The 72,089-nt window shown below is 37.5% G+C and overlaps 2 protein-coding genes across 10 annotated transcripts in view; one reads left to right on the forward strand and one right to left on the reverse strand.

Annotated features, from left to right (window-relative positions):
• Positions 1 to 32,194: 32,194 nt before the first annotated feature.
• LOC129766074 (uncharacterized) lies at positions 32,195 to 53,943 on the forward strand. The gene is made up of 2 exons (XM_055766527.1): positions 32,195 to 33,134; positions 53,486 to 53,943. Exons 1-2 carry the CDS (start codon positions 32,195 to 32,197, stop codon positions 53,941 to 53,943), a joined length of 1,398 nt encoding a protein of 465 aa, XP_055622502.1.
• A 16,527-nt stretch (positions 53,944 to 70,470) lies between these two features.
• LOC129768148 (nyctalopin-like) overlaps positions 70,471 to 72,089 on the reverse strand; it is a 324,518-nt gene continuing 322,899 nt past the window's right edge. For all 9 annotated transcript variants that reach the window (XM_055769594.1, XM_055769596.1, XM_055769595.1 and 6 more), the window contains one exon: positions 70,471 to 72,089. This exon is cut by the window's right edge and continues 524 nt beyond it. In XM_055769594.1, coding sequence (XP_055625569.1) covers positions 71,590 to 72,089 — 500 coding nt within the window. In that variant the 3' untranslated portion in view covers positions 70,471 to 71,589.

Genomic DNA, 72,089 nt, shown 5'->3' on the forward strand with positions numbered 1-72,089 from the left:
ACGACACAGTGCTTTTGATGAGCGAAGAAAAACTTTTCTCCAAACTGTCGGGAACTATAAATTTATTATTCGCAACACTAACAAGTGAAATCGTTCGGTGGGCTTGGTAAGGCACTACCAAGGAAGAAGCAGATTGGAAAGGAACTTTTGCAACAAATTGCGCGAAATTGGCTCGAGCAAAATTTTCAATTGAGCTGATCGTTTTCAATTTCGGGTGGGATTTGTTAAAACTTGAAGTAGAATAAGTGGGTTCTTAATTTTACTGAGTATGATCATTTGCAACCAATGTTTTGAAGAGCATCGAACCCGTTCGAAAGTTGGCGCAGCTTAATTGGTTTTAATATCCATAATACAATAAATTCCAATGTAAATGTTTGGATGTGTACAATAAATGTGAATAATAAAAAAGTTTCATGAGGTTTGTGTCCGAGACACGATCGCATAGTTGACGTAGCATTAAGTTAGACTATTTGTTTCACACTTATTTAGAATATATTTGAAAAATTACATTATTAAAACATCCATTTCCATTTTAGAGTAGTCCAAAAATATATTTTTTCATTTTTCCCAAAAATGACTTTTGTTTAAAGGGCCTGGCCGGGTAAGGGAGTAAAAAGTGCCCCCAAACCAAATCACTAGCTGTATGGCAAATATTGTATAAAATATCAAATAAGAAATTTTGACGGTTTATTTGAACCCCTATGTGGTTTAACATAGGATCTATAGTGAAAAATGTACTTTTTCGTTCATTTCACGCCATTCTCGAATGCTTCGAGATAAAAATTTGAAAAAATACATGTTGTGCATTACTACGGTGTATCAACAAAAAATATCAAAAAAAATAATTAATCTAAAATTTTAGTACTAGAAAAAATTTAAATTTTGATATTTTTTTTTGGGATTTAGAGATTCAGTACTACTCTAATTAAATGTGTTTTTAAGGCTTTTCTAGATATTTGTGATTTTTTTGTCAGATGTTTTTCAGTGTTGCGCGGTACAAAAAAAAAAAATATTTTTTATATTTCCAGTCTGGGTGGGTAAGGGAGTAAAAACCCCCCAAACCAAATCACCAGCTGTATGGAAAATATTGTATAGGGTACTAAATAAAACATTTTGGCAGTAGTACCATATATTTCAGTCTTTATATGGTACACCATAGGATCTATGGTGAAAAATGCATCTTTTCGTTTTTTTCACGCCATTCTCAATAGCTTTGAGACAAAATCTTACTTAGGTGTACCGATCGAAAATTTCAAACAATTTTTTCATCAGAAAATCAAACACTAAACAAATTTTTAAATTATTTTTTATTTTTATTTTGAATTAAATTTATTTTTTTTATTTTGAGAATCAGTACTACTCTAGTTTGTATTCAAATTTCTTCCTACGTCTATTTTAGATATATGTGATTTTTTTCAGAATTTTTAGAGTGTTTTTCGCGATACAAAAAAATGTATATATATTTTTAGGCATTTCGAAATTTTGAAAAAATTATTACTCTGAGACCCAATGTTACTCTAATTTTTATTTAAATGCATTCGTATGTGTTGTTTATTCCTCATATAGCATTTTTTATTTAATTTTTAAGAGGATTGCGCGAAAAAAATATTGTTTTTTGGCCTTTGGGCATTTTCAATTTATTTTAAATTTAGAGACTCATTACTGCTCTAATATTTTTTAAATTTTGTTTTTCATGTCCAAATTTTGTCGGACTATTTAGAGCATTGCGCTGTACAATTTTTTTTCGTATTTTTAAATATATGAGATTATTTTTACATTGAATTTAGATGGTTTACCAAATTCATAGGAGCCAGCAGTACGATAGAACACTGTGAGAAAATTAAAAGAGTCCTTGTGAAAGATCATTCGGATTAATGAGAAGAACACTTAAACAATCCGAATTGTTTTTGTATTGTTAATTTTTATCTTACAACTGAAAACCACGAGTACAATAAAAAAATCGATTTCAAGAAAATAAAAATAATAATGCAGACGATGAAGAAACTTATTTTTGTGCCTAGCAATGCTCTTGAAAATTCAGGAAAAATTACGCCACATGTGGAAAAAAGACACATACGAACGCATTCAAATAAAAATTAGAGCAGAAGTGGGTCTCAAAGTTGTATTTTTTTCAAAATTTCGAAATGCCAGAAAATATATAAAGCTTTTGAGGATGGCGTGAAATAAACTAAAAAGTACGTTTTTCACTATAGATCCTATGTTAAACCACATAGGGGTTCAAATAAATCGCCAAAATTTCTTATTTAATATCCTATACAATATTTGCCATACAGCTGGTGATTTGGTTTGGAGGCACTTTTTACGCCCTTACCCGGTCAGGCCCTTTATGACTTTTAAACTACTGGACCGATTCAGATGATCGAAATATCAAATTAAAGCCAATTAGTTTTTTTTCAACTAATTTTTTAATTCAAAATTTCAAGAAGTAAAAAATAGAAAGAAACGAAAGAACGGTACAATAGAATTCACAAAAGAAAATATTGTATTGATTAAAGTAACTGTTCAAGCGATGACATTCTGTGAAACTGTAAAAGTAGCTTTATGCATGTCTTATATCTAGAATTAAAAAATACATGATGATGATCAACTAAGATGAACTAATTTTATTAAGAACCTACCATGTGCATAGTTAGAAACCACAAGATTGTTTTGTCAAAATATTGAATCTAATCAAAATAGATATGTATATGGAGTTCTTTATAGTCCAGGAAAGATGTATTACCTAAATTCAATCTAATTTATTTACGATCTACAAAAGCAATCATCGAAATTGATTCAAGTCTCTACGTACAACATGATAGTCGAGGATTAGAAATTATAATAAGTATTGATAATATAATATAACCATTAGAGTGCCAATGGATGTATGGGAAATAAGTGATCATCGAATTATCAAAGCGAACTTGATTAAAAATGTTGATTCCCGCGAAAAACTATTCTATGCAAAATATCAGCTTAATCGGACTTCATTTATTAGTGTCGCACAGTAGTCAAAGTTTGAGTTTTTTGAAAACCGAAAAATCACCCAAGGGGGAATAAAGAAACAAGGTTTTCGAAAAAAAATTTCTTGATGCCAAATGTCTCATGTCAAACTGCATGAAACGTCGAGATCTACTGTCATCTTGAATTTTTTTTTGACAAAAATCGACGCTCTGGGACTGTCGTTTTTTTCGGAATACTATATGGTTTAGGGTGCCTATGAAAATCGTCATATCGATTTTTCATACTCCCTACGAAATGTTGATTCGACACTCTGGGACTTTTTTTTCGGAATACGAAACGAAACGTATGGTTTTGGATAACAATAAAAATAGTTATCTCGAACTTTTCGAACCGAACCGAACCGATTTCCTTTACTATCCCCTTGGGTGATTTTTCGATTTTCAAAAAACTCACACTTTGACCGCTTTGTGCCACTCTCCCTTAAGTCCGATTGAGCTGATATTTGGCACGGGGGGTTTTTTCAAGGTGATAAACATTTTGTGTAGGGTAAAATTTTGTATAGGGTAAAATTATGTATAGGGTAAAATTTAAAATTTGAAATTTTAGGGTCGATTTTTTCCCATACATTCATTGGCACTCTAATATACAGTCATTCCATGGCAAACCGATATAGATCGGTTTCTCAGATCTTCGTCAAAAGTGGTAATTTTACTCTTTGTCGTAAAACATTAAACCCGTATTTTCTATTTTTTATTAGTGTCCATTTTCATTTTAGGGTGTACCGAAAAATCAATTCTTTCCATCTTTTCTCAAAAATGACTTTATTCAAAAATTCATAACTTTTGAACCACTGCACCGATCCAGATGATCGATATATCAAATTGCAGCCAATGAGCTATTCTATATATAGTCTGTATATGGAAAATGGATTTTATCTTCGTAATGATTTTTTTTTTTTTAATTCGTTTATTTTTACAGGCTCAGTTACTTAAGTTTAAAGGAGCCGAATTCTTAAACATAATTTTAAAACTATATATATAAACAATTTTCTTACATCTATGGTTAGTAAGGTGGAAAACCGATTACTCGCGGTGTACTCGAGTTTAGGAGGGTGACATATTTTTAGGAGAAGGATGGGATATAAGGAAATTGTAACAATGTTGATGAACACTCAATTTATAAATCTATTCGTATATCTATAGTGTATTTACATTTCAACTTATTCTACTATTTATAGCAAGGGGACGAATTACCCGCAAACGAAGGAAAGGAGGGTATAAGGATGTAGGGGCAATCACACACGAAGATCTATAGCTTTAAGGAAAACATATATATGGGACATGTAATCAAGGTCTAACCGAGCCAACACATCTCTCACCGGCACATTGGGCTGTCTTCCTCGGGCCCGAAGGGAGTTTTTTAAATTCGATCTGGCGACCAGATACACATCGCACGACCAAACAATGTGCTCGATGTCGTGATAACCTTGGCCACAAACGCAGAGATTGCTGCTGGCAAGATTGAAACGGAAGAGTAGTGCATCTAACGAACAGTGATTGGACATGAGTCGGGAGAAGGTGCGAATAAAGTCCCGACTCAAGTCCAGACTTTTGAACCACGGTTTGAGGCTAACCTTAGGGATAATCGAGTGAAACCACCGGCCCAATTCATCTTCATTCCACTTGCGTTGCCAGTTAGCGATGGTATTTTTGCGGACTAAAGAATAAAATTCATTGAAGGCGATTTGACGCTGATAAATATCGCCTTCAATTGCACCTACCTTTGCTAATGAGCCAGCCCTCTCATTACCCGGAATGGAGCAATGTGAAGGGACCCAGATAAAGGTAATGACATAACAGCGTCTGGATAAAGCACTCAAAATTTCTCGTATTCTCTCAAGGAAGTACGGCGAGTGCTTTTCCGGCCTCACTGAACGGATAGCTTCGACAGAGCTAAGACTATTCGTTACAATGTAATAGTGCAATCTAGCTAGAGCAATCGCGTCCGCATATTTTTTCCAGTCAATGTGTCTTGTGAGGTCATATGCCATGTTTATAGATTCAGAAGAATTCGACCCAATGGTGATGGAAATTTTGATTGGCAAGTGATCACTACCGTTGGGGTCCTGGATTACATTCCACTTGCAATCTAACGATAGTGAATTCGAGCAAAGCGAGAGGTCAAGAGCACTTGGGTTAGCAGGAGGTTTAGGTACACGTGTTGTTTCCCCAGTGTTCAAAACGGTCATATTGAAGCTGTTACAAAGGTCATATATCAACGATGAACGATTGTCGTCGTACTGTTCCCCCCAGGCAGTTCCGTGAGAGTTGAAGTCTCCCAAGATCAATCGTGGCTCAGGAAGGAGTGAGCACATGTCATCAAGTTGTTTGCGGCTAACCGCAGCTCTCGGAGGCCAATACAAGCTGACAATACAGAGGTCTCTGCCTCTGATGTTTGCATGACAAGCAACAGCTTCGATCCCTCCAATAGGTGGAAGGTCAATTCTAAAAAATGAGTGGCACTTATTGATCCCCAAAAGCACCCCTCCGTATCTATCATCACGGTCCAAGCGTATAATATTAAAATCGTGGAAAGAGATATCATCTCGCGAAGAAAGCCAAGTTTCGGACAGAGCAAAAACATCACAATTGTAGTTATGAATTAAAATTTTGAATGTATCCAATTTAGGGATAAGACTACGACAATTCCACTGTAAAACAGTGATATCTCCGACCTCTTTATTTGAATTAGACATCAAGAGAGATAATCATTGCAAGGAGGGGCCATGTTTGCATCAATTGTTGCAAAATTGTCTTTAATACTGGAAGCATTGAGATGACAAGGGTTCTGATGGAGTCGGAAACATTAAAACACTTGAAGATTTGGTCCAAAAGGTCAGACAACTTTATAAATCCCGATTGGGAAGTTGAACTGGACGGAAAAATAGGGACAGTTGGGGTTTTTGATGTCCCCTCGAGTGCTGGGCCATTCGAAGGTGAATTATTCCCACGGAAACCAGGAGGAACCTGATTTTGCTTGTCCACTGCACTCGATTTTTTAGGCATGCTAACAGGGGGTATCACCGGAGGGGCTTGTCCTTGAACTTTGGGAGTGGTCACATTTTTGCGCCGGGGATTCCCTTGGAAAATGAACGGTGTGCCCCCGTTAGCTGTGTCCGCTTCTATTTCGTCAACGGGCAACGTGGCGAATACATTTTGTGTGTTGATTGGTTGTTGTTGTTGGGCCAGTGGAGAAGCGCCCTTTAAAATATCCGCAAAAGTGCGTTTCGAGCGTTCCTTCAAAGAGCGCTTCTGTTTCTCCCAGCGACTCTTGTAATTTTCACAAACTGAGAGCTCGTGTGGGGATCCCCCGCAATATGGACATTTATGCTCAGTCGCACTGCAGGATTTCCCCTCATGTTGCTCTCCGCAAGTGGCACAGCGCTCCTTGTTGGCACAATAATCCGAAGTGTGACCAACTGACTTGCATTTGTTGCAAGTCATGGGCTTTGGCACGAAGAGTCGCACAGGTAGTCTCAATTTGTCCACCATAACGTAGTCAGGGAGGGCGGCACCAGCAAAGGTGACTCGAAACGAGTCGGACGGCGTAAATTTAGTTTGGTCCCCATCATGGGAAAGTTTCCCGAGTTGGCGACAGTCCAAGATTTTCACTTCCATTGAGGGGAGCTTCTTGAACTTGCCTTTTCCTTCTGCTTTTATTTGTTCGCTCGTCAGACTCGTTTCAGTTATCACCCCCTCAATTTCTACGTTATGGGAGGGTATAAATGTTCGATATTCGAGAGTGAAATGTTGATCAGCAACAATCTCGTTTGCGTGTTTCCGTTCATTCACGACAACTCGCAATTTGTTCGGTCTAACTCTGCGAATTTCAGATACAGAAGTGTATCTGGCCAGATCTTTCATGATCTGAATCACGTTAAGGTTTTTTCCTTTCGGTTTTGGCCGGAGGAAAACAACCCAAGGGCCAGTTCCAGGTGCATCTTCTGGATAAACTCTGACACGTGGAGCGGCGACAACAGAGGGGGAAGACGAGGACGAGGATTGGGTTGGATCGGAAGCATCAGAAGGGGGAAGCGAAATCGATGATGGGAGAGGGGGAGTGGAAGTAACAGTGGGTTGAGAAGGGAGGCTTGCAATTTTCTTAGAGGGGGGCTTGGTAGGATGAGCGGATTCGTCCCCAGAAGAATTATCTTCCTTATGAGGGACTCGTTTATGTTTTTTCCCAGATCTTGTATGAGATTCATTATCGGAGATCTCCATCTCTGGAGATCCTACACTATTCTCCATTTTACAAAAAATTCTGTCTTATTTCTAAATTATTTTTGATTTTAACAATAATCTTAAAAAAAAATAGCAAAAAAAAATTATGTTATGGGAGGGTATAAATGTTCGATATTCGAGAGTGAAATGTTGATCAGCAACAATCTCGTTTGCGTGTTTCCGTTCATTCACGACAACTCGCAATTTGTTCGGTCTAACTCTGCGAATTTCAGATACAGAAGTGTATCTGGCCAGATCTTTCATGATCTGAATCACGTTAAGGTTTTTTCCTTACGGTTTTGGCCGGAGGAAAACAACCCAAGGGTCAGTTCCAGGTGCATCTTCTGGATAAACTCTGACACGTGGAGCGGCGACAACAGAGGGGGAAGACGAGGACGAGGATTGGGTTGGATCGGAAGCATCAGAAGGGGGAAGCGAAATCGATGATGGGAGAGGGGGAGTGGAAGTAACAGTGGGTTGAGAAGGGAGGCTTGCAAATTTCTTAGAGGGGGGCTTGGTAGGATGAGCGGATTCGTCCCCAGAAGAATTATCTTCCTTATGAGGGACTCGTTTATGTTTTTTCCCAATTCTTGTATGAGATTCATTATCGGAGATCTCCATCTCTGGAGATCCTACACTATTCTCCATTTTACAAAAAATTCTGTCTTATTTCTAAATTATTTTTGATTTTAACAATAATCTTAAAAAAAAATAGCAAAAAAAAATTATGATAATAATATCAAACAATGAACAAATGAATTGAATAATAATATTAATAATAAATATGTGTACCTTAATATATAAGTTGTTCCAATAATGTGCTCTACTGCCCTAATCAGGGAGAGACAGAGGCTACGCGCTACGGAGACAACACAATAGCGCAAGAATAGCTTACGCAGCCACGTGATGATGAATCCCGTTTGCGACAGTCACGCGATGGCGATCCCGTTATGCCGAATCAGTTCAACAGCCGCAATCCGGCTCGCTGCAAGAGCGCTGCTTCCTTTGTTCCTTCGTTCCACTTCACAAAAGGTCAGGTCGAAAGCGGACAGCAATGACCTTCACTCGTACACGATTCACTCGTACCAATAGCACAATAGCAAAAGTGGCAACGCACAATACCGACACTGAACTTTACTCGTCAAGCGTTGGATAGCGAATGATCTTCGTAATGATTGATCGTAGTCATTTCTTCATATTTTCGAGGCTTTGGACTAGAAGGTACCATATTTTTTATTTTTTTTAAAGCTGAGGATTTTTCACATAACATATCTCGATATCAATGAGTTTTTTTTCGTTTTTAAGATATGATTTTTCAAAATTAACCGGTGGTTCAAATAAATACAATTTTTTCTCCTTTTTCCATTACATTACTTTCCATTACTTTTGTACTACTAGACCGATTCAGATGATCGACATATGAAGCTTACGATTTAGATTTCTTATAAAAAATATTACTTTTGTGAAAAAATTGTATTTTCATTTTCGTATTTATTAATTGAGTTAGTTTTTCATAGTTTTCTCGGTTATATTTTTCTATATCTTTCTTTTACTGGAAAGCTGAGGTTTTTTTTTACAAAATATATCCGAAAATCAGAAGGTCGTGGAAAAGGGGCTTCAAAAATGGAGAATTAAAGTAAATGAAACAAAATGTGTCCACGTTACGTTCACGCTTAATCAGAATACATGCCCACAAATCAAGTTCAATGGATCTGTAGTACCACAATGGAATGAAATTAAATATCTCGGTGTACACCTAGACCGCCGTCTAACCTGGAAGAAACACATAAAAGCAAAAAAAAATTGAAATTGCGAGCAAATCAAATAAATTGGCTAATCGGGAGGAAGTCGAAAATAAACTAGACTAGAGTTCAAACTACTTCTATACAAATCCATGCTGAAGCCTATTTGGCATTATGGCTGTCAACTTTGCAACAGCTTCAGCAAGTAATATCGAAATCATCGAAAGAGTACAAAATAAACAGACAAATTACTGGAACATCTTGGTACATGGAAGATTAAATAAATGTATGTATGAAAAAAAAATTATGTATGTAGGTGTAGTGGGCAACAATATCGGGAAGAAATGAAAAATCGATATATCTGTGTTTTTTCATACATTTTCTGGACAAACACACTTTTTATGTTAACCAAGTCAACAGCAAATCCAATTAACATTATCAACCAGCTCTCATTTGGTTCTTGGAACGTTCCTGTAGGATATTTCAGTTTGAATGAAAAATTACCCCCTTGTCTTTGATGATGAATTATCCCATAAACAACCATCGCACCGCGAATCGAAAGGCAGTTTTGAAAACTCCAATAAATTCTGCATAAGGATAATTTGTTACTTTGACGAAAAAAAATGTATTTCATTTTTTATGCATCGATTTCAAAAAAGTACCAATAACAGGATTTTTATAGTGCTTCACAAAATCCACTACAAGTCTGCAAATATCGCAGTAAGTTCTAATGTTGGCTGTTCAGTCTGGGAACAAAGACCAAGTTGCGGTGGACTGTATATTCGGGAACTTCTGGGCTCGGAACCAATTGGCTGAACGGGTGGAGTTCTAGTCGGGGATCGTAATCGGATGCGGGTTGGTTCGCTGGATCGAAAGCCTTGAGAAAGGATTTTACTCTTTTGGAATGGTTAGAATGTAGAAGAAAAAGATGGCGGAACATTGGCAGGCAAATGTTTAGCCTAGTGTATTCTCTGAACATCTGTAAACGTTTAATATTGATACGTTCAGCAGTTTTTTCTAGCCGGTTTTCCAAAGTTTGGAGTAAATTAGAGAAGAATTTAATCGCAAGTTCTACGCGACTCTCAGAACGAGTGATTCGTAACTTTCGTTTTTATGTCTTTGTATGTACGAGGATTGCAAGGAGTGATGATATTCACACGTATACATACGCATTTCCACACATACACGCACTCCTCATCCACAAACTCATAAATACGAAAGTTACGAATCTTCATTGTGAGAGACGCGTCGGGTTTTGTACTTCTGGTACGATTTGCAATAAAATGAACCCGCCGCTGCTAAAAAATTAACTGGAATTTCGGATTCTAACTTAATCGAAACTAATGGGTAAATAGATAAAATGACCGCTTGAACCTTTATTCTTCAGCAAAAGTGTTCAAGCCATATTGCAGATCATGTAATGCAAAAAATGCAAATTTCATGTGTTATGGGCTGAAACCATGAGATTCAAACTCGGGAACCTATACCCAGGCCACCAAATGTCCTTTATTGAACCTGTGAGATTGACATGAAACATAGGTACCGAGACTATTCCGAAAATACGCATTGAAAATGTGTACGTAATATCGATGTAAAATGTAAGTTATATCGAAGTTCTCCTGTGGATAGATATATAAATTAAAGATCATTGATAACCGCTTGTCGCGAAATATGTATAGCGCGGACTCGATTATATACAGTCTTCGATTTCTTTTCATTTTTTTTTAATTCGTTTTTATGCATATGTTTCGTCACCGTACTATTGTGAAGTTTTGGGCCGATTAAGAACCGCGATTGAGAACAAAAGGCCAGGTTTATTGACGAAAGGAGTGTTCCTCATCCACGACCATGCGTGGCCCCATTCTGATCGCGTAACTCAAGAGCAACTGAAAAAATTCAAATGGACTGTGTTCGAACATCCTTCTTACTTCCCAGACATCGCCCCCTAGCGACTATCACTTATTCCCGGTGATGGAACAGGCGTTCGGCGGTCAACGATTCGATAACACTGAAGAAATTCGTGACGTAGTTACATCGTACTTCAAAAAGTTGAACGCTACGCACTACGCGCTCGGAATAGAAAAGCTCGTGCCATGCTATGAAAAATGCCTCGAACGTTACGGTGATTATGTAGAAAAATAGAAAATAAAACGTAGATTACGAAAATCACCTTGATTTTTTGTCCTAACTTTATTTTTCCGCGATTTCTGAGGCACTGAAACTTATTTTTGAACGACCCTCGTAATAGGTGCATAAGATATCTGGCCTCATCTGTATGTGTCCTCAATCTCTTGATTACCGTTGTTTTCCCCCTTGGTATCATTGGAATGTTACTTTCTTAAGGTGAAGGTCGATGGAAACCACAATAGAACACAATTACATCTCAACAAATATAAACGTCTACACGGTACACATCTCAACAAATATAAACGTCTCGTGCCTGAATCCATGTATGCTGCACTGCAGCAAGCTATGAGTAGCAATTTCAGGGATGATTCGTTTGAATTTATTGAGATGTGTGCCTCAAAAAATGATAGATGGCTTGGTAAAAACCTCAGAGGCCGTCATTTACAGTTTCCAACGTTCTTTCAACTTCGTCGTTGTCCATCCTTATCTTCCTTATCTTATCATCCTTATATTGACTTTCCTAATCCGTTGCTTGAAGTGAGACTCATTGGCGATTTTAAGATGTAATTTGTCTTGGTATATTGTTTAGGTAAATTGAATGACCTGTTGGTCCGTGGGCTGTAGTAAAGGGGTCACATTTGGCGGTAGAAACTTTACCTCTACCAAGCCGTCATCCGAAATCAGCTCATGCTGGAAATGATGGGCCCTACAATTGTCAAGAAGGAGAAGGCCTTTGGTTCTGGCCTTCTGGTACTGGAAAATTTTCGAATATTTGGAACGAAAGACTCGTTAAACCCCTTCTGAAACATGTCGCGAGTCGTCCATGCATTTTTCGAAGACACATATTCAACAGGAATTCAAACGTTTTTGAAAGCCCTAAGGGTTCATAGTTTTTCCAATTATAAACATCGGCATTTTGTGATTACCCGTAGCATTTGCGCATGGCATAAAGATAATTCTATATTTTGCCATCTTTAGCCCCGGAGCAGTAGACTCTTCAGTGTATGGCATAGTATACCCGAGGAGAGCTAAAAGTAAAATATTCACGTCATGTAATTTTCTATTGATCCCCAAATGCTTTTAACCCCTAAAAAGTTTAAAAAAAATTATGAAAAAACCGTTCGTTTTTGGCACGGTTCGATTTTGGCAACACAAAATATTTGGGCGTGTTGCCAAAATCAAACGAGGTCTGTATAATCGAATCACATATAATCGAGTCTGTATATAATCGAATCTGTATATAATCGAGTCCGACCTGTACTCAGTCAATAATTATTTACATCAGTCCTTAGAACAAGATTCATAGTGTATTCATAGTCTCCGCCAAGCATAAACTGAATTTACGCATTATAAAACTTTTTATAACTTTTATATAAATTTATAAAATTTTATAAAACGCATTTATAAAACTTTATACATCTTCATAGAAAATTGCAACCTTATATTTATGATCAAATCATTTCTCCACTCCCAATTATAATTTTGTTCTGCTTCTCAATGACAAGCAGAGAATCAGAATGAACAAAGTGCATGTATCGAACCATTTTTTATTTATTTATGCAACAATCGTACCAAATATCATTTGCATTTGATGATATTTAGCAGATGGGTGTAGAACCAACTTCAACTATAACCTTTACACACAAATCGTTATTCCCTCTTATTGCTCAACACGGCTCAGATCGAATACAACTATTTCCTGTCGATAAGGACCACCCATCCACAGTCGCATTGCGGCTCATAAAAAATGATCTCATTGGGTGCAAATCGAAGATTTATTGCAACCACTCACTCCCAATCGCAACCAACTATTCATCATCCAATTGTCCACACCTTTTCTCTTATCGGAGAGCAGAAATCTTCCATATTTATTTCATTCCCACACGGCACCACACGCTTCATTGTATGCAGCAAACTCAGATTCGACCCAGCCTTTCGAAGCTTTGGCTACAGCAGCAGCAACAACATCAACATGAGGTTGAAGATTCATTCATGCTTTGGGTGCTGCTTGCCATCCTCTCGACATTGCAACGATTCGATTGCCTGCCGACGGTCGATCGTTTTCAATCTCACCATCGCACTGAAAAGGTACACGGGAAGCACAATTACCTACCGCAGCAAGGCGTCTCGACACTGTTGGAAAATATCGTGATTTCATAAGCCGCATTTCATGGAGCTCTGGTTTTATTTACCGTGTATTACTTGCATCAGAAATATTCTATATCAAACATAACATTTGAGGGCCAACATCGCCGAGAGCTTTGGGGCGACGATTGCAGGGAGCGCTGCAAGATTGCAGATAATAAATTACCTTCCGCTCATATAGCACATATTGGCGAAAAAATCTCTTTAACCCGAAGGCACGAAAGATCCCCACTTTCAATTAACTGTTTGAACTTAACGGCACCCAGCTGCATGCATACAAATGCACACAATAACTTAGGTCTCAGCGTATGATTACGAAGACCACCATCGATACGGGATTTTAATTGAATCGAACTTAACTTCTGCATACTTCATCTCCCCACTTCTTTTATAACCCATCATCGGAGACTCATTTAACCCCGCCGGAGGGTCTCGCAGTCCCAACGGGAGGCACCATGTTTTCTTCCCATAACTACATAGGACTTCGCCAGTAGTTTTTCACAAGAGACACTCACTGGTTTTACTATACAATGTTGGTTTTTTCCTATCTTTTTCTCTCTCTCCTGCTATACTCCTAGCCTAAATAGCCATCCTCAGATGGAGCCGAGAAGTCTACAGAAGTGCCTATATCCATATCTATATAGCATCGGATGTACCAGCATTTCCATTCGGTCGACCGGTTGGTCTCTCGTCGCTACAACATGGCTCCTGGCTTCTCACACACGGCTGGATGCGGCGAAGTTGGTGCGATGGAATATCGCAGATAAGAATTATGCTTCTGGGTTCGAATGTGACCGGGGTCTGCGAGAAAGTGATGTTACGAATGTAGGCCTAATGGTTGATCAGCGATAGGCGCCGGGTTAATTCAATTCGGCGTTCGTTTCTCTTTATTCTCTGCTCGTGTATTCTTCGGAATTTGAGTGCACCGAGCCGTTAGAATTGAGTGCGATTCACAATCGATGTTTAGCTTTGTTTTTTTTACAACTAGTGTTATATATAGAAAGTAGATAAAGTGGGTCCATTCCTCACTTGTTCACTAAACCATTATGCATATCAAGTTTTAGGAGAAACTATTAATTAAAACTGCCCGGATAACCAATAACAATTAAAATTATCTTGTGATTAGTTGTATAAGCTACTAAATAATATACGGTCACTTTGCTATTGAATGCACGAATGATCTTAAGCCATTAACATTATTATTATATTGATTGATAACTACATGGGCGAATGGGTTTTGATGATTTGCACACCAGTCAAATAATAAATTCTCTAACATTCGTTTGATATGTTTCTTATTACAATTTCCTTTTCGTGAGTGGTTAAAATTGACGAAAATGGTAAGCATTCCCATTGACGAATTTCATGCCAACTCGACTGGCCGTTGGCAGCACCATCTCAGATACTAGTGAAACGTTGTGGGTGTAAAGACATGGGTCATTTAAGCAACTTTGCATTTTTGAAATATTCGAAAAATAATTAGACTTCTTTTTGGAAAAGAGCCAATTTTTTTCCTTAATTTTCTACGAAAATTCATCATTTAAAAACTATGATACCTACAAAATTCTTATCAAGAGACGAAATGAAGGAAATTGTTTAAATTTTCACAAAAAAAAATCCAAACATTTTTTGGAAAAAAATTTCGCTGACAAAAAAATTATTTTAAAAATTCGAATTAATTTTTCTCAAAAACTAATTATTTTAAAATTCCCAAAAATATATATATGAAAAGCCCTTACAATTTCCAATAAGTCGTCCATACATACGGACGATGGGCACATTTACATGGAAAAAGTTTTTCTAACAACAACTTTTTCTATTTGTTTTCTTTGAATAAAGTTCTATTAATGTTTAATTCGTAACATTTTTATGTATAAATTATCGCAATTTACATGCTCAGCTAACTTTTCTCTATTTAGAAACATGTCAAGAACATGTCAAAGTGAAAATTTACACACAAAACTGTTACGAGCAAAACATTACTTTTTTCAGGAGTCTTCATACAAAAATGACTTATATTCCAAAAATTATAAAAGATAGAAAGTTGATGTCTTCGACAAAAGTTTATATTTCAACAAGATCTAAAACTTTGTCGAACACACTATATCGCTATCTTGACTTTAAACAAAATTAGGATAAGTTGTATTTTTTCAAAGAAAACATGAAAAAGTTGTTGTTTAAAAAACTTTTTTTTTTTAATTTTTAAAATAGTTTTTTTGCCAGCAAAATTTTTTCCAAAAAATTTTTGGTATTTTTTGTGAAAATTTAAACAATTTCCTACATTTTGTCCTTTGACAAGAATTATGTAGGTATCATAGTTTTTAAATTATATTTTTTTGTTATAAATTAAGAAAAACAATTTGCCTTTTTCGAAAAAGTAGTTTTTTTCTTTTTCGAATATTTCATGTATGCAAAATTTTTTAATGACCCATGTCTGAACACCCACAACGTTTCACTAGTATCTGAGATGGTGCTGCCAACTCCTAAGACGAGTTGGCATGAAATTCCTCCATTGTATCATATACTAGCTGAACCGGCAAACTTCGTCCCGTCCAACACTTGTTTTTCGTTATCACATTCACGTTTTCTTACCAAGTGCACGTTCATGGGGCCAATCACAGAACTGTTTATTGATTGATCTTCTAATCCAGTGGTTTTCAACCTTTTTTGCTCCATACCCCCCTTACGAAAATTAATCCCAGTACTTCCCCCCTATCAGTATTTTGTAAGAAAGTCTGTAGCATATCAGTAAAATAACAGAAGAATACAAGCGGTTTCCGAGTTATGCTCGCAACAAATTTGATTTTATACTTGTATCTGCTTACAAAAAAGCTAAATAAAGTTTGGCAAGTCAGTATGACACCAGCACTTGATCTGTTTCCGTCAAAATCGTAATTCGATATCCACTCTGTTACGGTGTTTCATTTCCATCAGCAGCATTATAGGAAATCCAGATTCACATAAATACTACGCAAAAAGACAACAGCACTGGTAACGCTTATTTCGAATATCAGGATAAAAATCGATCATGGATTGATCATCGATCGTAGATTGGTGAGTTTGTTCTGAAATTGATCCGAAAATTTCGTCATTGCCAGTCGGAAGGCATTTCAAGCCATGTCTAAATCTTGTTTTTGGATATAAGGAAAATTTGTTTCAAGTTTAACATAATGTAAAAAGTCTTGATAAATGCTGTACAATTTTCTTTTTTATGGTCTTCTGTACTATTTCGTTGTCTGTTCCATCATCATTCACTGACGAAAGTCTTTCAAACATTGCGATGTTGTTAAATTAAACATTACATTTCAGATTTGGAAATGTTTGTCATTGTCATCTCCAAAGCGAAGTAATTGTACAATTTCCTCCCTTTTATTGACCAAATTCCCCACTAGGGGGGAATTCCTCACCGGTTGAAAATCACTGTTCTAATCTAACCTTCAAAATTACCTTTTACTATAACATTTCTTATACTTCTACCAAAACTTGTCATTATGATATTATTATTAGGAGATTATTTTCAGACACAATTCTCGTTAAAGATTTTCCAACCACTTGCAAATAACATGTTTCTTCGTTACATGAAATAAATCTTTGATACAGAAAATATTATAGAATAAAGACAGCCCTAAATCGGACAAGCGCTTCCTCGAGTTTTGCTCTCATCAACACATTCGGCGATCCATTTTTATTTATATAGATAGGAGTGAGTTTTATCACATTGAAATCAATTTCCGCTTTCGAACAAAGATCATTTTCGTTAGCGCAAACACCAAATGGACTAACAACCCGTGTCACTATGAAATTGTACAACATATGTAAATTTAATTTTCGCAAATTTTCACATTTTCTTCAGTTTTCCGAAAATTTTCAATTGTCATGTTTGGTTGGAATATGTCTGATTGAAATATGTGTTTTGATTTTTTGGAACTCCCCCTCCATTCCAGACGAGGGAGGGGTGTCATACCATCATAGAAACATTTATTGTTCCCAAAAACTCTCACATTCCGAATTTGGTTCCGTTTGCGCGATTGATTCTCGAGTAATGCAGCCCCCCGTAGGGAGGGGAGAGGAGTGTCAAACCACCATAGAAAAGTGTATTGCCCCCTACAACCTCCATCTACCGAAATTGGTTTCATTTGCTTGATTAGTTCGTGAGTTATGCAGAAACTTATGCGTCATCTGTATGGTAGCCCCCTATCCCCCTTAGAGAGAGGAGAGGAGTGTTGATTCACGATAGAAATCTCGACATGCCAAATTTGGCTCCATTCGCTTGATTAGTTTTCGAGTTATGCAGAAATTTGGGTTTCATTTGTATGGCAGCATCCCCTTAGAGAGGGGGAGGAGTGTTGAACCACCATAGAATCGTTTTCGATCCCTAAAACCTCTATTTGCCAAATTTGATTTCATTTTCTTGATTAGTTCTTGAGTTATGCAGAAATTTATGCTTCATTTGTATGGGTGAAAGCCACCCTCCAACCTCCCCCCCTTAGAGGGGGAGAAATCATAATTCACGGTTCATCAATCATCTAGCTAGCAATCGGATCTCGCTGCTCCACATATTCCAACTTTCTGTAATCACTGGTGTATTTCCGACCTGTTGGAAACTATCGCATATGTTCCCAGTCCATAAAAAAGGAAATAGACGAGATGTTAACAATTATCGCGGCGTCACTTCGCTTTGCGCTTTGGCAAAACTGTTTGAGCTCGTTATTTTGGAACCGCTAGACGCTCTCAGCAAACCGTACATAAGTACTGACCAACACGGATTCACGACGGGCCGCTCCACCATCACAAATTTACTGTGCCTCACCTCTTACATCACCGACAGCATGTTGAAGCATGCCCAAACGGATGCTATTTACACTGATCCGACTGCAGCCTTCGATAAATTGATCCACCGTATAGCTGTCGCCAAACTGGACAGGCTTGGGATTAACGGCAACCTTCTGCAATGGTTCCAATCATATCTCACTGGCCGTCGACTAGCCGTCGTTATAGGTGATTGCCAATCCCTTTTTTTCGCTGCTACGTCTGGCATACCACAAGGTAGCCATCTGGGCCACTTGATATTTCTGATATACTTTAATGACGTAAATCTGGTAATTGAAGGTCCACGGCTATCATATGCTGATGATTTAAAAATGTACCTCCAGGTCAGCTCGATTGAAGATTGTCGCTTCCTGCAACGACAGATGGATGCTTTTGCCGATTGGTGTATTCTCAATCGAATGGAGGTGAACCCCGCTAAATGTTCCGTCATCCCGTTTTTGCGCACGAGACAGACCATATTGCACAACTATTTATGTCCTGTTCGGCACGGACATTGAGCGTACCAGCGAAGTCAAGGACCTGGGTGTCATTTTAGACATGAAACTCTCTTTCAAACCGCACTTCACATTTATGGTCAATAAAACATCCAGAAAACTGGGGTTTATCTTCAGGATTACTAAAATTTTTACCGACATCTACTGTATTAAGTCTCTCTATTGCTCCCTCACTAGCGCCACCAACAGAGGTGTCGAAAGTATCGAATCAGTTCAACGAAAGTTTATAAGATACGCTCTACGTAGATTGCCGTGGACTGACCCCTCCGATTACCGAGTTACCAGAGTCGTTGTCAGCTGATCAGCTTAGAACCTTTGTCGGTTCGTAGAGACACAGCCAGAGCTTTGATGATAGCCGACACCTTACAAGGACGCATCGATTGTCCCGTTCTCCTGGAAAAAATAAAATTCAACGTTCGACCTCGCGCTCTCCGAAATAACTCGATGTTACGATCGCACGCACAACGTACAAACAACGGCATGTTCGGTGGATTAAGTGGTCTGCGAAGACTTTCCAACAGGGTAGCTAGGCTGTTCGATTACCATTTATCCCGAACGCTTCTTCGTCGGAGATTTAGCTCTTTTTTCACAGAACAAACTGATTATTTTTTTATGTGTATTTTCAATATGTGACGACTGTAACTTGATGTAATTAATTGTAATACGATGTCATTTAATTCATGTTCAGCTTTAAATTTAGATTTAGATTTTTATATACTTTTAAGTACATCATTGGGGCCCTTACACCCCCTTGATGAATTGGCAAATAAATACCACTCACACTATTACTGAAAATCACATTCTCGCTCCAGCGAGATCTTCCATTCTTCCAATTCCCGAACACAATGACGTTACCAAATGTAAGTTGACGTTGTTGAGAGATGTAAAATAATGTTGCCGGTGGAACAAAATATAGTCGCCTGTGACTACTCAGACAAAAGGAATACAAGTCGCAGTCTAATGCCAACCTGTGTATGTATCTTACTCGAAGGGCAGGTATAAATCAAACATCTTCAACCGCTTCAACAAGAACACGCAAATCATTCGCATTTTTCAAGGCCGTCAAAATTTCGACTAAAGAATTATTTGTAAAATTTCGTTGCATTCTAAAACAATATCCAAAGTAATAAACAATCGATTTCAATTTGATAATATCGTAGTTCTACGATCACGCCTTGGACGTAACCCCCTATGATTTCCTTTTTAATTTCATTTTAATTTCATTTTAATTTTCCATTTTACTTCATTTGTTACTTTTTTCCGTTGTAATGAAATGCGTTTGTGTTTTCAAGAATGTTAAATACAAGAACAAAACTCAAAAGAAAATCAATGTTTTTGTATGAGGCGCGAAGCGATATAAGTGGAGAATGATTAACAGGAAAAATTACCGTTCCTATAGAATTACAAGATTCATATTAATATCTAATAATACATACAAATTATGAACCACAAAATTCTACAAAATTATGTTATATTTGTTTAAAATTTGTAAATATTTTCATTGTGCCGAGATTCGAATTCCGGACACTTTTGCTTGAAATTCCGGACAGATTCTGCATTTCTTTGAAAGAAATTAGTTAGTTATTCTATTATAATCTTGAACCAAACATCAATAATGAACGAAATGTCATCCTTTAATTTTGATTCGTCCGGATTTGAAGTCATAATCTGAATGTGCTCTTTATTCCGGACATGGGTTTGTGAAACACAAATACCGTCGATGGGGGTGAAATTGGGTCAAAAATTGAGAAAGTTTAGTAATATCTTGACAAATATTGCGAATATTTTTGAAAGCTGTAAGCCGTTTAATAAAGGGTGTGTCACATCAAATTGCATCACGGAAAAAACGCTGTAGAAATTCGCCCAGTAGACCGACCCTTTTGAAAATTTTAGACAGTAAAATAAAAACTATTAAACAACTTTTGGCATTTTCTTTTTATTCATATTTCGAGCCCAAGCCCATATGCTCGCACCTTCCTCTTTACCCCGTCCATAAGGTTCTGTACAACGTCAGGTTGTAGTTTTTTTTTGAACAGAAACACCGGAACGCTGAATTTTTCTTCCGCCTCCGATTTGACAACTTTTGGGTTCTTCCGGAGGGCCTGCTTCATAATCGCCCAATATTTCTCTATTAGGCGAAGCTCCGGCGCGTTGGGCGGGTTCATTTTCTTTGGCACGAAGGTGACCCCGTTGACTTCGTAGCACTCCAACACGTCCTTTGAATAGTGGCACGAAGCGAGATCCGGCCAGAAGATGGTCGGGCACTCGTGCTGCTTCAATAGTGGTAGTAAGCGCTTCTGTAGGCACTCCTTAAGGTAAACCTGCCCGTTTACCGTGCCGGTCATCACGAAGGGGGCGCTCCGCTTTCCGCAAGAGCAGATCGCTTGCCACACCATGTACTTTTTGGCAAACTTGGATAGTTTATGTATGCGAATCTCTTCCGGAACGCTGAATTTGTCCTCTGCGGAGAAGAACAACAGGCCCGGCAGCTGACGAAAGTCCGCTTTGACGTAGGTTTCGTCGTCCATTACCAGGCAATGCGGCTTCGTCAGCATTTCGGTGTACAGCTTCCGGGCTCGCGTTTTCCCCACCATGTTTTGCCTTTCGTCGTGGTTAGGAGCCTTCTGAACCTTGTGTGTACGCAGGCCCTCCCGCTGCTTGGTCCGCTGGACGAATGAACTTGATAAATTCAGCTTATTGGCGACATCCCGGACCGAACTTCTCGAATCACGTTTAAACTGCTTAACTACGCGCTTGTGATCTTTTTCACTGACGGAGCATCCATTTTTGCCGTTCTTCACCTTCCGGTCGATGGTTAGGTTCTCGAAGTATCGTTTTAGTACTCTGCTGACCGTGGATTGGACGATTCCCAGCATCTTACCGATGTCCCGATATGACAACTCCGGATTCTCGAAATGAGTGCACAGGATTAATTCACGACGCTCTTTTTCGTTCGACGACATTTTTCCAAATTTACGAAAAATTGACAATGAAGCATGGCCAACGTGATCTATACACTCTTATCTGATTATAAGCGAAAGCTGAAGATATAATTCCTAAAACTTAAATTTCTACAGCGTTTTTTCCGTGATGCAATTTGATATGACAAACCCTTTAGGAGGCATATTTCCACAACTTCCAATGCATAATAATTAACTGTAGTACACATAGTTATTATTTAATAATTCATCAGAGTTTGATGTGTAAATAGTCATCGAATAACTCCTCAGAAAAAATCTCATGCTCAGCATTATACAGAACTACTAAAATTGTAAATATTGGATAGAATTTTTCTTTGAAGTCTTGCCAGATGAGTCATTATTGATTTTGAACATCAAAATAAATTTTCCATTCGAATTTCAGTATTTTCGAAATAATCTCTTATTTACACTGTGAGAATGGGTCAAGCACAAAATTGAATTCCATACCAAACCGATATAGTGATTGTCAGATTTCCTTGAAAATTTGTAGTTTTATTCCTCATCGTAAAATATTGGACCCGTTTTTTTATTTTTTTCATCAGGGTGGCCATTTCCATTTAATGGTGGTTCGAAAAATCAACTTTTCCCCCTTTTTTCCAACAATGAACTTTTTCAATAATTCACAACTTTTGAACTACTGGACCGATTTAGATGATCTATATATCAAATTAAAGCCAATGAGCTTCTTCTTCTTGAATGGTGTTAACGTTTCCTGTGGAACTTTTGCCGTCTCAACGTATGCATTAACTAGCGTCATTTATTAATACTTGGTTGAGATTTCTTAAGCCAAATAACACGCCTTGAATGTATTCCGAGGGGCAAGCTCTTGAATACGCGTGACCACAGTGCAAATAGAAGGAAATCCCCCGTCCAGAACGGGAATCGAACCCGAACACCCTGCATGATAATGTGAGACGCTAATCACTCGACCACGGGTGCACACAGCCAATGAGCTAGTTTTGTTTTAAAACCATTACACTTGAAAAAAAAAACAGATTTTGTTTTCGAAATTATTGATTGTAATTGTTTTGCATAGTTTAGTTGGTTTCGAAACTAAGGTCACCATATTTTCTATATTTTTTCTTGAAAGCTGAGGTTTTTTTACATAACATATCCAAATATCTGAGAGGTGTTTTTTTCGTTTCCGAGTGATTTCGCAAAGTTAAAATGTTTTCAGTTTTCGCTCAATATTTCTGTGCGACTGGACAACATCTATGCGACTAGAATCCAATTTTTATGCATATATGATATTTCATGTGGCTTCAAATTGGTATATCAATCATCTAAATCGGCCTGAATTTGAAAAAAGGTATTTTTGAAAAAAAAAAGGAAAAATGATTTTATGGACCATCGTTTAATTTTGAAAAATCATAACTCAAAAATAATAAAATTACAATTAAAATACATAAATTATAATTAAAAGACCAAAATTTCTGCATGTATAATATTTTTCGAATGGAGACTGGCTGAAGCCTGTCCACGTTAAATTTTGGACACCAAGATGATTCCAGCAAAACAAAAAATCACGTAATACAACAAAACCGATTATCTCTTCGATTCTTCATCCGGTGTAAGGTTATGAACCCATTGGTGATCGGAAATTTTGAGCAGCTGATCGAGCTAAATTTTCACTCCGGATTCATGAGTTCATATCATGAATTCATCTCCATGCAGGTTGATCCTTCTTCGTATATTCCCAACCGTGTTTGTTTCCCTGACTACATCAATTCCTCTGTGCATTTTGATCTGTGCATGAAGCAAGATATCCATGGATATTCAGATTACCAACGATCGAGGATCGCTCCAACGATCTTCGATGAAAAGTATGGGGGTATCAATTGTGATAATATGTACTTTACTGATGGGTCCACTATAAACGAGTCCACAGGATTTGGAGTGTTCAACGAATTTTTTAGCACCTCACACAGTCTTCAGAATCCTTGCTCAGTGTATAATGCTGAATTGGCAGCAATTTATTGGGCGCTGGACAGCGTCGCCTCACGACCTGTTGAACACTATTACATTGTAACGGATAGTCTTAGCTCTGTCGAAGCTATCCGTTCAGTGAGGCCGTGAAAGCACTCGCCGTACTTCCTTGAGAGAATACGAGAAATTTTGAGTGCTTTATCCAGACGCTGTTATGTCATTACCTTTGTCTGGGTCCCTTCATATTGCTCAATTCCGGGTAACGAGAGGGCTGACTCATTAGCAAAGGTTGGTGCAATTGAAGGCGACATTTATCAGCGTCAAATCGCCTTCAATGAATTTTATTCTTTAGTTCGTAAAAATACCATCGTTAACTGGCAACGCAAATGGAACGAAGATGAATTGGGCCGGTGGTTTCACTCAATTTCCCCTAAGGTTAGCCTCAAACCGTGGTTCAAAAGTCTGGACTTGAGTCGGGACTTTATTCGCACCTTCTCCCGACTCATGTCCAATCACTGTTCGTTAGATGCGCTACTCTTTCGTTTCAATCTTGCCAGTAGCAATCTCTGTGTTTGTGGCCAAGGTTACCACGACATCGAGCACGTTGTTTGGCCGTGCGAGGTGTATCTTGTTGCCAGATCGAATTTAGAAAACTCCCTTCGGACCCGAGGTAGACAGCCCAATGTACCGGTGAGAGATGTGTTGGCTCGGTTAGACCTCGATTACATGTCCCTAATATATGTTTTCCTTAAAACTATCGATCTTCCTGTGTGATTGTCCGTACACCCTTACCCTCTCCTTTTTTTTCCTTCGCGAGCGACTGTTTCCCTTCTGACTAACTATAGAATAAGCTGAAATGTATATACATAATAGATATAATAATAGATTTAAGAATTGAGTATGATGAGCGTGAGTGTGAATGCAAGTGTGAACATTGTACAATATCCTTATATCCCCTCCTTTTCCAAAAGAAACTATGTCACCCTTCTAATCTCGAGTCGACCGCGAGTAATCGGTTTCCTACTTTATTAACCCTAGATTTAAGGAAACATGTTGATATATACTAATAAAATATAGCTAAGAGTTCGGCTCCTTTAAACCTATGTAACTGAGCCTGTAAAAATAAATGACTTAAATAAAAAAAAAAACAAAACCGATTGTTTATTTCAGTAAAATAGACTTATATCTAAAACAAGGAAAGCTTACTTCGATGTTAATTACGTTGTCTGTAAGTTCACGAACTTTCTTGGGAACATCTGCCATTAGGTTCCGTACAGTATCCCCAAATATGCTGGCGGCTGCGCTTTCCCATCTACTCTTGAAATCATTAATGCACTACTTTGACCCATTTTCGCCCCCTCTAAGGGGTGAGATATTTCTGTATTCGTTGAATAGTTTATAGTTACCTCAGCAGTAGTTGCATAAATTCAATTAAATTTATCAATTCCATATTTCATTTCTGCTGATGTAAAGTCTGCTTCATTTAATATTGGAACACAAACAATTGCGTGTAGTTCAGTCATTTATTAACGAATTCATAATTTGTTTTTCATACAAATGTAGCACTTTCTTTACTCTTTCATAAAAAAAAAATTTAAAAAATTATTCATTGCTGTTTCGAAGAAATTCTCGTACTTTTCCCGTAATACGGCACATTAGGCGGCGCACACCCTTTTCGTCCACCGTTTTGGCGATTTGATTCCACCAGTTCTTCATTTGAGTCTTGTTCCTAACAAGTTTTCCCTTTGCCTTAAGCCTCCGCTTCGTGATTGCCCGGTATTTCTCTCGGCCAGAACTGGGGGCAGTTTGGGGGGTTGAGGTCTTTCGGTATTACGCTGACCCCGTTCGTTGCGTACCATTCCATAACCGTTTTGCTGTAATGGCAGCTTGCGAGGTCCGGCCAAAACATTACTGGACGGTCGTGGGCACGAATAAACGGCAGAATCCGTTTCTGTAGGCACTCTTTTTTGAAGACTTCTGATGTCATTGTCTTGTCAGTGAGAAAGACTTTGGTTTTCTGTCCACAACTGCATATCCCCTGCCAAATCATGTACTTGCGGGCGAATTTATCCGCAAACACGAACTTAAATTTTGCAGGTACATAACCCCGAGCCGTCGCCAAATAAAATTTTTGACCTGGGTTTTGCCCAAAGTCCGCCTTCACGTAGGTCTCATCGTCCATCAGAATACATCCGTCGAACTTGGTCAGCACTTGGTCGTACAGCTTTCGAGCACGGATTCTGGCCACATTGTTCTGCTTCAGCGGCCGATTTGGCTGTTTGCTGGCTCGGAATGACCTTATTCCTTCCCGGAGACGAATTCGTCGCACCGTACTGTGAGCGGCCTGGAACTTATTGGCCAAATCGCGGTCTGAAAGATTGGGATTCCTCTTGACGGCTTTGATGACTTTCCCACACAGTTTCCGGTCGACAGATCCATTCCGACGCTTCGAATGCGGCTTCCGATCCGTCGTCAATGTTTCCTTGTACTGCTTGATAACACGCCATACGTTTAGCTAGCTTAGATGCCGACAACAATGGATTTTCATGAAAACTGTGCACAATTTTATCTCTCCGTTCGGCTTCCATGGCGGTTGTTTACAAAATGCTATCGTTTGGTGTTATGACAAATACATGGTGAAAGGTAATGAATTTCCCGACACGTGGGTGAAAAAAGTTTTCAAATCCGTCCACTATGAGCGCCACAATGAGCAAAAGAATTTGTTCCAATATTAAATGAAGCAGACTTTATGTTCTGACAGATTTAACCCTTTGCGGTCGAAATTATTTTACCTTGAAGGAGACCCTCTTATCTTTCTACGCTAATAATATTTTGTTTATAGCGTGTACCGTTAGCTGTTGTTTATAGCAAGACCGTGTACATTCGTGACAAAGTTTACCAGACATTAAAAATTCGGTTAGAAAAATTATAGGAGGTTGTGTCCAAGATACGACCGCATTGTTGACGTAGAACAACGCTGTTATTTTATATAAGTCGCTTGTTAATGACATCGGATATTATTCCATAATGCTGTAAAATTTCAGAAATAACTGTTTAGTAGAATGATTTGATCGCCCTGGAATGGTTTTCTGCCCTCGCAGAACAATACATTAGCTGATCATATGTCGCAATTTGTTTCATGTAAATTCATTGAAAATTTACCTCGAACGCTATTCCGGTGGTCTTTTTCGCAATTGACATAGAATCAGCTACAGTCGATTATATACTTGTTGTACCAGCACCATTATTCCACATCTCAATACATCAATATAACTTTGGCACCGCATGGAAACAACAACAATGACAATACTTGCAAATATCAAATATCATGCTACATGTTTTTAGTATTGCCTCAGTGGAATCGCACCTCTGGACATCATTCGTACAACGTGAACCAAGCGCCAAACAAGCGTTCGTCATAGCATGCATGCAGAGCCATACATCGGTGGCTTGAAGCTACTAGGAATATAAACACTTCTCATCATTTTGCCCTATTCTCAATAGAAACGTTTCTGTTGATATTACTGGCCTCGAAAAAAGTTGCATTACTTTCTCATGTTCGAGATAAGCGCAGCTGTCATCCTTAGTGGAGAAAGTTTTGCTACTGGCAAGCGAAACCAAATCATATACTAATTTCCAGAACGACATTTACTTTCTTGGTGACTGAATAAATGAAATAAACTTTTTCTGTTAATCTCAACAATCTCGAAAAGAGTATCATTCCTTCATTATGATCAAGATAAGCGCAAATGCTATTGTAGTTGAACGTAGTTTTGCGACGCGAACCCAAACAACTTCTAACATTCCAGCATGATATTCAATATGCTTGGTATTCCCCATATATTTTTTTGGCGCACAACCTTAACGCCTGATCAGCCATACCATCAGTTCAAGTGTCAATGTTTGCAATGTCAAAGGCGCCAACGAAGCCTTTATGATGACGGAAAACAAACAATGTTAACTGCTGATTGAATAATTGCTTCAGCAGAGATTCATTACTAATACCCTAACGCTAATATTTCCCTCCCGCATTATTTTTACGTACGTATCAAACACGCACGTACGCACATGAATATCCATATTTCGATGGCTTGAAGCAACTAAATATACATACACTTATCTCCGTTCTGTCTCCTTTCTGTCAATATTGCCGGTCTAGATAAGCTTAACTACCATCCTTGGTGGAGAGAGTTTTGCTACCGTCATGCGAAACTAAATCACAGACCAAATTCCAGAACATTTATTTTCTTGGTGAGCCGACGATAGCCTAGCTTGATGATAATGTAATGGCGTCAGTTTGATACAATGATTGCAATGCCGGAGGCATCAGCGAATGAAATATCTCGGTCGCGTCCACAGCTAAACCCGAAACGAAGGCATGTGATGACGCTAAACAAGGAAGAACTGGCGATGTTCATTGCTTCGAAAACAGAACGAGACTGAAAGTTTACCTCAGCGAGATCCACTGTTTATACTCTAGGCAAATATTCCCCTTCATTCTTCTTCCTTTCCTTTGTTCACGGAGACTTTAAATCTTACGATTTCCCCTTCGTTGCTCCTTATTGACAGCTCTGTTCGGGAAAGCACACAAATCAGCAGAACAAATGTATGAGAAAATGGAAACGCTTATAGCTTTCGAAAATGGCAAATCATAATATAATTTCCCACATATTCACTTACTATATAAAACAATATCCAAAATCCAGCGTACAAGTTGGGATGAATGCTTCGCTCACTCCAACCGGATCTCAAATTTTGGTCAAATGGAACGCACCTCTTGAGCCGATAATTGAACCCCGGCCAGGAGTTGATTTGTACATCTCGCTTGTATGCTTGAAGCCGAAACACTCACTCTCGCTCTGTTGGTAAATCGTAATGAAAACAGCTCCAAAGCGGAAGTGGTCACAAATTGTGAGTTTCGGACCGGTCATCCGATGTGGACCCAAGCCATTGATTAGTAGATCGAACAGGAAATCACGATTACCAATCATGTTAGCGAAGGGTGACCAAGTCCGCACCCAATGCAGTGTCTGGTTGTAACAAACAAACGTTGGTCAGGTGGACGAATGGATGGGAAATCAAACGTGGTGGGAACTTTTCGCCGCAATCAGGGAATCGTTCCAATAAATTTAATTTAAATCCTGAAGCTATCAAACAGTTTGGTGGGGTCTCTGTTGGCGTGTGGGATGAGAGGGGCGTGAATGCGCTCGGATGCTCGAAGCGCAAATAACTAAGGACCGCAAAATTGACGGTTTGGGGGAAGGATTCGGCAAATAGAAGCGAATAGTGTCGGCGGTTGCTGCGCAACATGGTTTATTTATTGGTGGATTAAACGTGGCGAAAAAGCTACCACGAGAGCTGTTATCGAGTTTCGGATGTATTGTGTGTACTGAGCGTTGACTGCGTTCGGCTTTTCATGCATGATATCATGTTCCGACCAGCGTTTGCATGCGGCCAGTTGATAACCTCATGAACGAGCGCCCAATAAATTATATCTCGACATGCCACAGACTGCCTAAATACTTGATTTATAAAACACACTGTTGATCGTGTTAAAAACGCTAGCGTTCCAAATGTGCAACGATTTTGCCATGGATGTATAAATTTAAACATTTTAACAATATATTTAAAATGATAACATAAAAAAACAAACGCATGCACGCGGCGAAATAAAAATAACTCTCATTTTAATGACTGTGTCTTCGGAAAATTGGAGACCGTTTGTTAAAAAAGTCGCCGCCGGACTGCCGCTTTTCCATATTTGGCATATGTGTGTGCCGTGCAGCGTCCCGCTAGTGACTACTCTTTCACATTATTTATTAATGTAATGCTTCACACAAATGGCGAAGATTAAAATCGGAGTCACCGAGGACCACACGGAATACAGCCTCCGCGCGTTTTTTTGGCTTCTGGTTCGGTTTGAAGTAGCCCAAAGTATTATTGCATTGTTCTTCCAGTTCCTCTCGATCAGTTGGGGGTTATTGCAGAGGCGATATTCGTGAAATCAATTTTTCAAACAATTTTCGCGTGATTTATAGAGCTGGTCACGGAAAAACAGGACAAGCGTCGCGAAATTTTCGGCGCGGGAATTGAAATTTATTCCATGACTTTTGGCAATTAATCAGTTAATCGATTTTCTCTCTCTCTCTCTCTGTTTTCCTGTTATTGCACTGCGATTAATATGCCATCCGAGAGTCAACAGGAGTAAATTATGGCCGGAATTGTTGCGAAAGCAATTGAAAAATGGCTAAATAAGTGGCTGAATGTTGCTATAAAATATGTTCATAATATGAGAGAAAATACTCTTATGCGCTTGTGTAAACCTGAAAACTTGGGTAACCGCTGTTTGTTTGATATCGTGCGAAAAAATGTTTTTGAAACAACTTACTCATTTGAATTGAATATCTTAAATACTTACAACAAATAGCTAGGATAGACAGTAAATTTCGAAGTTGCTTTCCGTAATTAGCCCAAAATCAGCGAAATCGTACTCTCAAGGGCTCTTGGAAAAAGCGATTCACACGAACGCGAAAAAAATGCGTGAAAAATCGCGTAATCTCGAGTAAATTGCGTAAAAAACGTAATTTCGAGAGAATCACTTCATCGGCATCGATCATCACAGAATTTCCCTTTCCAATGAGGCGACGATAGACAGATCGCGTAATTTCAAGAAATCGCGTAAAAAATAATCCCTTGTAAATATAAAAGTTATTGGTCGAAAGTCTCTATAATGAAGTAAGAAACTAAACATAACAATAAGAGACCTAAAATCTTTAGTTTTTCGCTTCAATCGATTATTAATCTTTTTATTTGTTTATTTGTTTAGATATAACATTCATCTGATAAAATCGTCTTAATGAACAAAAATTAGTAAAATAGTCGAACAAAAAAAACATTAAAACATAACATTAAACACATCGGGATTCTCAATTCGGTTTCTGAAGCGTAGTGATGATTCTCCAAGGTCATAAAACTGCTCTACGGATGAAAAGGTTCTGATCATTTCCGTGACCGGCTCATGTTGACCATACGATGAACGATGTGCAAGCGGTTGCAGCAAAAACCGTAGGATCGTAGAATTCGGCTGGAAGCGCGAAAGTTCATTTTCTCGAGCAAGTTAGGAGCATCGATTTCACCACAAAGAAGTTTGGCAACGAAGGTGGCTTGTTGAATACGCCTACGACGCTCAAGAGTATTCAAGTTCAGTAAGCGACATCTAGCTGTATATGACGGCAGGTTCCGCGGGTCACGCCAAGGCAGATTCCTAAGCCCTCTACGGATGAACCATTTTCGAATCCGTTCAATCCTGACGATCCACATGTGTTGGTACGGGCTCCATACTACAGATGCGGTTTCAAGAATCGGCCGAACAAGCGAGCAGAAGAGAGATTTCAGGCAGTAGGGATCAGTAAAGTCCCTAGAGATTCTCGAAATAAACCCAAGCTGACGATTGGCCTTGGATATCAATGCAGATCGGTGTGCGTCGAAAGTGAGCTTAGGGTCGAGAGTTACGCCCAAGTCGTTGACCTGACTGACTCTCTCCAAGATAATATCATCGATCGTGTATTCGAATATAGTTGGTTGTCTTTTTCGATGGAAACTCATGATGACACAAACTGGGCAAGCAGGCTCTGTAACCATCGGCAATCCTCGAGGGTTTCGATGGCTAGATAGATTTTCAAGTCGTCTGCATATATCGACACACAGTCACATGCTAGAATAAGCGACACATCGTTATAGAAGATCGCGAACAGCAGTGGTTCAAGATTGCTGCCTTGCGGAACACCCGAAGAAACAGCAAACGGAGATGAAGTGTGAGAAAGGAGCTTGACACGGAGCGTTCTTCCAGACAGGTATGATCTCAGCCAGTTGATGAATTCGTCGGAAGCACCAAGACGGGATAGTTTTCTCAGTAGGATGCGATGGTCAATTCGATCGAAAGCGGCTTTTATGTCGGTGTAGATAGCATCAACTTGAGCGCGTTCCTCTAGACGGTTGATACAAAACGACGAAAACTCGAGAAGATTGGTGCTAACCGAGCGTCCTGGCATAAAGCCATGTTGTACTGGTGAGATATAACGCTTAACATCGAAAAAGACAGCATCGTTCACGATCAACTCAAAAAGGTTGGAGGCGGCAGATAATGTGGTTATGCCACGATAGTGAGCCACGTTACACTTATCACCTTTCTTAAACACGGGAAACATAATTTCGATTTATTGTGCAACGTAAGAACTTCACGGCATTCACTAAGACGCGACGCGAGACAAGACACTTATTGTTCTTACTTTTAAAGAACAATAAGTGTTTGTCAGTTTGGTTTCAGCACTCGTGAGATAAACATCTCTTTAGTGAGCTCTCCAAATCAATTCAACGACTCTTTCTTCCCTATTGTTTGGTATAGTTCATTTGAGTCTCGTAACAAAGAAAACTATTGTGAAAAAGAGTGTCTAGTCGAACGAAATGGCGGATGACCCTGGTGGTGGGGAGCCATCACGGTTATTCGGATCTAGATTTGGCCATTAGCAGATATCGTTGACTATGAAACAAAGAAACGACCTTCGACAGGAACGACGCCGAAACAGAAGAAACGCGGAATTTCCAGAGATTTAATTCAGGAAAAACAGTTTTCCAAGGAAGCGCGTATAGAAGGGAACAATGGACCGCGTTACTTGATTCTGACTCGTACAGATAACGGGGAGACAATGGAAAAGGTGTCGCCATTCTTCATCAAGAAAGCAGTGGATAGCATTTCTCTTAATGTCACAATCAGTCGGATGCGAGACGGAAAATTGTTACTGAAATCGATCGACAGACAACAGGCGCAAAAATTGTTGAAACAAATAATGTTGAGAGGAAAATATGGCATTAAAGTTGAGGAACACCCAACCCTCAATTTGACCAAGGGCGTAATCAATTGTCGGGACTTTATGTTTCTCAAGGACGAAGAAATCTTGGAAGAACTAAAGACTGAACACGTAATTAGCATCAGACGATTCTCGGATCGAATCAAGGACGGAAAAACGATACGATCATCCACGTTCGTATTAACATTCAACCTTGGAAATTTACCTTCATCGATCAACGTCGGTTTCTACAACTGTAAAGTGAAACAGTATGTTCCATCTCCTTTGAGATGTTTTAAATGCCTACACTATGGACACGACAAAGAACGCTGTAGAGGTAATCAGATCTGTGCTAGATGCGCGAACCTCTACCACGAAGGAGAGTGTTCAACACCAGTAGTGTGTGTGAACTGTCGTCAAAATCACCACGCTCTCTCAAAAGAATGTCCCATATTCCAAGACGAACTTGAGATCCAGAAGATAAGAGTAACTGAGAAAATCTCTATCCGTGAAGCCACCCGTAAACGACGACTTCAAGTTCCGCATCCTATCCCACACCGATTGACTAGAAGTTTTGCTGATGTTACCCAACACATGGTCACCGAGAAAGCGAGACGCGAAGGTGCTGCTGCAATTGTTGTGGCTACTACTACAGACGCTGCTGCCCATTCCTCCAACAAAACCGAATTAACAATTAATCCGAACAACAAAGCCGGAGATGCTGATATGGCCGAGAACTCTATCGACTCAGAGAGAGAATTTCCGATAAGAACAACTCCTACAAAACAAAGAAACGAAGGTAAACTAACACCACTAACATCAAAGGACAATACTAATTTAACTGAAGTGAATGAAACAAATATGTTGCAAAATAACAGTCAATCCTCCATTGTGTGGAAAGGACAAGATGAAACACTAACACCACCAGAAAACTTATTTGAAAATTCAATGTCTTATCCCGTAATGGACGAAAACGAATTATCTACAATATCACAAGCAGTCAATACGTCCATATTTGTTGACGAGGTTTATTTAGATGAATTGTAAAGATCCTCTGAGTTTCTTTAATAACACGCTAACCCCTTTTATTATGGATAGAACAATCATACAATGGAATGCAAACGGTTTTTATAATAATTTTGATGAACTCAAATTACTCATAAGTGAATATAACCCGTATGTAATCTCGATTCAAGAAACTCATTTCGATCATAGTCGTAGACCTACTTTAAAAACACATCATCAAACAAACAATCGTATCATCAAACGAAGATGATACGATTGTTGTGGTTGATACGGCTCTTCTTGTCTTCGTCATAAAGTTTCTTAAAATATATGTGTATAAGTGTATTTCCTTCCGATGTGGTGTGGTTTTTTCCTAATTTAAGAGTCTGAGTTTGCTGTGAGACCTGAGTTTAGGTGAATTCGTGCATTATTTAGAGTGAAATTGACAAAACAGAAAAACAGCATCGAGCAAATTGTTCATCGTTTGAACTTTGAATAGTGCTCTTGTATTAGTGTAGATCAAATATTGTCGTGCCTCTTGTAATTGTGTTGGAAGAGTGTTCTTACATTGGCTCTGCTTGTGTGCTTCATGATTGTGTTGGGCTGCTACAGATCGCCCTAGTTTACCTTCCGATTATAAGTGTCAGAGTCCAGCGCTGCTGCATACAACTATACACCTAATAGATTGTGTGCAAGCGTGCGGCCTCTGTATTTCCTTCCGATGTGGTGTGGTTTTTTCCTAATTTAAGAGTCTGAGTTTGCTGTGAGACCTGAGTTTAGGTGAATTCGTGCATTATTTAGAGTGAAATTGACAAAACAGAAAAACAGCATCGAGCAAATTGTTCATCGTTTGAACTTTGAATAGTGCTCTTGTATTAGTGTAGATCAAATATTGTCGTGCCTCTTGTAATTGTGTTGGAAGAGTGTTCTTACATTGGCTCTGCTTGTGTGCTTCATGATTGTGTTGGGCTGCTACAGATCGCCCTAGTTTACCTTCCGATTATAAGTGTCAGAGTCCAGCGCTGCTGCATACAACTATACACCTAATAGATTGTGTGCAAGCGTGCGGCCTCTGACTTGCATGCAATTCGACAAGGAAGTAAGTAACTAATAGTTTGTCCGATATAGTCCAGTCTAGACAATAATGAATATCACAGTGTGAGTCTCTGTACGTCGCTTTGATGTGGAAAAAAAAATAAAAAACACTTGTGTAGTACAAGGTAGGTGCTGTCTGTCCTTTGATCGAATCAATTACAGCGTGTTTCACAATAGCTCGCTCGCAAACTCAGCTGGACTCATTCTTGGTTTTGCATACAGCAATGGGAAAGCATTGAAGCCATCGCAAGGCTATATCTGTTTTTCCATCATACTCCCTCTGTCCTATGTTAACTGACCTGTGATTTATTTATTTATTTTATTTTTTATTTATTTTTTCTTTTGTGATTTTTAACATGGATGACGAAATTATATGTGTGATTTGTGAACGGAAAGAACTTGACTCAAATAAAATTATCACATGTTTGTACTGTTTCTCTAGTGCACATTTGAAATGTAAAAACATAATCGGAAATGCGGTTCGTCGTGCGCGTGAAAAGCCGCATTTTTGTACTCCCGACTGTGCGAAAATATACCAGCGTATTGTCGAGATGTCCAATAACAAAGAAGCATTAATTGCAACGCTCGCGACTGAATTAAAAACAACAATCGAGAACGCAGTGTCCACTGAAATGCAAAATGTCAGATCGGAAGTTAAACTGATAACCACTGCTATAGAGAATTCCCAGGAATTCCTATCGGCCAAATTTGATGCTATTGTAAATGATTTCAATAAATTAAAGGTAGAAAATGACGAGCTAAAGCTGGAGCTTCTCAGTTTGAGGAAATCGCAATCTGCATTAATTGAGACGGTCCATAAACTTGAGTTGTACACGGATAAAACAAATCGGGTAATGAACGAAAAAAATGCTTTGTTTATGGGCATACCTACAACACACAATGAAAACGCAGTTCAACTAATTGATAAATCAATACAGTCTCTTGGCGTAACTTTGAAAACAGGATCCATAATATCAGCCACCAGGCTTCATACAAAAAAGAACAATAATACAGCGTTGATTCCCATCAAAGTGGTTTTCAATGATGTAGCCGATAAAGAAATGGTGCTTGAAAGAAAGAAACAGAAAGGTAAACTATTGTCAACAGAAATTGATTCATCCTTACTGTTGAATGGTAGACCAACTTCTGTTTCCATTCGTGATGAATTAACTCCGCTTTCTTTTGAACTTCTTCGCGAACTTCGTGAATCGCAGGAAGTATTAAACATTAAATATGTTTGGCCTGGCAGATTCGGAACAATTCTTGTAAAGAAAAGAGATGGTGATAGACCTGACGTCGTAAAAAACAGAGAAGATCTCAGTAAACTAATAACGCGATATTTAAACGTGGCCAAGACTCCCTCGCCCAAAAGGAAAAGACTAGACAACAATGTTCCTTAATCTTTTTCAGGTCTATTTACCTCGTTTCTTGTTTCATATAAATTGTTTTATTTTTATCAATGACTAATACAAATATTACTAACTTTTTCCATGACGATATAAACGATTTTAACATTAGTTGGAATAATATAAACGGTGACTATTTGAGAATTCTTCAATGGAATGTTCGTGGAATAAATGACTTGGAAAAATTTGACCAGATAATTTTATTTATTAATCAGTGTGGTGTGTCCATAGATGTCATTGTAATTGGCGAGACATGGCTTAAAGCTGACATTTGCTCAATTTACAATATAAATGGATATAAAGCGATCTTCTCTTGTCGTGACGTATCTGCTGGAGGTTTGGCTGTATTCGTTAAAAATTCAATTCAACTTAAAATCGTTGACAATCAAAATTTAGATGGATTTCATTTCATACATATAGAGCTGTCACTTAATAGTCAGATTTTCGATGTAATAGGTGTTTATCGTCCCCCCTCTTTTGACTTTAACAGATTTTATGATTTTCTGGAGAATACATTAAATCGTTCAAAATCAAGACCATACTTCATTGTAGGTGATGTGAATGTTCCTGTAAATTTGTCTAGAAATAATATTGTAGTACGTTATAGTAATCTGTTACAATCATTAGGTTATATATGTTGCAACACATTCACCACACGTAATGCGAGTAATAATATACTGGATCATGTTATATGTAGAATCATAGATGTGGAAAATACTCGGAATGATACTGTGTTCTCAAATCTTAGCGATCACTCATTGATTGTATCTTCATTAAGACTACACGGACGCAAAGTCAAAACCAGAATAAAAAAGACGATCATAAATTACAACATACTGAACTCTCGCTTCTCGAATTTCTTGGAAACGGTGAATTGTGACCAAGGCGTTGAATTTTGTTTAACAAATATCTCGTCGACATACAATTCGATATTGGCGCAATGTTCCAGAACCATTTCTGTTGAGGTCAACACCAAAGGAAACGCTTGTCCTTGGATGTCGTATGATCTCTGGAAATTATTGAAAATAAAGAGTAAATATCTGAAAAAGGCCAAAAGTCGACCTAATGATTCACATCTACAAGAAATGTTCAACTTTATTTCAAAAAAAGTTCAAGTAGAGAAAAGACAATCTAAAAGAGCATATTTCGAACAAATACTTAACAATACGAATCAATCACGAATGTGGAAAACACTGAATTTAATTTTAGGACGCTCAAAGGAAAAAACCCAAATTGGTCTGACTCATAATGGTGTGGAATGTACAAATGACGAAGAAGTGTGTGAAATTTTTAACGAATACTTTTCAAGTATCGGAACCCAGTTATCAAACGAAATTCCTAAACGTAATGATGGAAACCCATTAATGTACTCCCATCATGTCCCAAACTCCATTTTTTTGTATCCGTCAAATCAAGCGGAGGTGCTTAGGATCATCCAAGATCTGAACAGTAAAAAAGGTTGCGGATCCGATAATATTCCAGCGAATGCTATAAAAACGAACGCAGTTGCCTTTTCCAGAATTTGTTCGGAAATGTTCAATATATTGCTGTCTACAGGAAGATACCCAAACTGTTTGAAGATTGCTAGAATTGTGCCAATTTTCAAATCCGGTGATTGCACGAACCCTAGCAACTATCGACCGATTTCAACACTATCAGTATTCAATAAAATATTTGAGAAACTTCTCATTGTAAGATTACTCAATTTTTTAAATGAAAACAATGTATTTTACAAGCTTCAGTATGGGTTTCGACGTGGCAGCAGCACTATAACTGCCATCACTGAGCTCGTGGATGAGTTGATAGATGGTATCGATCGTAAATTGATAGTTGGTGCTCTTTTTCTGGACCTTAAAAAGGCTTTCGATACAATTGATCATGACATATTATTGAAAAAATTGAATACTTATGGAATCCGAGGACTTGCCAGCGACCTCGTACATAGCTATCTCACCGGTAGACAGCAATATGTTGCATTGAATAATGCCAAAAGTGCCCTGCGTTCAATAAACATTGGTGTACCACAGGGCAGCAATATTGGACCTCTGTTGTTTCTGTTGTACATCAATGATATCGGTAATCTGCCATTGATAGGAACTGCTAGACTGTTTGCTGACGACACAGCATTGTTTTATCCATGCTCTGACTCCAGAACCGTCGTAACAAATATAGAAAATGATCTGACTATTCTTTGTAGGTATTTTCAACAAAATCTGTTGTCACTAAATTTGTCAAAAACTAAATACATGTTCTTCCATTCACCAAGGAAAAAAATCTTCGCTTGTCCCGACCCAAAGTTTGAGAATGTCTCGATTGACAAGGTGAACCATTTTAAATACCTTGGAATACATTTAGATACAGGTTTATCATGGACACAACAAATAAATTCTTTAGAAAGAAAAATCTCCTCACTTTGTGGTATATTGAAAAGAGTATCCTACTTTGTATCACAGAGACCGTTGAAAAATTTTTATTTTGCATGTATTCACTCATTACTGCAATATGGAATAGTGGTTTGGGGACACGCATGTAAAACGAAACTTAAAAAACTACAAGTGTTGCAAAATAGGTGTCTGAAAATAATATACAAACTACCAATCCTCCATCCAACGTTAGACTTATATTCCGACGATTCTCATAAAATACTGCCTCTTCTTGGACTACGCGAATTTCAGACTATCAAACTTATCCACAGCGTTATTAATGACAATGATATTCACCATAACTTGACAATACCTATAGTAAATCATCAACACATCACACGACAAGCACAAAATTTAATGCGAAGTAGAGCAACAACTAATGTTGGTCAGCAACGCATTCTGTTTTATGGACCATCTCGTTTTAATGCCTTGCCATCTGAAATTCGAACTATCACACGTTCTGATAATTTTAAAAAGAAATTAAAACAATATCTCAAATCAATGACCAATGTTTTCGTATTATAGATCGATCAACCACAATAATCCATGTATCGTTGTATGCTTGCCAGTACCCTATTTTGAGAAATTAATGTTCCATGTTTTGTTTTTTTTTTTTTTTTTTCTCTATTTTATGTTTCTCCTCTTATATGGATCCCTTAAAAGAAAAATTTTTTTTTTTTCACTGGGGTCCATACATTTTTGTTCTTCATGTTTTTGTCCACTCACCTCGTTTCTAAATGTTTGTTTATGTCCTTTTTATTTTTTTTTTTTTTTTAATAACTGGAGCCCAACTCTAGGATCCTCAAGTCAGAGTATCTTCGAGATGGGGGTGAGTGGAGGGTAATTAAAAAAAAAAAAAAAAAAAAAATAAAAAAAAAATTTCAATATGTATTATAAACTTGATCAATCCCATTTAAGAGCATCAGGAGGTGTAGCAATCGCGGTTCATGAAACCTTCTTCTCTGAAGAAATTAACGTCGATACAGAACTTCAGGCTGTAGCTGTAGCGATCACTTTTCCAATCCAAATGACTGTTTGTAGCCATTATTTACCACCAAACAAACCAGTTACTGATACCGAACTTAACGATCTCCTGAAACAGCTTCCTGTGCCATATTTGATTACAACCGATTGTAATGCTTATAACGTAATTTGGGGTTCTGGCAATACAAGTTCAAAGGGCAGACTTATCGAATCTATAATTGATCAACACAATTTAAATATTTTAAATGATGGTTCTCCTACGCATTATAGTGTTGCCAATAACTCATATTCAGCTATCGATTTGTCATTCGGTTCTCCTTGTCTCCTCTTCCACTTTTCGTGGCAGGTACATTCAGACCTTTGCTCAAGTGATCACTTCCCTATTATACTGACACCTCTCCAACGTAATCTCAATATTACGAGACGCCCTCGTTGGGTCACGCAAGCAGCTGACTGGGCGAACTATCAACATTTAGTATCCTTAAATGCTGATTATGATCAACCTGGCGATGTGTTGCATAAAATAGAACAGTTTTCCTCTTGTCTCGTAGATGCTGCTAAGCGGTCTATTCCGATGACTTCTAGTGAAATCAAAAAAGTTAAGCCACCATGGTGGTCAAAGGATATAATAAAGTGCATTGAAGCCCGAAAGAAGGCTTTAAAGAAATTCAACAGATGCATGACCACTGAAAACGAAGCTGAATATAAAATCTTGCGGGCAAGGGCCAGGCGAGAAATAAGAATGAATCATGGTCTAAATTCGTACCAAGTATAAATCTAAACACACATGTTCGAGAAGTGTGGGCAAAAATACAAAAAGTGAGTGGAAAAGGGAAACCTCGAACAATTACGACATTGAAAGTTGATAATAATCTCCTAACAAATCAAAGTGAGATTGCTGAAACACTTGCAAACACATTTTCATCTACATCTAGCTCAGAAAACTATTCCCCCGAATTTTTGGAACACAAAATTCAATGTGAACAACATAATACTATAATATATGAAATTGGAGGTGTCAATGAACTCAATTCGCCGTTTACTTTCGCTGAGCTTGAACGGGCATTATATAGCTGCAAGGGAGGATCCACTGGACCTGATAACATCCATTATGACATGATTAAAAATTTGCCTTTGGAAGGTCTGTACCACCTACTAAAATTGTACAATGAGATTTGGGAACAACGAGTTTTCCCAGATCAGTGGAAAGAATCAATCGTTATAGCTATTCTGAAACCGTTGAAAAGTTCTTTGAATCCTCTTAACTATCGTCCGATATCGTTAACGTGCTGCCTCTGCAAACTTATGGAAAAAATGGTCAACAAAAGATTGATGTGGTATCTAGAATCTAATGAGATACTAGATTCGGTACAATCCGGATTTCGTAAATATCGAAATACGATAGATAATTTGATCACTGTAGAATCAGCTATTCAAGAGGCTTCTGTCAACAAGGAACACTTAGTGTGCATCTTTTTCGATATTGAAAAAGCGTACGATACTTCGTGGAAATACTTGATTATTCAACTATTATCTGACTATGGCGTCAGAGGAAATATGCTTAAATTCGTAGATAATTTCCTCCGTGATCGACAATTCCGAGTAAACGTCGGGAACAGTTTCTCATCGCTACATAATCAACAAAATGGAGTCCCCCAGGGAGCAGTGCTAAGTGTAACGTTATTTTTGGTTGCAATGAATTCCATAAAGAGATACTTCACCCCTTCTATAAGAAAACTTATCTTTGCTGACGATTTAGTAGCTTTCCTCCGCAAGAAATCTTTAAGAGAAATTCAACAAAATTGGCAGTCATTGTTGAATAGCCTCCAACAATGGAGCAATCATACTGGATTCAGATTTTCAATCCTAAAAACAAAAGTCATGCATTTTTGCAAACAAACGTCATGCTCGTCCCATCCATCGCTCTTCTTAACTGGGCAAACACTGAATGTTGTGGATTCTCACAAATTTTTGGGAAAACTCAGTTGGAATAACCATATTAAACAATTGAAAGCTCGTTCAATGGCAGCAGTCAAAGTCATACGTACTATGTCAAACACAAACTGGGGATCAGAACGAAAAATACTTCTTACATTACACAAAACTCTAGTCCTGTCGAGATTGGATTACGGATCAATGCTATGTTCTACAGCTCGAAAGAACATTCTTAAGCAACTCGACCCTGTTCATAATTCCGGAATAAGATTAACCATAGGAGCATTCAGAACAAGCCCGATTTCCAGCATTCTTGCTGATTCTGGAATGATTCCATTGACGTTGCGAAGAGACGTACAGACTGTTACATATGGAATAAGAATCCAATCACAAGCGAACCACCCTCTGTTTCCTTACATGAGTAATTCGGACATTCGGACCTTACATGAGTAATTCGGTTTTGAACAATCTAGTACTTCAGATGATCAATATCGTATGCTTTTTAGAGAAATAGAAAACAAGTTCTGTGATTTTTTATTTGTGTATACTGATGGGTCTCAGTCTGGCGACTTCACCGGATTCGCAGTATTTAGTTCGTCGTATCAGTACCAAGAACATCTCGCACCAGGATCAACGATTTTCTGCGCAGAATTAAAAGCAATGCATCATGCGATTAAATATGTATTTCAAGCACATTTTATCTCCAAAGCCCTAATTGCATCCGATTCCCTGAGTTCTCTGAAAGCTATTGAGAATATTTTCAGTGATAATCCAATTATCCAAAATATCCAAGACGATTTAAAAACCGCAAATGGCTATGGCAAAGTAATCAACTTTTTATGGATTCCAAGTCATTCTCGAATACATGGAAATGAAACGGTAGATGAACTGGCCAAACAATCTTATGTGTTGCATATTAATGATCCAGCTCTAGACATATCTAGCGGTAAAGCTCAAATAAAGGCAAAAATAAAAGAGTGTTGGTTGAAAACCTGGAATGATATCACCGAGAACAAATTACGAACTATAAAAACTGTGCCTTATGAATGGCTCACGTCATATCGGCAATCACGAAAAGAGGCAGTGATTTTAACGAGAATGAGAATTGGCCACACACACATGACGCCCACTATGTACAAAATGTAATTCATATCTTTCAATCGAACACATTCTAGATGATTGCGTTTTATATGCAAAAGCGAGACAAAAGTTCGGTATCAGTACTTCAAACTTAGGAGATGATCTCACTGGTGTTGAAAATTTGTTAAAGTTCATTAAAGAAGCAAAATTAAATAACAAAATTTAGACATTAAATTAAATCAGATTAAAGTTATTTATAAGTAGGATGATTTGTTAGGATTATAATATGTGATAGCTTGTATATGTAAGAATTGTGTAGTTGGGTACAAAAAGCCATATTTGTGCTATGTGCCATTTACTTGAACAAAAAAAAAAAAAAAAAAAAAAAAAATAAGTGTTTGTCTTGTCTCGCATCGCGTCTTAGTGAATGTCGATTATTAATATGTTAGAGAACATACATACGACATTACAGAGTCTAATTCTCAATGTTTCCTTAAAAAAAAAGACGGGTGGGTAAAGTCGGGGACATAACCGGAGAGACGTAGGACTATACCAAGGGTGTCCATTGTTCGAATATCATGGAGCACAGATTCCAGAATTACCAACTTTTCATGCACAAAATTAAATAAAAAATAGAATAAAATCTCAGCACACGACAAATTGTGATTGTTTCGTATTTGCATCTAAACACTCAAACGCGGTGCAAATGATGTAGGGGTTATTGTTCAGCCGGCAACGAACCCACACTTGATGGCAAGCATATCGTAATAGGAATTTACCGTCTGGTATCGTGATATAATTTGGTTTTGCATTCCTCATGAATAACTGTGTTCTACTAGTCAAGTATTTCATTTGATACCCATATTGATGGGGCTTTGAGAAAATATTTAATCCACCATTTTGTAGCGGCGGCCATCTTGGATTTCCAAGATCATGAAATACGCAGTTTTAAAATGAGTGCAGAGATAAAGGTGTGTTCCAAATTTCAAACCAATCGGTCACCAGGAAGGGAGTCAAATTTCAATTAATGGTACACTACAGACAAACATATCACAGCTAAATAAAACCGTTGAAAAACTCCATCATTCAATCAAATCGAGCGCGATTAGCCTCTCCTTCACTCGGCGCGACGTTTTAACACACTTCGATAGGCTCTCCTGCTCCACATCGCATAGAAACTCCTGTCATTTCCTCTTGCAGTATCGCACCGCATACATCCCCTGCAAATGCTGCGATATCTCTTATGCTCAAAATCAACCTCAAGATATCGTCTTTCCTGTGTCCGATGATAGAATGTGGCCAAGCATGATGATGATGTTGGATTAAAGAGGCTTCAAACTTTTCAGTTCATTTGCCTCTAAAAAAGGCCAAGCACCACCATCGCTCACTTTATATAGCCATTTAGTTAACGTTGTAGCGACCGCCTATATTTATTCATAATCTCTTTTTCGTCCCCCACCTTCACCTTGTCCATACGTTTCGCCCGTACCCGTGGTTGCTTGTAATGAATAGCTGTTCGCAGGAGCGCAGACAAAATGTATGGGAAAGTAGGGAATTCTTTCTTCCAATTTTTCATCAATTTGAACTTTATATGAGCTGAGAACCCGTAATGTGTAGCATATAAACAATTGCTGAGGATACTTCCTATCAATCTATGTTTTTGGAACCAAAATCCATTCATTAATTGACGAGGTATTAGACGAGGTATTGAAATATGTAAATGGGCCCCTATATTGAACGGTTAGACGTAGTCCTACGTCAAAAACCAAATCAGCGTTTGGTATTTCTTTGTGCCGAAATAGATTTTTGAACATTCCGAGTAAACGAGATCCATACCAGACACTTTTTTTTTCTTTCTTTATTAAAGAAATTTTCAGCCAAAGGCTGGTTCATCTCTAATACCAGACACTGAAGTAGCCAACACAGGGATCAGGTCTCTCCGGAGAGTTTTATCGGTGATTGCTTTGTATCGCTCGTTTGCTAGAGACAGACAGAACAGCTGATTGTAATAGGATAGAATAGAGAACAGAACAGAGACTGAAATATACTGAGGGTTATTCTGAAAGTCAAGTCGGTATAAGCGACATTTTTCCCTTCGGAGTTATATGACAATTATCAGCCAATTCTAAGAGTCGGGTTACTCGGAAGTACAATGAGAAATGAAAAGAGTTCATTGCACCTGGCATTTTTTTAATTACGCCGATTCTCAGAATACAAAAACGGGCGCAAATTGACTGACACGTCATGAAGCGACTCTCGGAATAGACCCCACTGTCGGCGAAAGCGGATCCGTGAAATATATTAGGCTGTCAAAAAAGTCCTGCGGTATTTTTTTTTAATTTTCATTTGTTCATAAAATTAGTTACAATCATCTGTTTTAAGTCAAATATGCGCCGTTTTGTTCGATGACTTGTTCCCAACGAGATGCCAACTTCATAATACCCCTGTTATAGAAGCTCGCTTCCTTATTGGCAAAAAACTCGGATAGCCAATTTTCACAGGCCTCTTTTGTGGCTAACTTCTGACTACCTAGCTCGTTCGCCATGGACAAAAACAGGTGGTAGTTACTTGGTGCAAGGTCCGGACTATACGGCGGATGCAAAAGAACCACCCATCCGAGCTCCCGGAGCTTCTGGCGCGTCACCAAAGAAGTGGGTGGCCTGGCGTTGTCCTGATGGAAGACAATGCGGCCTCTGTTTATCAAAGATGGCCTCTTCTTCATTAGTGCTACCTTCAAGCGGTCCAGTTGTTGTCAGTACAGGTCCGAATTGAGCGTTTGGCCATAGGGAAGCAGCTCGTAATAGATTATTCCTTGACAATCCCACCAAACATACAGCAGAACCTTACTGGCCGGTAATGAGGGCTTGGCCACCGTCTGAGCCGCTTCAGCGGGCTTCGACCACGACCGTTTGCGCTTCACGTTGTCGTAAGTGACCCACTTTTCATCGCCAGTCACCATCCGCTTCAGAAACGGGTCGATTTTGTTGCGATTCACATGCGTCGATACGGTCAAAGATGTTTTTTTGCGTCAACGTGTGTGGCACCCATACATCGAGCTTCTTTGTGAATTCAAGCTTCTTCAAATGGTTAATAACGGCTTGTTGACTTATCCCCAGCTCTTGGCCGATGCTACGGCTGCTACTATGCCGGTCTTTCTCGGCTAATTCAGCGATTTTGTCGCAATTTTCGACGACAGGCCTTCCGGAGCGTGGCGCATCTTCGACGACCTCTACACCAGAACGAAAACGTTGAAACCATCGTTGTGCGGTGGAAATGGAAACTGTATCGGGTCCATAAACTGCACAAATTTTATTGGCAGCTTGAGATGCATTTTTGCCTTTGTCATAGTAGTACTGTAAAATATGTCGGATTTTCTCTTTATTTTGCTCCATATTTGCGACACTATAACTCACGAACGACTTAACCAAACAAAACACTGTCAAGGACTATATTACAGCGCGCAAAAATACCTTTCCAACCAATAGTATGACTCGATACATTGAATACAACTAGAACTACGCGCTTACAACGACACCTCGCGGAAATACCGCAGGAATTAAATTTTTCAAAGATTGATTCAGTACAGATCGATTTTTTGGTACCGATTTCATCAGTGAATCCCTACGTCGTTTAGAAAATCGATTCGTCAAGATCTTTTTATAAACATCAATCCTAGTTGCAACGTACTTCGTCAGTCGCCATTTGAACGAGATTTTCGTCAATATATTTTAGATTTTCGTTAATGTCTCGTGATATTGATGAAATAGTGCAACGCTGGTTTCGAATGATGAAAAGTTTGAACGATATGTAGCCTACGGTCTTTCACACGCTATTCACGCATGTTCTTTTTTATCCGACAGGTTCGGTGCGGCTTACAGTTCAGTGGAATCTCGGCTTTAATCATAACACATGCTGTTGGCTGCTCACTAGCTGGAACGAGACTAGAATGAAAACGCGAAATGAATACTAATATATACCCCGGTGCCCGGTGGGAAGGCGGAGCGTATGTAAATATTTCACCTAATATTTCTGCTTTGATTTTGCGCGTCAGTGCAAGCTCCGCGCTGAGCTTGCTTTGTGCATAATCTGAAAATGCATTCTGAAGCATAATACTCTTTTCAACAAATAGTTCTATCTTTATCAGTTATGAAACATTCCCGTCGAAGTGTGAAGTCGACTAGAAAGTACTTTCAGGACATTTCATTGCAAAAAATATATCTAATTTTTAAATGTTGTCAAAAATGACATAAAATTTTCACCCACGTAAGTAAAATTTATACATTTAGGAACACCCGCTTTAAGGTATTGTAGCGTCTCAAATGGCCCGAATTGTAACATTTTTTTATTAGATTTTTGATTTATAGTAAACAGATCATTATCGTCATTATTTATAATTTAACGTGATGTTGAGTTGAGTATGGAAGAAGAAAGAAGGAAAATCATTGTGAAATCATTCGTGAAATGGCGAAATGGCTACACGAATACTTTGACGATGACCCACAAAGTGCTAACCACGCGTCGAATTGTAACCGTTTATCGAGAACTGCGTTCGGCAATTATCCGGCAGATCAGGATAATAAACCAACACGATTTGGAAAAAAAACTGATGAAACTGAAAAGTCAGGAAAGCTATTATAAATAATTCAATTTATATATCTTGAATCATGAATGAAAAAGGCACATTTGATTCTGTGCCATTTGTGAGATGACACCCGAAAATATTTAAATTACGTTCATTTGCAAATATGCATCTAATTCGCTCTTCATTTTTCTATCAATATTGAAAACCACTTCTCAGTAACATAAGCGCACCACAAAAAACACGCCCACGGGATCGAAAATCGAAGGTTACAATAAAAAGTGCACTCGGGCGCTTATAAACCCATCCATCAATTCGATTCCGGCAAACTTACACCTCACTATCGAACGAGAGAGAGAAACCACAGACCGCCACCCACCTCGAACGTTGTTAGGGTTTGGATATGCTCCAAACGGAATGTAGATTCACTAGTTTTCATTTTTATTTGCTCCAAATAGCAGCATCTCTCAGAAGAAGGAAGCGATTTTTTCCACTTCCAAGCGCAACGGCAACATCTGTTTCCTTTCTCGATTTCGCATTTTCACACCGCACGACGCCAACGATGGCCATCCCACCCCCTTAATACGGCTGCAGCCTCCCACACACCCACACTCTCTGACACCTTGATGAAAAAAGAAAAGCGGAATAAAACACTAAGTGGCATTCTTTTCGAACAGTTTTATTCGCTTTCTTTTTGTTGTGAGTACCAATCCAGGATGCATCCGCTGCTTGCTGATATGAATCCCAACCGTTTTTGGCACTGGCTGGGAAGTGTACTTTTTTTCGGCAGACCCTCTGTCGGACTCGTAAAGGGATGAAGTGAGGAATTCTTCCGCACCATCAACTAGAAGAAGAAAAAAATATCGGAAACTTTCAGCCCTGCCGTTTGACCTTTTTATCCTGCAGTTATTTCTCAGCTGAAGGTACAAAAAGAATCGCCGTCGACTGTTCAGAGAGTATGTAAATTTTATAATAATATAAAATGGAAATCAATTCGTGTGCTGTTTTATTCTCGCGTTGTTGAATGTTGGTGGCGAGAAGAAGAAGAAGGAGATGGAGGGTTGACGTGAGGCTTCCGGTGTCGTCTTTGTGGCAATAGATGCTGCATCGGGCTCACCTTGCGCCAGCTAATGGAGCGCTTTTTACCCCTTTCATCTGGAGCTGAAATTTGTCGGAATTGGTGAGCGCAGGTGTTGCTGATGGTCTCCAAGCAGAGCGCTATTTTGGGAAACGGGGACTGTATGTGCCTCTATCTCGAATTGTACCTTCGCTGTCGAGAGTTGAGTTATATAATAAACTATGAAACGGTTTGATGGTATTTCTATTTTCTTTATACGTCTTTTGGGTGTATGAAATGTACAGAATTAAGTCTACATTGAAACTGAATTTAGAGAAGAAACCATAATCTAGTATAATTGACGAGTAGAAACAAATTGGTAAAGAAAACATGCTGTTGTATGCATAAAGTTAGAAAGATGAGAAAAACTTTTCTATTTTTTCCAGTATTTTTCTAGAGTAGACAGGGTTAACGCTAGGGTTGTTCAAGATTGCTTTCAGATTATTTCTCACCTCTCGCTGGACTTTTTAAAGTCGTCATTGCAAACTAGGCATGTGCCTGAAGTGTGGGAAAAATCTTTAGCTGTTCCAATTCAAAAGATTGCTGGAACGATCAAAGACGAAGAGTTTCGTCCAGTCAACATGTTGCACACCTTAGAGAAAATACAGGAACTTTGTATATACATTACTACAGTATTCGAGAATTGATCTGACATATTGCAATTGGAACCAAATTTGGCATATGGAGGTTTTAGGGAGCAATCAATATTTTTATGGTGGTTTGACACTCCATTCTCCTCTCTAAAGAGGAAGAGGGAAGGGTACTGAACGACTCGAGAAAAACTCGAACAAATTGAATTAAACTTAGCATATAGAGGTTTTAGGGATCGATAAACGTTTCTATGGTGGTCCGACATTCCTCCCTCCTCTCTATGGGGAGGCTACTATACAAATGAAACACAAGTTTCTGCATAACTCGAAAACTAATCAATCAAATGGAGCCAAATTTGGCATGTGAAAGTTTTTGAATATGAGAAATGTTTCTATGATGGTATGACACACCTGCCTCCTCTGAAATGGAGAGGAGGTCCCGTAAAAATAATACACATATTTCAACCAAACATGACAATTGAATTTTTTTTAATGTGATAAAAAGGAACACCTATATCTTCTTCTACTATATAAACAAAAATAAATCACCGAATATGTTGATAAGAGCAAAACTCGAGAAAAGGAATTGTCTGATTTAGGGCTGTCTTTATTCTATCATATTTTCTGTATCAAACATTTATTCCATATAACGGAGAAGCATCGCATATGTCAGATCAATTATCGAATACTGTAGTGTTGTATGGTTCCCCTATATAACTTTACACGAAGACTTTTTTTTTTCTATATTATAGTGACTTTCAACACATTTCGGCTGGTTCGTCACTTTTACTTCCATTTTTGGAAGAATGTCGGGAGTGAGAATTGAACTCGTGATCTCTGCGTGAAAGGTATGGATGTTACCACTACGCCAGATCGCCTCCACTTTACACGAAGACAGAATTGAATCTGTACAAAAACAATTTTTATTATTTGCAATTTGTAACTAGGCTGTGCTCCCGTGGCCGAGTGGTTAGCGTCATAACTAACATGCCGGGTGTTCGGGTTCGATTCCCGTTCTGGTCGGGGGAATTTTTCGTCAAAGAAATTTCCTCCGACTTGCACTGTGATCACGCGTATTCTAGAGCTTGCCACTCAGAATGCATTCAAGGCGTGTTATTTGGCATAGAAATCTCAACTAAGTACTAATAAAAATGACGCAAGTAATACTACGTTGAGACGGTGAAGTTCCTCTAGGAACGTTAGTGCCATTGAAGAAGAAGAAGAAGAAGAAGAAACTAGGCTGGTCTTCATATCATCTCCCTCCATATGAAGCACGCTGTATGCTAATCAATATTAAAAGCCCAAAAGAACGTCGGAACTCTGTCATGATTCTAATTATTATTGATATCATATCATAACGAGTGGACTCAGAAGAAATATTAGGAAACTTAAATTTTTACGCACCGATTAGGAACCTGAGAAATCCTAACATTTTCTACATAAATTACCGAAGAACGAATTATGCCAAATATAGTCCTATTCATCGTATGATGAGCCTCTGTAACGAACACAGTGAAATAATTTATGTAACCATATGAAGGTCAGTGCTTAAAGACTATCCAAATAGAATAGGGATATAGTTAAATTTCACTGTAATATTTGGGCAGCATATTTAGTCTACGCTGGTTTGATGAAATAAATAAATAAATATATAAAAAATTCGATTATGTTAAAAAATTGTTAAAATCCTCTTCTTAATTAAACGGATAAATTATCCAGCCAGCTCTCTTTAGTTTGTTTTAGTTTTAAGTAAGTAGTTTTAAGTAGTATTAAGAATGTATCGGTCTACAATTTTGATTGACGACAATAAATAACCAGCTGTTGGAATACTTAGATTGTAACTCTTTGCTAATACCAGACCAATCGGTATACCAGGAAGGTCATTCCTGTGAAACCGCTTTGAATTTGCTATTAGAAAAATGGAATGAAAAAATATAAGATAAAAAAAAGATTGTTTTCTTGGATCTCAAACGCGCTTCCGAAACAATTTCTAGGCCCTTGTTGAAAACGATTAAGCGCTTTGGAATTACAAGTACTGCATATAAATAGTTTGAAAGCTATTTGTGTGACAGACCTCAACGTACTGCTTTTAACGATTTCATTTCCAATCTTGTAGGAAACAATCTTGGAGTACCTCAGGGCAGTGTATTAGGGCACCTTTTATATTTAATGTATATCAATGACATGCGAAGAGTATTACGATTTTGTGATATTAACCTTTTTGCAGATGACACTGTGTTATTCATTTCTGTTAAAGATATATATATATTAGACCGTTTTGCACTTGAACGCAGATTTGCGTTTTCTAAGTAGATGGTTGAAGTATAAGCAATTGGAATTGAACATAAGTTCAATGAATGAAATCGTCCAAAAAATGCAGATTTTAAAAACATGTATTTTTGATTCGAATGAAAGCTTGTATTCCGTTTGGGTTGGAGGAAAAATGAGTTTTCCACAGCAATTGAGAATTTTTTGACTCAAGCGTAACTTTTGAAAAGGGCGTATCGTAGGAAAAATCTTTGATAATTTATATCTAAAAGCTATAAGTCGTACCGAAATAGTGTCTTAGAAAGAGTTATAGCGTATTGATGTCTAAACATGGAAAAAATATACACTGAGAAAAAAACTTAGTACTCTTTTTTTATTTACAAAAAAAAACTTTAATTTGCAATATTCAAAATGCATATTTTTTCATATAAAATAGAAGTCATGTAGAAAATTGAAAAAATGGGTCCAAGATGGTAAAACTATTTTTGACGAACTTTGTGGAACATCTAATTTTTATGAATTTCCGAAATTTCGAATTTTTGTATGTTAACAATCATAAATTAAGATTTTTGATGTGATTCAATACAAAAAAGCTTATTATAAATCTCCTCCTAAATGTAGCCATTCTCGAGATATTTAAAAAAATATTTTTAATTTATTGTCTTTTTTATAGTAGATATTCCCTTATATATGTTTGTCGTGTTATACCGTCATGTTCATTAAGTTTTATGAATTTGCTTATAATTTCCAACAACTTTTCCAAATACATCATTATGGTAAAAATATATGTTTAGGAGTTACGTTGAAAAACATTTGAAGACATGTGGGTTAACACAAAACGTAGCGATATTAAAAATACTTTTTTTTATCTTAATACAAACTTTTAACATATTATTCGTGTTACACAATCAAAACATGAACAATAGAATTGAAATCCCAACAACAAATACACCTTGTTGATTCCACCGAACGGTATGGGTACATATAATTACCTTGTTCACGTTATGTTCACGTTGAACTAACTAATGTGCGATTCACATAGCACGTTACGGAGAAGAACGTCTACGTTCCGTCAACGTCTCCACCAATTCACACATGCAGTCAATGCTTCCACCAGCACCGTCACGTCAAATGCCAAACGAATGATTTATTTAATTTTATTCATGGTGTCGCCACCTACAACAATTTTAAATTGCAATGCCCTCTTTCAAATCAGCATGCCTAGAATCAGTTCTAAATTTTGAAACATTCAATGAGAATCATTGAATTCAATTATTTAAATGCTTAAACCCCGTAGTCCGACCCTTATGCAACAATAATAATAAATAGAATAATTCTTTCAACTAGTCGCGAATGATTTTCACTCCGAAATTTGGAGCTAAGAGATATGTTGGCATAAAAAGTACAGTAAGTTACTTATAAAGCGATATGGTGAGGCACCACTCAGTGTCGCATTGGAGTCGGTTTTGACCAGTAATTGGACATTTGCGACTGGTGGCGACTTTCAATGTAGGGTCATAATTTGGGCCCCAAACTCAATGTTCACAAAAATGTCCAACTAGAGGTAAAAATGTCTAATTAAACGTGTTGCATCACAGATCTGTTCAATTAGCTTAATGTCGATGTAGATGTAAATTACTGTACAACCAAATCAAAACAAAAGCCGAGACACAAAGCTCAGACAAAAACCAAACGAGCCGTCCGTCTCCGTCAATTATTCTTTTCTACAAACCCTGCCGGTCGTTTTCGTTGAACGTATGCTGACGGGTCGTTACGTTGCTGGTGTATGTGAATGTTTTCATGAGAATTGCATTGTAGAATCATTGACGTATCGTGACGTGACGGGACGTGAACGTGACGTGTATGTTGTATGTGAATCGCACTTAACTCATCATGGTGGACATAGTAGTGTGTTTTGTGCTGTGATAGTTAATTAGATAATTACGTGTGAAATATTGCCGTGTGCCGCAAAAGAAGATTCCGTTTGCGTGCCCTTTTTGTGTTTTCAACAGGATAAGTAGGAGAACGGTTGTAACAACAGCCGGATCTCGTTCAATTTTACATTTTTGTTGCCTACCCCGGCGCGCTATTTGTTTTGTATAGCAGCCGTGGTTTGTTTTCATTTTCTCTCCTCTGTATGGTTGTTGGTTGTGTAGCGTCCCGTAGCGTAGCGTTTAATCTGTATTGGTAATGATGACAATGGAATGTTCTGCCTATAAATTGGGGATTGTGATAAGTGATCTGCCTGTTTGCTGCAGCGGAAAGTGAACCGGTGTATTTCATTACAAATGTACACCTCTCACTAAAGCGCTGGCAAAGCTTATCACAGAAAATGTTAATGTTTTATTCAAGTGCAATGAATGTCTAGCAGACCAGAGTTGTGGTGAGCAGAGTGATCTGATCTCGGATGTGCGGAAGATAGAGAAAGAAGTGATGAAACTATCTTCACTTTCTGACTCGCTTACAGACATGCGAGATCACGTCACTGCTCAGTTAGACAGCGCGTTAAAGTGCGGTATGGAAGAATTGAGACAACATGTGAATGAGTCTCTTGGAAAATTAATTTGTGAGAAATTTGAATCAATGACTAGTTCTGTTTTATCAATCAATACGCAACAGAATTTAGCTGCAATGAATGATTCTAACGAACCTAGTATTATTTCTACAGGTTCGCAACAGATGAATCAAAAACGAAAGAAACGTAAAGTTCAAAATAGTGATAACGATGATGTCTTTCAAGATAAAATAAGTTTTGCGGATATTGTTAAAAGTTCTAATATTGCTGAGAAAAGTAATGCAACGGGTACTATTAATAAGCAAGGTAATCGTAAGGCTCCTCCGGTCATTGTGATAAAACCTAAGGAGTCCAAGCAAGCTTGCGAAGAAACTCGTACGCATTTGAAAAATAAATTAGATCCAAGAACACACAAAATAAGCAATTTCAGAAATGGTAGAGATGGCTCCATCATTGTTGAGTGTGCAACTGGAGCAAATTTAAACGATGTGAAGAATGACATTGAAACTAATCTGGGTGAGAAATATAGTGCTGTTGTTCCCATATCGGTGCCAAGATTGAAAATTGTGGGCATGAGCGACCAGTATTCCTCCGATATCTTCGTTGACTAATTAAAAAGTCAAAACGAAGGTATCACGATAAAAGATTTTAAAAGTTATAAACACGTTCGAGAATCCACGCTTCACATATAACAAATATAGTTCTGTTATTGAAGTAGATGTTGACACATATAATGGTATGCTGCGTGCAAAAAAAGTAAATGTAGGGTTTGATTGGTGCTCCGTAGTTCCCGCGATAAATGTGTTAAGATGCTTCAAATGTGGATAATTTGGTCATAAGAGCAAAGTATGCAGTAATTGCGATACGTGCTCTAGGTGTAGTCAAAAACACCAAACATCCGAGTGCAAGTCAACTGTATTGAAATGCGTTAATTGTTTATAAATGAATAAAGAACGCAAAATGAACCTGGACGCTAACCATGCCGCTTTTAGCTCTGAATGCTCGGTTTATAAAAGACTATTCAATTTGAAAAAAAGCAGCTTGCATTTCAATAAATAGCAACCATGTTCCAGAAGAATTGTGGATCAATTTCATGTACTGTATTTAAATATCGCGGGGTTGTCGACAAACTACGTAGCATTACGTCAGATTGTTGAGGAAAAGCGTCCACTTTTAGTTTTATTATCAGAAACCCACATTGTTGAAATTGAATCATTTGATCAATATAGTATTCCGGGATATAATGTTACAGATTGTTTATCACATTCTAGACATACTGGCTTATGTAAGAGAATCAGTACAATTCAATCTTCGCCTCAACGAAATGATTGATGGAAACTGGTTCTTAGGCATAACAGTTGCACGTGGCATGAAGATGGGTAATTATGGTGTTTTATATCACTCTCCCAGCTCTAGTGACCAACGTTTCGTTGAAAAGCTAGAAAACTTCATTGATTCTAGTAAACTAAATATACTGGCTGATGACTTTAATATTAATTGGTGTGATAACCATAATTCGAATCATTTGAAGCGTTTAGCTGAATTTTTCAATTTAAAACAAACTGTGAATGAGTTTACGCGAATTTCCCGGCACAGTAAAACTTTAATTGATCATGTGTATTCCAATATTGATAGTGTTTGTTCATTAACAGATACTGATTTAAAAATAACCGATCATGAGACCATAGTTATTAACGTTTTGGATAGTTTCATTAACAACGAAGATTATGTGAAATTGAAGTGCTGGAGAAAATATTCAAAACAGGCTATTTCGAACCTTGTGGAGAGAAGCCTGGATTGTCCATCCGAGGTTAGTAACTTAGATGAATCTACAGCTGTTCTAACTGACGTCTTGAAAACGTGTACAAATCAGCTAGTTGATCAAAAGTTTGTGTCTATGAAAAACTCGAACAGCTGGTACAATTTGGATCTTTTACGTCTTAAACGTGAGAGGGACAGATGGTACAAAAAGTTTTGTAGAACGAATAGTGATATTCATTGGAACAGGTACACGATCGCGCGGAATAAATATTCACAATCAATAAAAAAACACGTTGTGAATATTTTCAGAGGAAAATTGATCAGCATCAAAACAACAGCAAGGAGTTATGGAAAATTTTAAAATCTTCATTGAAGCTAACCGCAAACCGCGGTCCATAACCTTTAATGGCACATTAGAACAATCCGAGTAAGTAATAGCATCTAAGTTTAACGATTATTTTGTCGATAGTGTTTCATTGATCAATCAATCTATTGAATTGGTCGATGAACCCGATGAAATAAAACAGCCGGTTAATAGTAATTGTAGATTTGAAGCTTTCCACTCAATTACATTAGGTCAGTTGAAAACTATTTGCTTTTCATTAGAAAAAATGGCTGGAGTAGACAATGTTAATGCTAGAGTTGTTCAAGTTGAACAAGGGCAGTGTATTAGGGCCTCTTTTATTTATTATGTATATCAATGACATGCGGAGAGCCTTACGATTTTGCGATATTAATCTTTTCGCAGATGACGTTGTGTTATTCATTGCAGCTAAAGATGTATATCAGGCCGTTTTGCACCTGAATGAAGATTTGCGTTTTCTAAGTAGATGGTTGAAGTATAAGCAATTGAAATTGAACATAAGTTATACAAAATACATGATAATCTCGCAAAATCGAATAAATGAAAACGTCTCTATTGTTATTGATTATGAGACTATTGACCGCATTCGGGAGAGTAAATATCTTGGCGTGATTATTGATGACAAACTTAAGTTCAACACTCACATTGACAATGTCATCAAGAAAATTGCCAAGAAGTATGGAATCTTATGCCGATTGAAAAATGATGTAACTATTTGCAGCAAAATATAGCTATACAAATCAATCATCTCTCCTCATTTGGACTTTTGTTCATCCATTCTATTTCTAGCCAATGGAACACAAATATCGAGATTACAGCGTTTGCAGAATAAAATAATGCGATTAATACTAAAATGTAATAGGTTCACTTCCTCATCTTTGATGTTGGACGCTTTGCAATGGTTATCCGTGAAGCAAAGAATTGTTTATTTAACTATGGTGTTCATTGATTAACGGTTTGCTACCTCGATATTTGTGTGATCGAGTTGAAAGAGGAAGTGACTTTCATAGTTATAACACTAGAAACGCGAATGAATTAAGAAGGTGGCGATCGTACCGTCGTCCAGTGCGGACGTATATTTCCTTTGCTCCGCGTTTGCTCTTTTTTGTGCAGTTCTGTGAATTTTCGGTTGACTAGAGATTCGCGAAACGAATGAGAATGAGGCTAGCGTTAAGTTTTTCATTCTCACGGCTTTTTATTAACGAAGTCTTCTGTGTTTTTCCGCAAGGGACGCGCATGTTAATGGAGCTTAGATTAAGCAGCAAATAGAAACAGATGCATACCTTTTCGCTTTTTTTTCATTACGTCTGCAAGTTTATTTGTTTGTCGCTAATTTGTGGTGAAATGAAAAATATCCTTTGCGTGTCAGTGAATTGAAAATCAGTTGAATTAAAATAGTGAAGAATAAAAAATAGTACCAAGTACCATTTTCCCACCTGGCTTGTGTTGGTGAAAACCATTTGCATCGTTGTACGCGTGTTTATGCGTGTTTATATTGTGGAGAGTGTAGTTTTTGAAGAACGAGAGCGCAGTGATTGTATCACTATGCAAAGAATAGCTGCTGACTGGATTGAACGGGCGACGGCGGCACAGCTACGTTTTCTTCCTCTCTTTCACATACGTTAAACGTCTTAGCGTTAAGGCCGTTTTATATTATCAGGCACGTAGCGTAAACGGCACGTACCGACACCGGCAGACAAATACATGATGTATTCATATCATCAGGCATAGCAACTTCTCTGTACGGACCGGCAGCGCAGACGGAGCGGAGAAATACTACTGGTGATTGAACCGATGTCGTACCGAAGAGCGACGAACGCACCCACACCACGAACTTCGGCGTTGGGTTTGTATGTATGGTGCTACTCGCCCATGTAGTTCGTGCCCGGCACCGGCAAAATATTCTTTTCGAGAATTCCTTCATGCATTTGTCTGAAGCGTGCTGTGTATGCCCGGAGCCGTTCCGCTATATATACGCATACACATTTGAAACACACGCAATAATATTTGTCTTGCATGAAACGTGCCGTGCCGGTTACGCTACGTGCCTGATAATATAATATTACCTTTAAACGGGTATAAAGTTGTGTGTTTTTATTTCTATATGTAGGTGTTTATGTGTGCGTGGTATTAATGTTCTTTGGCATTCAGGGATGCTATACGATTTATTGTTTTTTCCAATAATATTCAAGGGGTACGAATATTTTTCTTCAATGGGTGCCCATTGATGTTTTGTTATTTGTTATTGCAAGTTTTCATACTGTTTGTTGGTATTGTATCTATAGTCTATTGCGGATTGTGCTTACAAATGGCTTTAACAGAGAAGAAATTTCTCATCAACATTTTTCGGTTTTGTAAATTCGTGCACCTTCCTAAACTAACCCTATGACTTCGTTATTACCCAGAATGTCATATCTCGAATTTGATACATCAGTATTTGAATACGCAGTGATGCTATCACCCCTATTAGAACGCCGCACCTCGCCAACAGCAGCGGGATAATGCTTGGAAATTAAATGATTTTTTTCTCCTTTTATGAGTTGCCATGGATTAGCGTATTTTCACTAGGGAAATGGCGAAGTGTCGGTTGTGTGCTTTTCTGAGGAGTTCCGAAGCAATCGTGTTTCATAAATCCGCGTTTTGGCATCGGTTCGAGCTCCTTGTCATTTTTTTCTGGATTTTTGTGATACCAAAGTGTTTTCAATCTTAACCGGTTCGGACAATTTCTTGTTTGTTCATGTCTCATGTGTCGGAAAAGTGTATGTGTGTGTGAGTGAGCCTCTGCGCTACATCGAGCCAGTGTATTCGCGTTGACAGCGGAATGGTATCGACATCTGTATACGACATTAGTTTGTATGAGGCCAACTGTTCTCTATCAAGTTTGTCGGCCTTAAGGCAGTTTTAAATTGCTAGAATTCGTATGAAATTTTTTTTAGCGTAATTTACCTGCTAAAAGTACGTTGTTCTGATCCTAATTTAAACTATTTTCTATGAATTTTTAGATATTCTCACACTTAACATTATAGTAAAAAAAATATCTTTAGACACAATTTTTGTATGATATTTTTCACTACTTGCCATTTAAAGTGATTTTCATTTACATAGAGTACATATTTGATTTCGAAAAAATAATTTTCATTCAAATTTTTCATTTTTAATTTTAATTTTCATTTTGGAAGTGTGTTCATTTCTTCTGCAAGCCCATGTTGTCATGCCTACTCCCCCATTTCGTAATATGTAGCTCAATGGCGTCAATGCGGATTAATAAAATAATGCTAGGTATATTTCATATTTCGGGCGCTCTTTGGAAGTAGCTTGGAGTGCTGGATGCGTTGATGATATAACTGAAGGGTTACTGTAAAGAATCAATTGTGATATTAATTTCATAGTTGTATCATCAGGGCATTGAGCATTTCAGGTTGTTTTTGGGGAGTGTCCGGGGTGTGGGGTGGTCCGAGGTATGATTCAGAACGGTAATTATTTGTGTGCATGTATGTGCTTGCTCGTGATCACACTTTTTACCTAGTGTTTGGTTTGTGTCGGGACAGATGCGTATCGTGCTTATCTGTGTCTGTGCAATGTGTAGGGGACGATGGCCCTGGATCGACCGGTGGTAATACATCGATCTTTTTGTTTCGCTTTTAACTCACTCATGAATCGCTGCGACCGGTGAAGGGTATAGGGTTTTGATGAATTCAATGCAAGCGGATTTTTTAGATACATTCCAGATGTTGCAATTTGGGGTAGAGGCAATGCTTTTTTAATTTTTATTGGAAGTTTTTAGTGGAAATTTCTAGATTCTGGATCTGATTTTTTTTTGTATGCGTTTTTAATTGTGTATGTAGGTTTAATTCATTCCTTATTTACCATTAGTTTATTAGTTTGAAATACAAATCCAATTCCAAATTTTCGGTTTCCAAATGTTAGTTTTAGATCTAAAAATTTTGACTGAATAACTGAATGTTAGATATTTGATTTCAACGTAATGAAGTTGTTTTTCGTAATATTGCACAAAAATCTGTGGGAATTTAAGTTCGTAATTTATTGTAGATATTTGTGTTTAATAAGAGTTCTATACGCGGTCTCTAATTTATCGCCAGTTTATTTCATATACTTTCTTTAACTAGTTTGGATGGTGACCTATTTTTGTTTCAGTTATCTGTTTTTCTGTTCTTTTCGATTAAACGGTTTTGGGCGCATTGTTAGATAATGTAATGTATTTGTCTGTAGTTAACGTTTATATTGATGTAGATGTGTGCTTCTATGACTCTTAAAGAGATCTTAGGTAGCTCTTTAATAAGCATCCAGCGTCGCGCTCTAAATCTATGGGCATGATCACGGGCGTCACTCCACGGCGAGGTTAATTAGGTTAATTGTAAGCAAGATTATATACACTTTGTTCGTTTTCACCGTGGGGTGGCGTTCGTGGTCGGGCCATGTGATATAGTACTACGCGCGAAAACACACATCATATCGCCGATTCGAACTATTGTTGAGGAGATTTTTTTTACCTTCTAAGGTAGCCCATTCATAACATTTAGGGAATACAATAGAGGAATACTACACGCGAAAGATCTCGTAACATATCGTCGATTCAAACCATCATAGAGTTTTTTCGGTAACCTTCTTAGGTAGTTTAATATTAACAATCTTTAGAGTCGCGATTTGAGAATACATGAGAATACTAGGCATAAATATCATATAATTAGTCGCCGATTCGAGTCATTGTAGAGTACTTTCGGTTACCTTATCATTTGAAAGGAATTTCTTAGGTGACCAGGTTGAAAAATATATTGTCGATTTGAGTAATGTTGAAGCAGTGTCTTGAAGATCTTCTTAGGTTTAGAAAATAATCTCGGTTGTCGCAATTGAACAATATTTTGAAAGATAGTACAAGTGACGAACATCGAAATACATAGTCAGTTTTAGCGAGTTCAAAAGAATTTCCTCGGTGTTCCTAGCGATCTTCTCAGGTTGCCAAAAATAGCCTTGGTCTCTGCGATTGAATAAAAATATACAGATTGAGAGTTTTTAAAAGAGTTTTTTATGACCCTCTCAGGTCAAGAAAAATATATAAGTACTACGCACGATGAATAACGAAATGCATGACCGGTCCGATAAGAATGTATATTTTCTTCAAATCTCATTTCGCCGAATAGTTAGGAGTTCGCGTTTTTAGAATCACATCACTTACCGCAGTGAATCCTGATTTTTCTTAACCACTCCCACTAACAACTATCCCTTCCATGATAAACGCTAGGGAACCACGCTATAGAGGCGACCCTTCTGGCCTTCGGGCGGCGAATATCATACTAACATTCCTTTCCCTCCCCTGGTGACTGTAAGGACGTGGCCGGCGTCGTTATTGACCATTTAAAGCTCGAATCACCGAGAATTGCACAACGAGAATGATTTGCTAGTCCCAAGCGTCATTCTATTTGTTCTTTGTGCAATTTGGTTGGTTCAGGTCAATCACGGAGAGCAACTACGAATTGTACAGTCTACCCAAGCTCGTTATATTTCAAAGGAATAAATGTTTTCATCTCGATGCCAAGACATATTAAACGTGCAACAACATTAGCAGAGTTTAAGAGAAGCTGTGTTTCACACGTGAAAACTGTGTTTTCATTACAGCTGAATGATTTTTCTTTTACTTTATGACGAAAATTTTAAATGACGAAGTTTTATACGAACGGATAATTTATGTGAAAAGTTTTATGCAGTCTTTTTTATTTTATTTTTTTTCATTGAATATAGTATCTGACGATGTTTCTATTGAACGGATTATAATGTGAAGACGATTTAATTTTTTTTTCTCTATTTTGTATTAATCTCTATTATGTCTGTCATGATCTTGGTGATGATGGACTATTTTTATTTTTATTTTGATTTTTTTTATATTGTAGTAGTTGAAAAAAAATACAAGTAGTCTACAAAAGTTTGAGCGTCGCGCGCGTGTTGCAGATATGAAGGATAAAAATTTAAAAGTTTTGTAAGGGCCGGTCTAGAAATTTTTCGTGAAGGAAAATTTCTCGATTTCTCTGGATGGGGATATTCAAGTCAATCCAGCTGGCGCTGGCGGTTGGACTTGTGTCTTGGTGGACCATTTGGCTGCAAGGGCCTTGCCGGGACCGTATCGGCTCTGTGGCGGACTGAGTATTGGCTTGTCTTGGACATTGAAAATTTTTTTGAACTTATATCTGTAAATAAAATCAGTTCGTTTTTTTTTGCTAAACTGATTTCAATGCTGAGAAAAGAAAGATTACACCTGAAGTCAGGTATCTCTAAGCTACCTCTGTATAGGTATATAAAGTCAGGTATCTTTAAGCTACCTCTATAATGTATAAGGTACCTCTATAATGTATATAAAGTTACTCATATTCAAACATCGTTCATCAGCCGAACAATCTTCCTTATAGAGTGAATAACAGTATACCACAATGGACTACAAAACATTTTTTTCGTGTTGTAGACCGTTTCCGAAAAACGGTAAGAAATGTTCATCTGAAAAATAAATGAAATGAAAAACGTGTATTGCCGACACCACATAGCAAATATGGACCAAGTTTAAGTGAAGATGTTAAAAATCATGTTTCGGAATTTTATAATGACGACGATATCAGTCGATCATTACCTGGAAAAAGAGACTATGTTTCTGTAGCCAAAGATGGGAAGCGTCAACACATCCAAAAAAGGTTATTAATAACATCATTACGGGAAACTTTCAACAGATTTAAGGAACTTAATCCAAATTGCAAAATTGGATTTAGCTCTTTTGCATCAATGCGTCCGAAGCATTGCAAATTGATGAGTAGTTCAGGAAATCATAGCGTTTGTGTTTGTACATTCCATGAAAATTTAAATCTAATGCTTCATAGTCTCAAAAAATATCCCTTTAACATTGAATGCAAAGAATATATGGAAAAAATACTACGTAACATATCAAATAGATCAAAATACTGTTACCTTCGTAAATGTAAAAAATGCCCAACAATGGACGAGTTTGGAAACTGGTTTCTAGATGAGCTTCAGGAACGCAATTTAATTGAAATCACTTATGCACAATGGATTTCTACTGATCGATACGACATAGAAATTCTTGTAAAAACCGGTGGAAGAATTTGTATTGTATTTTTGCGAAAAAATAGAACAATTACTTACTCATGATTACATTAATATAAAAGCTAATTTACAAGAAAATGAGGTTGTTGTGATTTGCGATTTTTCCGAAAATTATTCATTTGTGCTTCAAGATGAAGTTCAAAGTCATCACTGGAACAATGATCAAGCAACAATCCATCCATTCGTTGTTTAAAGTCTGCTTCATTTAATATTGGAACACAAACAATTGCGTGTAGTTCAGTCATTTATTAACGAATTCATAATTTGTTTTTCATATAAATGTAGCATTTTCTTTACTCTTTCATAAAAAAAAATAAAAAAATTATTCATTGCTGTTTCGAAGAAATTCTCGAACTTTTCCCGTAATACGGCACATTAGGCAGCGCACACCCTTTTCGTCCACCGTTTTGGCGATTTGATTCCACCAGTTCTTCATTTGAGTCATGTTCCTAACAAGTTTTCCCTTTGCCTTAAGCCTCCGCTTCGTGATTGCCCAGTATTTCTCTATCGGCCGGAACTGGGGGCAGTTTGGGGGGTTGAGGTCCTTCGGTATTACGCTGACCCCGTTCGTTGCGTACCATTCCATAACCGTTTTGCTGTAATGGCAGCTTGCGAGGTCCGGCCAAAACATTACTGGACGGTCGTGGGCACGAATAAACGGCAGAATCCGTTTCTGTAGGCACTCTTTTTTGTAGACTTCTGATGCCATTGTCTTGTCAGTGAGAAAGACTTTGGTTTTCTGTCCACAACTGCATATCTTGCGGGCGAATTTATCCGCAAACACGAACTTAAATTAGGCAGGTACATCCCCCCGAGCCGTCGCCAAATAAAATTTTTGACCTGGGATTTGCCCAAAGTCCGCCTTCACGTAGGTCTCATCGTCCATCAGAATACATCCGTCGAACTTGGTCAGCACTTGGTCGTACAGCTTTCGAGCACGGATTCTGGCCACATTGTTCTGCTTCAGCGTCCGATTTGGCTGTTTGCTGGCTCGGAATGACCTTATTCCTTCCCGGAGACGAATTCGTCGCACCGTACTGTGAGCGGCCTGGAACTTATTGGCCAAATCGCGGTCTGAAAGATTGGGATTCCTCTTGACGGTCTTGATGACTTTCCCACGCAGTTTCCGGTCGACAGTTCCACTCCGACGCTTCGAATGCGGCTTCCGAGCCGTCGTCAATGTTTCCTTGTACTGCTTGATAACACGCCATACGGAATTTCTGGGCATTTTAAGCTGTTTAGCTAGCTTAGATGCCGACAACAATGGATTTTCAAGAAAACTGTGCACAATTTTATCTCTCCGTTCGGCTTCCATGGCGGTTGTTTACAAAATGCTATCGTTTGGTGTTATGACATAAATACATGGTGAAAGGTAATGAATTTCCCGACACGTGGGTGAAAAAAGTTTCCAAATACGTCCACTAGGAGCGCCACAATGAGCAAAAGAATTTGTTCCAATATTAAATGAAGCAGACTTTATTATAGAGATGAAAAAGGTTCTCTGGCAAAGTTAAGCTTTGTAGTTATTTCTGAAGTTGTAAGTAATGACACAATAGCTGTGCAAGTATTTATTTCTAAAAAAATCACGATTTTTACCCTACTGTACATGTAATAGCCACTTAAATTACACCTTAACGTTGAAAAGTTACTTTTATTCTTGAAAAAAGTCATATTTGAAATAAAAAAAAAATATTTTTTTCCAAACTGTATATAATCGAGTCCAAAATTGTATATAATCGAATCACATATAATCGAGTATGTATATAATCGAGTCTGAATATAATCGAGTCCGACCTGTATTATTATTAGTATCTCTTAAACTCCGATAAATATAGGAATTATTTGTCCAAATTGTAGAGAATTATATTTTTTTCTTTTATAAATGTTGTGTTCTGTTGGCGCAACATGTATAACATGTTAAAAGTTTGTATTAAGACAAAAATAAACATTTTTTAATATCGCTACGTTTTATATTAACCCACATGTGTTCAAATGTTTTTCAACGTAACTCCTAAACATATATTTTTACCATGATTATGTATTTGGAAAAGTTGTTGGAGATTATAAGCAAATTCATAAAATTTCATGAACATGACGGTATAACACGACAAACATATTAAAAGGGAATAATTACTATAAAATAGACAATAAATTAGAAATATGTTTCAAAATATCTCGAGAATGGCTGCATTTAGAAGGAGGTTTATAATGAGCTTTTTTGTTTTAAATCACATCAGGAATCATAATTTGTGGCTAAAAATTATTGTTAACATACAGAAATTCGAAGTTTCGAAAATTCATAAAAATTCGATGTTCACACAAAGTTCGTCAAAAATAGTTTTACCATCTTGGACCCATTTTTTCAATTTTCTACATGACTTCTATTTTATATGAAAAAATTTAAAAAAAATTAAAAAATATGTATTTTGGATATTGCAAATTAAAGGTTTTTTTTTGTAAATAAAAAAAAGAGTACCAATTATTTTTATCAGTGTATATTTTTTTCATGTTTAGACATCAATACTCTATAACTCTTTCTAAGACACTATTTCGGTACGACTCATAGTTTTTGAGATATAAATTATCAAAGATTTCTCCTACTAAAATCTAGACGCCCTTTTCAAAAGTTACGCTTGAGTCAAAAAAATCCCAATTGCCGTGGAAAACTCATATTTCCTTCAACCCAAACGGAATACAAACTTTCATTCGAATCAAAAATACTCATGTTTTGTCGATTTCATTTGGAATTGCTCTAAATTATTCATCATCAAAAACGAAGGGGAAATTTTTCATACAAGTAAAAATATGTCAGTGTTTAAAGATCCCACACAGAAACATTATAGGGATCAAATGAAAGCTGGTTTATAATGTTAAATGGATTTGCATTTGAACTAATTGAAAAAAAAATTGTTAGTCCACAAAATTTTTGAAGTTAAGGAATCTATTTTTCGTCTGTGAATAACTGATCCAGTGACATAGATGGCAGGGATCTCTTTATGATTCTGTGACGAGTACATAAAGTGGATTCACTAACTTTACTAAATATTAACGTCGTTGGGATGAACAAATATTCACAATACTAAAGTTATAACAGCCATTCCATGCCAAACCGATATAGTGATTCTCAGATTTTCGTCAAAAGTGGTAGTTTTGTTCTTTATCGCAAAACATTAGACCCGTATTTTTTTTCATTAGGGTAACCATTTCCATTTTAGGGTTGTCCGAAAAATCAACTTTTTCTTCTTTTTTCCAAAAATGACTATTTCAAAAATTCATAACTTTTGAACTACTAGACTGATTCAGATGTTCGACATATCAAATTAAAGCTAATCGTCTGGCCTTTCTTGAAAGAAAATTATTGATTGCATTCGTTTTTTATTGTTTTCATAGTCTCGGGACCAAGGGCGCTATATTTTTTTATATTTTTTTTTCTGAAAAGCTGAGGATTTTTCACATAACATATCTCGAAACCAGATAGGCGTTTTTTTCATTTTTGAGTTATGATTTTTCAAATTTACCCGATGGTCCAGAAAATCAATTTTCCCTATTTTCCCAAAAATGACTTTTGTCAAAAATTTATTACTTTTGAACTACTGGACCTATTCAGATGATCGACATACCATTTAAAATCTACTAACCTTGCCTTTTTGAAAAAATAACACACTTGCCAATTAATTGGATTATAGTCACATACATCCAGTCTAGTCGCATAGAAATATTGAACGAAAACTAAAAATATGTAAACTTTGAAAAATCATAACTTGAAAACAAAAATAAAGGTCTCCCTGGTCCCGAGATATGTTATGTGAAAAATGCTCAGCTTTCCATAAAAAATATAAAAAAATATGGCGCTCTTGGTCCCGAAACGATGTAAGCTATAAGAAACAAATATAATCAATAATTACGAAAACAAAATCCATTTTTGTTCAGAGTGTAATATGGCTATTGGCTTTAATTTGATATGTCGATCATCTGCTTTCCAAAAAAAAAATATAAAAAAAAATATCGCCTTTGGTCCCGAGACTATGAAAACTATAAAAAACAAATACAAGCAACAATAACGAAAACATAATTCAAATTTTCTGTATCTGTAGCATTTTTACAAAAAAAAAACCAGCTAATTGACTTTAATTTAATGTGTCGAACATCTGAATTGGTTCAGTGGTTCGAAAGATATGAATGAAAGTTAAGTCATTTTTGGAAAAAATGCAAAAAAATGGATTTTCTCGGACCATCCTAAAATGGAAATAATCACCCTAACAAAAAAAAAGAAAATAATACGGGTCTAATAATTTGTGATAAAGAACAAAATAACCATTTTTGACGAAAATCTGAGAACCACTATATCGGTTTGGCATGGAATGGCTGATATAGTATATCTGGTGAAACTAGGTCGATGTTATTTATTTTCTGCATCGAATCGATGGGGAACTGTATTCAATTCAACTGATACAATTGCGCCGAGAATTGCGCAGAAAACGGCCGCAATACGAGCAGGGCTAAGAAAAATGTGTTCTCACATGACAACGCTGTGCCTTCACTGCCAAACCGCTTCAAACCTACTTGAAAACACTTAAATTGGAAGCTATTTCCCACTTGTCATATTCCTCAGATATTACTTGTTTCGGTCGATGGTCCTTGTCTGGTTGATCAGAAGTTTCGGTCGTATGAAGACTTCCAAAAATTGCTTGATTCGTGGATAGCCCCAGTAAACGCAGACTTTTACCGTAACGGTATCGGGCTCCGCCAGTTACAGTTAGCGGTGGGCCATGATTTCCAATGATTTATTGGTGAATATTGTTTTAATGAAGTAGAATTTACATAAAAGCTGCGAGAATTTAGATTCGTACCTCATACATGGTGAGTATTATTACATTGGTTTAATTTGCGTCACACTAATTGGTTTAAATTGACGAAAATTTTTTAATTTGTTTGCTTCATTTCTGGGTTTACCTATCCGTGTTGTGAATAACGAACAAATTATGCAGCCACTTTGATATAGGGGAGGTAGGGGTAAAACGGACATGTTGAGGAAAACTTAAATTATATCTTTGGAAAAACATGTTTCCCAAAACTTTGATGCAGTTTCTTGCAATTCATTATACTGTTTTTCTACCTAATAGACCTAATGTTTAACAAAAAAGTTTTGACGTAGGATTACGTCTTTCGGGAACATATTGGGGTACAAATTGAAAATCGGGCACATTGTGAAAATTGTCCAATTTCAAACGCTTTTTGCTCAGTCATTTTATGATGGATTGATGAAATCTTTGCGTCAATCGATTTCGGCACTCCATAACAATTTTTTATATTGAAGAAAATAATATATACATTGAAACTAACTATCGAACAATTGAAAAATCTCGACCCCTATCCTAACGGAAATACCCACCTCTGATTGGTCGAAATTAACGACGGCTGGTCCCTAACAGAGACATCAAAACCAAGCTGCCTGGGGAATCGGCATTGTAAATACATGAAAGTAGGGGGAGTTTTTGTTCCCACCGAAAAGTGTTCCCTAACAGAGACACCAAAATCAAGGTGCCCGGGGGAAATCGGCCTTGGAAATATATGCAAGTTGGGGGAATTTTTATATTGCAAGTAAGGTGAGTGATACGATTAATTCTAGCAAATAAAATTTAATTTTGGAACTTTAATGTTGGTTGCTTCGTGAAATTTCATATATGGTAGCAGTTGTGTTAAAAATGACTTGAAATATGAAACGATTTATTTCAATTTTCATAAACAAAAACCATGGTGTGGCCAAGTTCATTTTCAATTTTCATTTGTAATTGTGTCGGGTATTGGTAATTATCTTATATTTCATTGGTGAGTTTTTTTTCTTTATTTCATCCATACATAATACTGGAGGCATCTCGTCTAGGATCACAGAGGGCGATTTTCATCATATCTCGTTCCACTTCGGTATCTTTCATCTGATACGCACCATACAACGACTGTTTACCATCCTTCTCGGTAATCCATCATCACTCGGTAAAGACTGGTGGAGTGAACAACATGACCCAATAACCAAAAAAAACAAAGCCTTTTTCAGGACCACCAAATCATTATCAAAGAGTTTAACGATGGAATTCTTCAAACATATACAAAATCAACAGATAGCCTAACGGAATCCTACGTCAACTATGCGGTCGTGTTTCGGACACAACCCTCCTGTGACTTTTTTTCATTGTTTTTTACTAAAATTAAAACAGACCGAAAAGTACAACTTTTTTTTCGATGCGGGTATAATGGACATGTAGTGGGGGAAATGTGGACAGGTTTGTAGTATATGAAGCGTAGAGGTTTATCGATCGCGAGAGGAATAATTGTATTCATTCAAGGTCTGAACCCATCACGAATGTCCGTTAAATGATGAAAAAATCGAATTAATCCACCTAGAAGTGATATCGTGCTTTTCAGTAGTATGAACGGACAGACTCTCAACTATTTTGCTATTGGTTCCAGTCAGCTTCTAAACAGTCAACACGACGATTTGATTTCCGTTTATAGACGCAGGGCATTCCTTAGGAATAGATTAAACAGACTTTTCACAGTCCATCTCACTCCCAGTGGCAACTGTCCGTTTTACCCCACCAGTACAATTATTTCAATAATTTAAATTTTTGCACTAAAAAATTCATTTACTTTTCCGTACATACCTAATATCGCTTCTCTGTTAACTCACAAACCGAAATATAACCATCAGCGAATTGAATTTTGATATTAAACTACTCAAAATGCTTAATATCGAAGCAGCTAAAATTACATCCTCACGCGGAATCATGTATGATTTTCGATTTTTGTTTCCTTTTTCCACTTTTGATCAGTATTCATTGCCATAGGGTGGCTCAAATATTATAGAAAAAACATGTAGAAGGTGTTCTCATTAACAGAAATCGGAAGTTCAAAATGTAACTATACAAATCAACCACCTGTCCATATTACCCCCACTGTCCGTATTACCCGCGGTTCCCCACAGCATCGAAGGGAGTAGTGGATCTCCACCGAGACATATTTTAGAGGCGAGTTGGCTACAAAGTATCTTCGATACAACCGAAGAAGAATGAGGCAAATTGTTAGTCTCTTTCTTTACTCAAAGCTGCGAACATTGCTTGTTTTGGATGTTTTGCGTAATCATAAGAGTTTCGTTTCCACTTGCGCTTAGTTGCAGAAGAGTTTATGTCGAGAAAATCGCAAAATGCTTGGGGACAAGAGTGAATCATCAATCAATCAACTGCTTCTACAATACAAAGCAAACTATCGTTTCCCTTTAGGGCAGCTAACAGTTTCTACTAAAGCGTTATTTCGAAAATTTCCTTTATATATCATCGCGTAAATAGAAAGGAAAACTCATAAAACCAATAAATCGGAATATTGTTTCGTTTGAGGCATTTTACCAGCGTCGATAATAAAACTTTCTTCATTCAATCCATTCGAAGATTTACAGTTACACCACTCTTGAACCTTTTTTCGAGAAATAACTCCAATGATCAATTTTGAATGGATGTTTCACTGTGAGCAGGACAACATTTTTTTATCTGTTTAACGCTATTTTAATAGATTGCGTCTTTTTCGTTAATTTACCTGTTGAACTAGTTACAAGGTCATCGGGACAATGAATTTCTGAAATGATTCGAAGATCGGGAAGAGTACTGGCAGAAGTGTTTGACTACATCTGACCACTTTCAAGAGAGCATAATTAATATTTACAATTCAAAATTTAGAAAAAAAATGATTACATTATAAATTCTATTAAATTATAAACTATATTTACTCATAAACTGAAATGTTTTATCGAAACAGTGTCTTTTGTTCGTCATTGATTTCGGAAACTAAGTAAAAACTCATACACCAGCAATAATAATTTTTCAATTCTTTATTTTGCGCAATAGTCTTCAGTCTTATAACAACTTATGTTCGAACAGAGTGGGTGTGTATGTTTTTTTTTGTTTTCATAATATTACATCTGTCGTTTCATATTTTGCCGAAAATGTATTCATTTTTTAAATATATATATATATATATATATATATATATATTTATTCCGTACATTTTAACTGTTAGTTATTCACGAAACGAACCGAAATCAAGCAGCTTAATGTTAATTGTTGTTGTTCAAATAGCTTTTTTTTTGTTGTCATTATTTTTTTCCGCTCACTTCAAGCCGGCAGCTTGAATATTTCATTATAAATTCTTCTTAGCTACATTTGTTATCTGTTTGTCTTTTCTGTTTTACGTTTTGGGGTAAATTTCCTCCTACAAACGAATAAAAAGTATAAAACAAAATCGTTGTACAGCAAAAACATTCTTCTGAAACATGATTTTTTCTTGGGATAAAATATCAACTAAAAAGATTTATCCTATCAAATAGATTACTTGTTTCCTGTAAGTACGGATAACGATGACTTGGAAAATAATGGCAACATAATCTACAAAAAAAAATCAACTTATTCGCTAGTATGGCAATACAGGGAGGGGAAAGATTCAACAAATAAAGTTTTTTTGTCCACTGTTTGCAACGAACAAACAAAACCTGAGCGCTAATTTTACATTATTGCATCTGAATATACAATTTGATTGAAGTTTCGACGACTTATAAATATGAAAATGGCTGTACAAAATAGATTATATCCTCCATTTCTTGTTTCACTTGCTTCATCTATAGCTAACTGTTTTGTATGCTTCTGTCGGTTTCGTTAATATTTATATCATGAATAAATTGTCTTTTCTTGTTTGTCTGTTTTTTTATCTTCTGCTAGCAAATGAATAGGAAATAAATGTCTGTTTCTCTCTGTGAATGATTGTATGCAGCGTTGGTGTTTTGTGAGAAATATTTTGTGTATGTTTATATATATGTTGTATACAAAGAACATGAGCGTTGGATTCCTAGTAATTAGTCGATAGAAAGTATTTGACCTAGTAAACGAAACATCCACCCGGAGGGGGTTTTACACAGCGCATTGAGCTTTTCGGAGCACCTTGGGGGCCTTGGGATTGCTGTAATTCATCATAATATCAACAGCAGGAAGATAAAGTGGGAATACAGCGCGTAGATGAAGAAATTCGGAGAATAGGCATGGTTCTGTTGCTGGGTTCGCTGCTGGGGATGTACCGGGAGGGTATTGTTGGCCTCTGGATGATGCAATGGAGGGTACTTCTGTGAGTAGTGATTGGGATGCTGGAGGGTCATAGCTGGTGCACTCTGTGGCTGCTGATGGTATGGATGGGGATGTTGATTCTGGTGGTAGGGATGGTTGTGGTGGTTCAAAGCTCGCTGATGTTGGAGGTAATCGATGTTCTCGTAGTGATCGGATTCCTCTGGATCGGGACTGTGCAGGGGTTGTGTAGAACACTTGCTATCATAACGCGTCTGAACATCACAAGGTCTCAGTTCACGGTAATCATTCGCCAACACTTGTTGAGCCAGGTATCGCTCCAACTCGAGCTTATCTACCTTCTGTGGGACGATCCTCTCGTGGACATTCTTCCGCTCCTGTAGAATTTTCT

The sequence above is a fragment of the Toxorhynchites rutilus genome, chromosome 2 (genome assembly GCF_029784135.1).
Source record: "Toxorhynchites rutilus septentrionalis strain SRP chromosome 2, ASM2978413v1, whole genome shotgun sequence".
NCBI classification, from domain to species: domain Eukaryota; kingdom Metazoa; phylum Arthropoda; class Insecta; order Diptera; family Culicidae; genus Toxorhynchites; species Toxorhynchites rutilus.

Coding starts and splice junctions, on each gene's coding strand:
- LOC129766074 (XM_055766527.1), top strand. CDS start 32,195: ATGGAAAAGGTGTCGCCATTCTTCATCAAGAAAGCAGTGGATAGCATT. Junction 33,135..53,485: donor TACAAAACAAAGAAACGAAG/GTAAACTAACAC, acceptor TTATTTCTACAG/GTTCGCAACAGATGAATCAA.